Source organism: Triturus cristatus, chromosome 3_1 (assembly GCF_964204655.1).
Source record: "Triturus cristatus chromosome 3_1, aTriCri1.1, whole genome shotgun sequence".
Classification (NCBI taxonomy): domain Eukaryota; kingdom Metazoa; phylum Chordata; class Amphibia; order Caudata; family Salamandridae; genus Triturus; species Triturus cristatus.
In genome coordinates this window covers 395,874,414-395,946,502 of record NC_140583.1, presented here as the reverse complement: position 1 = coordinate 395,946,502, position 72,089 = coordinate 395,874,414, and the positions used below count along the sequence as shown (strand labels likewise).

General features: G+C 46.1%; 1 long non-coding RNA gene across 1 annotated transcript; it reads right to left on the bottom strand.

Moving 5' to 3' along the window:
- Positions 1-20,436: 20,436 nt before the first annotated feature.
- LOC146860313 (uncharacterized) lies at positions 20,437-65,966 on the bottom strand. Its single transcript, XR_014979133.1, has 3 exons — positions 65,860-65,966; positions 38,802-39,120; positions 20,437-21,123 (listed from the first exon to the last, which is right to left on the bottom strand). It is a non-coding gene; the product is annotated as an uncharacterized LOC146860313 (long non-coding RNA).
- Positions 65,967-72,089: the final 6,123 nt, after the last annotated feature.

Below are 72,089 nucleotides of genomic sequence, written 5' to 3'. Positions count from 1 at the left end.
TGTATAGCAGTACACCAGATCACACATCTGAGAGAGACCCGTCATCTGAAACAGAGTCCAGATACATGGTTGGCACAGTACACACAATTGCACAAGACAACATCGCCTACCCGCCCATGCACACCCAGGCAGAGGCACCCCAGCCCCTCCCGCCGTCCATCGGAGCATGCCCGCCCATGCACACCCAGGCCTCACTGCTCACCTCCTGCCACCAGGGTGTAGACAGGAGGTCCCACCACGTGCCGCTGCAAGCCACAAGCCTGGAGCCCGCAGACATGGCACCCTCAACACCATACAGCCCCGCTCCGCAGGCCACCAGGTCTCATGTTTGGTGCTGGGACCTTATTACTCCATGGCATAGGACATACCAGTGCACCCGGCATCATCGCATGCTGCACACCCGCTCAGCCCAATGGGTGCCACTAACTCTGGGATCCCGGATGTGACGCCACGTGGTGGTAGGCCCGCGCTGCCTATTAGCTCTAGTCTATACTGCAGTCCAGCAGGGCACACAAAACCTGAGCTGTCCAGACCGCCGGGACGGGGCATCATCGCAGGCTGCACAACCGCTGAGCAGCTTAAGGTACCACTGACTCAGTGCACCCAAAGTCACCGTCCCGTGGCGGGGTGCCTGTGCCGGCCTTAATGCTCAGGGTGCCACTAACCCTGTGCAACGCCAGTCAGCGCCACGTGGTGGTAGGCCCATGACGGCCACAAGGCACTAATCCTGTGCGCAACAACTCATGTGCCCTTTATGATTGAGAACCGTGGAGCGTCCGTCATCCAGTCACCACTGGCAGAGGGGAATGAGACGTCGTCGGCCCCTTATGTTGGCGGAGTCACATGGCCTGTGACGTCTGTGCCGGATGGGTGTTGTGTGCGTGCAAATCTGCCCTCAGGGAGTGGTTGTGACATGCAGACAACTAGACCAGTGACCTGCACACCACCAGCGTGTACGCCTGCGACGGGTAGCAATGAGGGCCCCCCCCTCGGAGCATAAGTGTAGTGGTCTGGCCTGCCGTACGCCAGACCAGCGCAGGGCCTGCAAAAATGTCACAGCTCTGGGCGTGGTTCAGTCCATGTCCGGACATGGAAGTGACTGATGCGTGTGTCCCTGTTGTGGTGTTCACGGGACCCGGTACACAATATGCAATGTAGCACCCTCTGACTGGCATCCCACAGGATGAGCATCATTGATGCAAGGGAAATCACTATCCCTTCATTCATCAACACATTCATACATGAATGATGATAAACGTGACACAGCAGTGCGTCACTGGATGTTTATTGCACATCCAGTGCAGTTCTTCAGCTGGAGCGGTACAGGGCACTGCAGAGCACACTACACAATATGGGCCCGTGGAGGGCCAGCCAGAGTCCATCCGGGGATGACAAGTACAGCGGAAGAGGAAAGGTACAGTCCGCAGTCTGGTCACTGTGTCATTGGTCATCAAACAGGATATGGCAGTCCATGTCGCTGTCCAAGGTTAGTGCATCGGAGTGTATCGGGGGTCAGTGGACGGTCATGAGGCCATGTGCGGCAGCAAGCAAAAACAGGCCAGGTGGCGGAAATGAATGCTAGTGCCTCCTGATCACAAACCCATCCACGTAATGATCCCCGGATGTGTGCTCTGCCTCACCTGTGGGTGTTGCAGTACCGGCTGAGGCACTATGTGCCACTGACACATCAGGTGCCGGAGTGGATACGTCTGCCGCACTGTGAGGCAATAGCACACCAGGGGGCAGAGATGTGGATGGTGTGGGGGCAGCAGCATTCATCTGCACCACGCCTTGTGGCAGCAATGCCATGATGATGATCTGCAGGGCATGGTAGATCCCAGCTACATTTCGCTGATGTACAGTGGTGGCTGCCATCCTTTCCGCCTCCATCCGCACCATGTCCTCCATGAGCCTCCGCTTGTGTGTCAGCTCATGGCTGGTATCGCTGGTGTCCTCTGAGCGGACAGGTGTTCTTCTCTCCACGTCAGGACTCCAGCGATGTCAGTCAGGGCTCGTTGGAGACCATGAAGCAGGCCTAGACACCCACGGATGGTGTCCAGTTTGATGGCCATGAGGTCGAACCCTACGGGGGCGTGGCCGAGCCAGCCAAGATGGCGGACTCCTCTCTCTGAGGCTCCTGCTCGGCGGCCCGTGAAAAAGTCAGTCCTAACTGCCCCGGGTGTCCACCGACCCTGAAACGTGTCGGACCGAGCCCAGCAACAGCGGTGACACTCCCGACCGGCTCCGGATCCCCGAGGTCGAGGCTGAGGCGGTGCCGGGGGCTCCGTGCGCGGACACTAGCAGTCCGCACACAAGATGGCGGACAGGTGATCGGCCTGAGAGGAGCGGCGGCGAGACTGAGGAGCCGCGGCGACCCAGGCAGCACAATCGACCCAGCTGGCGATCGTGGCCGCCCGTGTAGGTGCCCAGTGACAGTGGGGCCAAGGCAGGATCCGGGGAGGTGACCTGGGCGTTCCAACGGCTGCGAGGGCGGAAAGGTGGGAGAGCGCTAATCCCCTCCCCCCCAGTGGCTGCGCGGCAGACAGAAGATGCCGGGCTGGATTCTCGCCAGGGTGTTGGCAGCCTGACGGAGTGGCCCGCACAGCAGGTGAGCCCCGATCTGGGTGTGCGCTACGTGGGGACACCAAGGGACCCCCCCCTGCACACTGTCTGGGGGTGATAGACAGCGGATCATCCGGCGGGGGTGAGAGGAACAGCCCGCTATCCTCAGGGGTGGCCCGGGACGAGGGACCCCGACCACAGCCCTAGCGGACGCCAGAGGTCATGCGGCAGGGGGTGTGCAAAGCCATGGACGGGGTCACCAGCGGAGGAGCGAGGTGAGCCCCGGCCGCGCACAATCGCTTGACTGGCTTGGAGGTGGGACTGGCGGGGAGCCGCAGATCACGGAGGGAGCCCAGCCGTGCGCACCCCATCGAGCCTGAGGGACTGTCAGGTCGGGGAGCGCGAGGAGTGTGTGGGGCCTGCGGCGCTGACACAACGGGATCAGTCGGGCTGAGAGGGACCCGCCCGGTGCGTGTGGCATCACGAGGGAACCTCTGAGCCTCGAGGGGACGGGCTTGGTTTCACCTCCTGGGGACCAATGATAACGAAACACTCACCCCAGCACAGGGAGCAGGGCAGGCCCACGGACGCTGAGGGGTCACCGATGTCCCATGAGCCTGACACACTGACGAGTTGAAGACCAGGAGAGGCGCGGGCGGTGCACTTTCCCACGGGACAGCGGGACACGGCCCAGAGGTGACAGCTCACTGGAGTGACACACCGGCAGAGAGAACAGGCCTACCGGGTCAGTCAGAGTGTGGGCACCGGCGAGCGGACGCATCCACCAACACGGGGAGAATCCCCCCCCCCCACAATGGGTCGTCAAAAAATGGCGGGGATACCGCCGGCCTCACACCAGTCCAGAACGACCGAGCCGACGCCGGCGAGACCCCCCCACGGCACCGAGCCCGTCAAGGACGACCCCACGTCCAGGAAACTGGACCAGGTGCTGGCAGCCACGGAATAATCTCGAGTGGCAATGGAGGGGAGGGGAGGTGAGTTGGCATCGGACCTGGGCCTCCTTCGCGACGACCACAGAAAACTGGCGGACAAAGTCGCGCAAAGCGCGCACTCTATCCAAACACTGGAACCGCAGGTGCAAAAGCATGGCAACACGCTTCAGGACCTACTAACTCGGATAAAGGTGCTGGAGAATAAGACGGATGACCTAGAAGGGCGCTCCAGGCGGAGCAACATCCGAATCATGAATTTGCCGGAAGGAATCGAAGGACCCAACCCGGTCAAATACATCTCAGATTGGTTAGCCACATTCACGCCAGCAGACGCCCTCACCGCGTTTTTCTCCGTGGAGAGAGCCCACAGGGTGCCGTCCCGCAGACCACAGCTGGGCATGCCTCCTCGCCCTTTCCTGCTCAAGCTCCTCCATTATCAGGACCGAGACACTAACCTACGAGCAGCCAGACAGCGGGGGCGGCTGCAGCTGGAGGACAAGCAAGTCATGCTGTTCCCGGACTACTCACGTGCGGTCCAGCAGCAACGGGCCACCTTCCTGGCAGTGAAGCGCGTCATGCGCCTGAAAAACATACAATATGCGCTCTTCTTCTTCCCGGCCCGCCTCAAGATCATCTATGGCGGCGAGACACACTTCTTCACGGACCCAGGAGAAGCGGCGACATGGGTGGAACAGCACACACGACACCCCGGGGATGGCCCCGGCCCTCGCCCGAAAACGACACCCGGGCGCCCGGGTCGCCGGCCCCGGAGGGCCTCCTCCACACCGATTAGTGTGCGGACCGGAACTACCACCGCCAGCTCCCCGGACCTTGCACAGATCATTGCGGAACGTCGGAGGACTCTCCAGGCGGTGGCCACTCTGAGTCCCCAGGACAGAGGATCAGACTCGGAACGTGGCCCTCACATCTTTAGCTCGGATGACGAAAGGAGTGCCACGCCTAGGTCGCGAGAGGGCTCGATGACGCCCCCGTGGTGACCCCCCAGACCGCAGACACACTCATCTGACAAGAGACCCACGGATCGGATCAGCGGGAAAACGGACACGCGCGGCCCTACAGACCGCATGGAACAGAATAACCACTGAGCCCGACACCGGGCAGGACACTTATAGACATCAACAATATACGGGCAACCGCCAGAGCGGGAGTCGGCAGCCACCAGAACCACCACCCCCACAGTTACGAACTAAAGTTACACCATGGCACCCAGTTTGGGCACATCGCTTCGCATGATGCGCCCCCAGCATTGGGACTGTTTCCCACCGTTGTTGCAGTTGACCCCCCTACCCTATGTGTTCCCTCCCCACCATTCCCAGAGCGGGCAAGGCAACCTTCATGGACGATGTAGTACACAGGCGGATGGTAGGTGGTGGACGAGGGGCGACGGTTGTGGGGTCCACGATACAACAAGGACGTATACACATGACTTCCCACAACGTGTCTCACAACTCTCCTAACATGGACATAAAATTCCTAACACTTAATGTCCGGGGAATGCATACCGCCCGCAAGCGATACTCCATTTATGCCTACATCAAGAGACAGAAGGCCCAGGTAGCACTCTTACAAGAAACACATCTGATGGTGGGGGAGGCGGACCGGCTACAGAGAAAGTGGCGAGGCATAATATGTGCCACGACCTACTCCGCATTCGCCAGGGGTGCGCTAGTGTGGATCAGACCGGTGGTGCCCTTTAAAGAGCAAAGCAGACTCGTAGACAGAGAGGGCCGCTATGCAATACTGACGGGACTGTTAGAGGGCCAACAACTACTGATAGGGAGTATATACGCCCCCAACACAGAACAGGAGAGCTACTGGGGCAAACTCACACACAGATTGGCTCATCACACGTCGGTCCCATGGCTCTTGGGAGGGGATTCCAATTGCACCCTAGATCCACACCTGGACCGCTCGCACCCCCCGCAAGCCCACTCATCAGCATACAAGCAGGCCGCAGGCCTCCGCAGCTGGGCAGACAGATGGGGACTAGCAGACATCTGGAGAACTCGCCATCCCACCACGAAGCTTTACTCCTTTCATTCGATCCCACACGATCTGAGGGTCCGTCTGGACAGATTCCTATGCTCAACATCGCTCTTACCCTCAGTACAAGAGTCGGACTATCTAGGCAGAATAGTGTCGGATCACGATGCACACACGGCGGTCCTCCGATGGAAACCCCCTCACCCCCCGATCCCAACGTGGAGGATGCCCCGGGAATGTCTCACAGACCCGGTATTCCGCCAAACCCTTGAGGAATATATGCAGGGCCACTTTCGACACAACGACAACACGGCTTCTGCACATTCATTTGAGTGGGATGCATTCAAGGTGAGCGCCAGAGGCCACTGCATTCAGCAAGTAGTTGGGGTCAGGAGAGTGCTAGACAGGGCCTTGCAGGGGGCGGAGACCCAGCTCGCGGAACTCTCGAAGAGGGCAGATCAGGGAGACGCCACCGCGGCGCAACTATCGGCTGCCAAATCCTCCCACGCATCAGCGCTGCGAGACCTACGTAAATATAACTTTCGGGCATACGCGACACGGACACACAGAGAGGGGAATAGGGCGGGATCCCTCCTGGCTTGGCTAGCCAAGCAAGACACAGCACCACGCCCAATCACAGAACTCCGGACGGGCAACTCAAATGTTCGCAGACGGATATCCTTCACATCTTCCACGGGTACTACGCGGCCCTATACCGGTCCCCGCGGGTCAGACCCTCGGGAGACCTCGTTGGTTTCCTAGGCGGGTCGCCCCTGCCCACGATTCCCCCCACAATCGGGAAGGAACTAGACAAAAAACTTAAACCAATCGATGTGAAACAAGCGATTAAGTCCTCAGCACGCGGGAAAGCGCCGGGCACGGACGGATTCCCGATTGAGTACTACCACACGTTCGCGACACTGTTGGCGCCACGGCTGGTCTCCATATACGAAGAGGCGGTAGCCCGCAAAATGCTCCCAGACTCGATGCGGACGTCGATCTTGGTGACCTTCTTGAAGCCACACAGAGATCCCATGCTCCCGGCTTCCTACCGGCCGATAACGCTCCTGAACACGGACTGCAAGATCCTAGGGAAAATCTTAGCGGAACGCTACAGTCAAATCCTCCCCACACTGGTACATACGGACCAATGTGGGTTCGTTCCCCGGCGTAACACCTCACATAATTTGCGCCGCCTTTTTCACATCCAGGATCAGACAAAAGACCGATATCCCTGGGCAGCGTGTCTGGTCCTGGACCTGGAGAAGGCATTTGATACCCTGCTGTGGCCCTACCTGTTCGAGGTCCTGCGACACGTGGGTGTCGGGCCCACGCTGCTGGCCTATACCCAGCTACTATACGAGGGCCTCACCTCCAGGGTGAGACTCGGCAAACTCGTATCGGCTCCATTCTCGGTGACCCTGCGGGACCAGGCAGGGATGCCCCCTCTCTCCTCTCCTCTTCGCCCTGGCGATGGAACCCCTGGCCATAAGGCTGCGACGGGAGGGGGAGGCATGGGGGATTCCCATAGCGGACGTTACCCATTGTGTGTCATTATATGCGGACGATCTCCTGATATATGTCCGTGATATATCGGCCGACCTCACGTCAATCTGGACGACGCTACGGGAGTACGAGGAAATCTCAGGACTCAGGGTCAACTGGGAAAAATCGTCCATTTTCCCTTTGGGCACCCACGCAGGGCCCCTGGCGATAACGCTGGGCGCTCAGGCGCTGAGGTGGGATGGGGCGGCCCCCAGATATTTGGGAGTGCGCCTATACCATTCCCCCAGAGACCTCTTCGAGGGAAACCACCGAAGGGCACTGACGAGCCTACGTACGGCGGTAGGGTTCTGGAAGACGCTACCATTAGCACCTATAGGGCGCGTCGCTATTGCAAAAATTATCATGGTCTCAAGAATGCTCTACTACTTTGCAAACCTCCCTATAATCCCGCCGCGTTCCTTCTTACGAGAACTAGACACGCTGTTGGCAGCCTTGATATGGGGGGGCGGCCGACACCGAGTAGCGCTGCGCACACTGTACCTCCCCACAACAGCAGGAGGCCTGGGAGCACCGTCCTTCGAATCGTACTTCCTCGCGGCACAGCTCCAGTGGCTGTCCCACTGGACGGCGGAACGGCATGTAGAGGAGACGATCACAGAGGGAGGCAGACTGCCTCTACCTGTGATCCGACGAATGCTCATGCCGGGCTCTAAACCGGCGCGCACGCACCCGCTCCAGGTCGCTATACCCCGCAGATGCATGATGAGGATCCACCGCATGTCGAAGGGCCAGCCACTATATTCCCCTCTACTCCCCCTTGTGGGTTTCCCCCAGCAGAGCGGGTACTACACCGCGAGAGCCCTCCAGGTGTGGACGGACCACGGTGTCACAGAGATGGAGGCGTTGTTCCAAGAGGGACAACTGAGGACGTACGCACAACTGGTGGAGTGGTACGACCTCCCCCAGGGACAATTTTTGAAACACAGGCACCTACTGGAAAGTGGTGGCCGCTTCTGGCGCCCACACGATGGGGAACCCCCGACACATCCGGTGTTACACACAGTGCTGCGTATGGGAGCAGGCAGCCACCTAATCACCTGGTTTTATAAAGCGATCCGGGAGCTGGCGGACGTCTCCCTGGACAAACTCCGGGAAACGTGGGAAGACGACGCAGGCAGAGAATTCAATGATGCAGAGTGGCGTAAAGCCCTGGAGTCCCCCAAAAAGGTGTCCAGGAACGCGCGATTCAAAAATTTTCAATTCAATATCTTACACCGGGCATACCTCACCCCGGACAAACTCCACCGGTTTTACCCCGATACACGATTTGAATGTCCCCGCTGTCACCTGGTAGACGCCGATTTGAAACATATGTTTTGGGCCTGTCCATCCATACAACGTTTCTGGGGAGAGGTACACCAAGCCGTTCGAGCTACAACCGAAATCCCGACCGCCTTCACCTGGGAGGAATGTGCGCTGGGGATATCCCCGAGGAGGAAATCCGCGAAGGTGCAATGGAAGTTTATTTCCTTGGCCATTCTCCTTGCGAAGAGGAACATCGCGATGCATTGGAGGGCCCCAGAGGGGCCGTCTGGTCCGGCATGAGTGGGCGCGGTGCTCAAGTGGGGAGCAGCAGAGGAGGAACTACTGCGGGAGGAAGAGGCGAAGGGCGCCTGCAAACACCCAATATCTATGGAGTGGGCACAGTTCCTCATCCTTTTTAAGCAAACATGCGCGACGGAGGAGGCCCCGGACACGACACAGCCCACCCCCCACGCCTCGTCGGCCTCCCCCGACCACCCCGGACCAGCGGAGGACGCGAGTGGCCCATTAGGCAGGTAACATACCTAGACGTGAGGGCGAGTACGAACCCAGTCCCCTGCTTCGCGACGAACGGTAGGCCCGCCCACCTCCCCTTCCCCCTGTTGAGCCCCAGGGTGCACCACATGTACTTACCACCAGTCCATACACAATCTACCACGGGAACTTCTCATTCGCCAATCCCGCATCCTTCCCCCCCTCCCATACTTCACGCACTGCTTCCTTCCCCCCCCCCACTTTACCCAGTTTCGGGGCCCCACCCCCACCCTAGGGCCCTTCCCAAGCCGCCCCGTAGGCGGCAGTAGCCCCAGTTGGCGGTTCACACGCCGTTGTCCTAGTTACATGACATGACAGTGAATCTGGGAAAGAAGGGACCGCTGCATAGACCAAGGTGGGGAGGTATAGTTGACCCCGATCGAGACGGAAGTTGTAAGCACTACCGGGATGATATGCACGGGGGCCAGACAGAACCGATCTATGGGAGACAAGTCTTTCGGGCCATCACAGGAGATCTCAGCAGCTAACGGACTACAGTACCCACCCACTATGGCTTACGCAAAGGTCCATAATGTTGTGATGCAATGGTTCACGCTTATACTTGTGAATGTTCAATGTGATGAAATGCATGCAAAACCCTAATAAAAACATGTCAATTAAAAACACATGTTAACAAAAAATGAGGTCGAATCCTACCCGCACCTGCTCAGCCATCTCCCTCCGGGCCTCCAGCACATGGCGTTGGAAGGTCGTGTTTTGTTCCTGGGGGTCTTGGGAGACTGCTGGGGCCGTGGGTGTCTCCTGCTGGGTGGTTTGGGTGGTGGGTGGGGTCTCCTCGATGCGGCTGGTCAGCCCTGATCCTGGAGGTGAGTCGCGGATGATGTCAATGATGTCTAGGAGGGCTTGTGCGTCAATGCTGGGGTTGTCCTCCTCGTCATCAGTGAAGAGTGGCTGGGACTGCTCTGCAGGGGGTGTTGACGGTGGCCCTGCAATGTGAAGGGGAGATGGTGTATTGCAATGTGTCCACATGTATGTAGCCGCATGGTACATGTTGACATTCAGACAGCATGGCATTGTACATTTTGACAGTCTATAGATCTGGGCGATGACCCAGAGTCATTGAGGATGTGCACTGTGCTCTGCTTGATTGTGCATGTGTGCCATCGTGGCCATCTCCACCCATCCCCCCAGTACCTGGTGGTCACTCACCCTGTTGCGGTTGTGTTGTGTCCTGTCGAGCAGTGTCCGGTCCCCCGACTCAGGCCACAGTAACCACACTGATGACTGTCGACACCAGCTCCTCCATGTCATCCAGCACGAGGTGTGGCGCTGGGCCCCCACCTCCAGTCTGCATTGCTGCCTTCTGGTTGGCTGCGAATTTCTCCTTGGTCTTTCTCTTGATGTCATTCCATCGCCTCTTGACCTCGTCCATTGTCCTCTTGTGCTCTCCGACGGCATTCACCTTGTCCACGATGTCCCGCCATATTCCAGTTTTGGTGCCCAAGGACACATTGGAGGTGATGAACAGTTGTTGATGGTGTTCCATCACCTCCGTGACTATAATCCTGTTCGCCTGCGGACTGAACTTCGTCTTCCTCTTCTTCTTGTCCTTGCCCTTTCCTATCCCCGAGGTCCAGGGCTGGTCGTCCGGGGTGCTTGTGGTGTTGTGCTCATCCTGCGCCTGCTCCGGCTGCCTCCATGGTATTTGGGTGTTGGTCAGCTTGTGTTTGGATGTTTTTTCTACTTTTATGGTGATTTTTCCCGCCTGCCATGTGTGTTACAGGCCTGGCGCTGCTTATCGCTAATTTCCTCATCGCGCTTTTTCCCATTGCAGGTTTTTTTTTGTAGTGTGGTTTGTGTTTTTATCTCCATCGAGGTGGTTGTAGCGCGGACATTGTCCGCGATTTAGGCAGACTATCGCATGGTACCACCTTGTTGTGAATTCCACGTGGTCACAGGGTTATTTTCCCGCGATGGGCTGCAACGTTGACAGTTGCATTAGGCTACTCTTGCGGTAGCTATCACACGTTCTTGTGAATATACTCCAGTGTTTCTCATTTCCAGCTGCAGCAAGAGGGGATGGTGAGACAAGCTAAGAGTGGAAAAAACACAAACCCAGGCTGGCAAGCTGGATGATCAAACACACTTCATGAAACAAATAAAAAACACTTGGAGTTGGGGAAACAGTAAAAAATGCAGAGATGGTGGGTTGGGTTAAATGGGGCGACATACTCAGGGGCTGTCAGGGCTGAGTACCCTGGATCAGGAGGATATGATACAAACATCATAATACAGTAAGCTTTCATTAGTTGCACTACAGTAGCTCGCCTCTTCTTCCAAATTCATGAAGAATTATGGTTTCAATTTAGAGTTCATCAGGCAACCCGCCAATTTGCATATTCTCCCTCTTGACACTGCTTCCGATGCCCACTGTAGCTCTGCCCGTGGCCCTCAGTCCCATGACTCATCTCACTGCCCGATACCCACGGGCCTTGTCTGATTGCAGCACTCCTTCATGACTCTCACCTCAACTATTTCTTCATCTCTTTTATGCCTGTAGACCCTAGACTAATGTGGGCCCTAGAAATGTACTCTGGATTTGCAATCCTACCATTGTATGGGTTTTTTAGAAGCACATCATGGCCACTTTCATTATAGACAGCCATGGTTTATGTGGTGGTATATCATGGGGGAGACACAACTCAAAATGTTGTGGGACCTGTAAACCTAAATTGGGCAGCTGATTTGCACCACCTTTGGTGGCCATAGACCTGCACGCTTGGATTCCCAATTGCAGATCCGTTGGCAGGCCCAGAATTGGAAACATTACTTTTTCCTGCCTTTCAAATAGGGTGGGAGAATGCAAAGGTGGGCACACATCTACTGTGTTTTTTTAGTTAAATGTCCCATTACTGCTACTGTCCAATGGAATGTGATCTGTCATTGACTGAAAGTTTACTCCAGGCTTTGGAACCCAAGACCAATATATTACTTTCTCCACTAGTTTTGTGAAAAAATGAAGACTCATCCGTGAATAAGTTTACTGTTAGCAAATATTGCAGTTCTGTTGATTAAGATTGATTGGGTCAGCCCAATAGTCTGGACATTTCAGTGAGATTATTTGATGCATCCTGTTATGAGATTAGGTCAACCTAATATTCTAGCAATCCATACATTGTAAACACTCTAATATGAAAGCCATTTTTGGGAGAGATATCTTTCCAACAAAAGTTCGAATGCAAACCTTGTTGATTTTTATAAAGTTTTTTTAACATAAAAACCTAGTTGATTTTTAAGCGATGAAAAAAAATAACTGACAATGTCCTTTACACAGAATTGGAGTATTTATGTCAAACTCTTTTAGATTCATGACAAGATTGAAGCCACATAGAAAACAAGAAGGCCCTCATTTAACCAGAGCTATTTTTAAGACAAAAGAAATGTTACCTTCTGTAATATAAAAAAACACCTAATCTAAACAGGTATGCATTTCCCTTGCACACAAGGTCATTCTCATCTTTAATATTCTGCCATGCAAAAATGTCTATGTATAGTGGTAAATCCATAGGGGTCTAGGAAGCTATGCACAGCACTGTGTCCCAGTTTAGTAGCACATTTGGGATACATCCTATTCATTTGTTTGCATTTTTGTGCTCTACCATTAACATTATGTGAAAAGCTCAACTTAACCATGCCCATTTATGCATCTGTGAGGGGAAACACTTTTTTGTTTTCTCTGAATTAAATGCTTCACTCCTGGTAGGCTTCCTAACTCATACAATCAAACTGTGACATTTATGGTAAAAAAGAATTAATATATACACAAAAATGGGCTGCCCCTAGTATGGGTTCCTACAGTTTCCTACAGAATTATCTTGAGATTCATTACCAGTGGGGGCATCTCATAAAAAGTGACGGACTGGCCTCACACACCGCCCGGTGTCATGCTTCATCATCGGCTGTCCTCGCCCTCTAAAAACATCGTTTGTTAGAGGGCGGGCATACACCTGGAGACAGGGATGCACTTCTAATGCTAAGTGGTGGCCTGTGAAATAGTGAAAGGTGATCTAAAAACCATTACACTTGTCAATAAACTGTATTTATTCAGGGAGCAAATTCATGGTATTAAAAGAGGTGAACGGTGATCTGGGAAGTTACTCTCCCTTCACAGTGTTAAGTGTGGTCAACATGTTTCTGCATTCGTGTGCCCGTAGGATACGTAGCATTTGTCAGGACTAAAGGGTTTCTAACTATGGGAGCAGCCTTTTCGCACGTGGTGCAAAAAGGACCTACCACCAGAGGGATGGAGGCTGTGGGCATCAAGTTCCCCGATCAGTGTAGTACCAGTGTAAGTGATTCTGTAGGAAAAAAAGGAAACAAAAAAGACATACAAACCAGAAGTGTAAGTATATTTCAAGTGGCAAACTTTGCCATCCATGCAACGTCACATCTATTGCACGCGTGGTGTGGTCTTTATGAGACACGTTGCAAGTATACGTGTCGTCATTCAGCAAATTAAATGATAGCAGTATGCTTCTTACCCTAAAATACTCTCCTACTTGCTCCATGGGAGGGCAAGGGTGGTAGGGCCTACTGTGACTATCTGCAATGGAGAGGTACAGAGGGTCAAAGCCTGTTTGTGCATCCACAGGGCTGTGATTCAAAGGCCAACATACACTATTGTGCAGTTTAAAAAAAAGAATATGTATGCCCAATGTAGGCAACACACACACACACTTTCAACAGAAGGTGAAGCAAAGTTTCACCTTCGCAAACATACGTGGCAGTCACACTCTTACTGTCTGAATTCTGTACACCTGGTAAGGCCTGGTCCCTTCGCCAACTGTAACCATGGTATTTCGTAATTAAGGCCTGTCTCCCATGTATGTAACCTATACACCCAACGTTGTTCCCGGATGTGTAGTTGTCTGCTAATGTCAGTTTTATGTTTTTTCATCACCTCCAGAATGACCCATCGTAGATCAGAATCACTATGGTTTTTTTCTGTGAAATGTTTTGTCAGTTTTGTGTTTTCTTACACCGGATTGTGCTTCCTCGTCGTCATCCCGACGTACTTCAGATTGTATGTACAGGTCAGTAGGTAGACCACGTTTTCCGTATTGCAATTCCTGAATTCTTTTCCCACCATGGGTTGTCCGTGCCGATGTCTACTTCCTTAGTATTGGTGGTCAAGCAACAGCACACACAGTTGCCGCTCGGGTAGTGGCCTGTTGGTTTTGGTTGGCTCCATAGTGTCATTTGGTTGTCATTGTTTTCGTGTGTGATCTTCGAGTGCACCAGGTCATCCCTCAAGTTTCTACTATGTTTGAAAGCGAAGAGTGGGGGTTCCCACAGATACAAGTGACTACTGCTGGGGGTCGTGTCCTCCTCATAGTAAGCCCAGCATGTTGAAAATAGTAAAGGCTGTTGTAACATTTGTATTCGTACTCTTTTTCTACATTCTTAATTGTTACGCTAGTCCACCAGTCCTTGCTAATCACCTTGAGTTTACTCTTTTGTTATGTATACTTTGAGAAAGGGAAAATAGCTGCATATTAGCTTGGACCCCCTTTCACTTAAATGCAATGCGCATCTTCACTTGTTGTTCAAGCAGAAACATTTTAAAATACTTTCATTGCAAGTTCGGCTTTCTTTAGCTAGCCAAAGATGATGTGAACTTGTGTCAAAATACTGAGCATGAGTTCCAAGGTTTGTGATCTTGGATCAGGTACTTTACAAGTCCACTTCCAATGGTAAATTGGGGTGTTCTTTCGCAATGTTATACTGGTCATTAAAAATTAGACCTTGTTTTTGTTCTATGAACAGTGCATTCAAGGTTAATATCTTGAAATAGGCCTAGAAATTAGGCAGTTTAAAAAGGATGACAGAAAAAGAGAGTTTTAAGGATTATTGCATTTAGATCCGTCCAACACATGCAAAATACTTTATTTTTTAAAGACAAATAACAAGTGAAGTTACATCTGTATCTGTATCTGTAGAATCAGAGAATGGTTGCCTAACGATAGAACAATGAATTTGATGTTTACAACGGTTCTTACTAGAGGCTGTTCATTTTTGGCCTTACTATCAGCCGCGGTCCGTGGAGGGAGTTCCGTGGGGCGGAAAGGCGGGGCGGGGGAGGGGGTACTAAACACCGGAATATGGATAATTGAAGGTAAGTAAACAATTAAATAAATAAAACGAATTCCGTAGTGCGCGCTGCATCACAAAATGCGATGCAGCGTGCGCTACGAAATTCGTTTTATTTATTTAATTGTTTACTTGCCTCTGATTATCCATATTCCGGTGTTTAGTACCCCCACACCCTGCCCCTCCCCCGCCTTTCCGTCCCACGGAACTCCCTCCACGGACCGCGGCTGCTTACTATAGATATCTTAAGCTGTCTTTACAGCCTCATGTAATAAAAAAATCATAAATAATAAAAATAAAATGTGCATATATGCATTGACGAGGCTTTTGGTCAGCCCACTTCATCTATTGCTTTGTTCCACTGTGAGTAACATTATGCTTCCCCCAACACTCCGTACTGTATGGGCAATTTGTCAGCCCACCTCAGCCACAGGTTTTCTTCTACTGTGATTGATGGCATTTCCACCTGATCACATGTGCACAACCACCTAAAAAGAAGTGCCACTGAGTGGGGGGGAGGGCAATACTTTACTTTATCAATGCTTTTTTCTTTCCATTCTCTATCCTTTTTATTTTTTTAGTTAATTTTGTGTGTTGGAACTGGAAAGCCTATATGAACCTTTTATTTGAACCAATAAGAACCGTATTTTCCAGTGATGCGGATTAAAACTAAAAAGGATTTCTATTCCTTTTTTAGTACAATTGCATTATTGGAAGCACCAGATGCATTAAAATGATATGCAGTAGTTTTTTTAGTTTTATATAAATGTTTCTGGGTCAGCATAGGCCTGCCACAGGTATTGCCTGTGCCCACGCTTGGTTTCTAGTGTTTTGAAAACAACAGGATAGTAATAGAGTGTCTTTTCTTCCCCCCTATTCCTGTGCTCTACAGAAATCTTCCAAACAAGACATTTTCAGGGATCGCCCTGAAAGAAACGGCTGACCTTTTTCAAGGACGCGTTCCATTTGAACTTGGCAACGCGCTGAGCTGCTTTAATTAATGTGCACTCAAGAGCAGGACATTCGTGCTGTACGTCAGACCGTTGATAGGATTACTACGGCTAGATAACTCTCGTGTTTTATAATGCTATGCAAACAATATTCAAAAGAAATCACAGAACACAGTCTCTTCAAACACTGCTTGTTAGCCAACACCACCTCAGCAAAAAAACACTTGCTTGGCGCAATTATTTCACACAGAATCTTGGTGCAACATAATTCCGCAGCCCTTCGAATACAATTCAGTCTCCGAGAACGACTTTCTCTTAGGTCAGTGTATAGTTCGCATTATTTATGAGTAAATTGAATATCAGAGTTTAGGACCATGCTTCGCGCTGTTTGTTAAGTGTGAATTATTGATAACAGACTACATCGAAAATGGTGGCATTCAGGCAATGGAAGTAACATGTGCTGACAATATTTGAGACGTAATGATCAAATACATTCATTCAATCCATATTTTTGGATGCAGCACAAGAATATTCTCCGTAAAAAAAATATTTTGGGAAGTAGAGAAAAAGACCAGCGGAAAAAAAGCACCTGTGGCTCTTTTCAGAAACTCAATTTTCGGCTCAATTAAATTTAAAACCTTGTTTTTTAAGCATTTGTTTGTAAACATGTAAAAAATACATAATTTTAGTGATAAATACATATTAAAAGTTATATATTTCTTAAACTTTAGATTTCTTGAATATCTCAATCCAATAGTTACATCTAAAAAAATGATCTGTACAAATGTTTAAAGGCAGCTTTGAGGACACTACACAGTATTTAATAACAAGCATTTGCAATGCAATCGGTCTCGCCTTTGGTAACCTATATGTATTTAGCTAAGCAGCATATTAGCCTGGGTGCTGAACATCTACTGTTCTTTAAAATGGAGGGAGAGTAAGCACCAAACTGCGTGAAACGCCAGGTATAGGAACATATGGAGAGAAATATTGCCTCCGCCTCGGGAAATGGTATAGTCCAAAGCTCTGCTTTTAATATAAAATCAGGGCCTTCGTGGTCATATAACTGAAAATACAAGATTTGAAAATAATATCTACGGGTGCTTGTGGAAGACAATTTCTAGAACTGGAATCTAGGGCATGCTAAAGTGATTCTGGAATTTTACTGACCTCTGCTGGTCGTTTTCTATCAAAACAAATAGAGGCAGTTGAACAAAAAAAAAAGTCCTTAGGCGGAAGCAGACAAGTCCTAGAACTGATCTCCAGAGCTCACATAGTACATGCACATATAAGTATATAATAAGTATATACTAAAGTATATACAAAAGGTCTTGAATGCTCGACCTAAACACACAAAGGGGAAAGAAGGAGGATGAGGAAGACTTAAGTACTGTCACAAAGGGAGACAGCAGGAACCAGCAAGAGGAATAAACGAGCCAATGATGTCAGGTACTGGAGGACTGGGGTGGTTTCAATTCTAGAGAGCCCTGGTATTCGGCCCGCCAACATTTATTTAATAGGGCTTGCGAGCAGAGCTTTGGGCACCGGTACTCATTATTTAACAAATCAAGCACTGACGCATCTGAAAAATACTTTTCCTTCGACGATGCACACAACACTCTTCCCACTGTGGCGCAGTGCTTTCCTATTCACATTCCACTTGCAGGCTCCTGCACCCCGCATGTGTTAGTGCTTCGGGCTCGTGCTCTGACCAACTTGCTTCTTTAATGGACTGTAATGGAAGTGAAGTTCCTTGTGCGCTGCAGGGCTCGGGGTTTACTGCTCCAGTGTACCGGTGGGAGAAACACCGAGCAGCTGAAGCACGAGGCAGGAAACGTGGAAATTACCCGAGAACATAGCTGCCAAGGTTTTAGATGTCTATGTGTGACATTTTCATAATTTCTGTGTAATTATGAGTGCCATTAGAACCACTATGAGTGACACTTTTCTCGCAAGCAAAATCCACCAATAAAAGATGAGGGAAACATAAATATCAGAAATCTGACCCATTTGAGCAAAGAGAAACACTAAGATCTTAAAACTGCTGCAAATTCATGAGGTGGCTGAGTCATAATTACAACGAAATTATCAAAATATCATACATAGCAATCTGAAACCTTGGCAGATATGCAAGAGGGTGAGCATCACTTCACATGACATAGCATTAAAGACCATGCCCATACTTCTGTTCTTGACACCAAGTCTTGTTTACTAAAATATTTCATAAAAGTGATAGGAAGTATGTGTTTTATTCTATTGCTATTTTATTGCTTCTCTTGTACAATGCTGATCATATAATAAACATGTGAATTTTGGTTGGCACAATGTATTGACTTATAAGAATAAAAAGGCAGAAACAATGCCAATTAGACAAAAAGAAAAGAAAAGGAGCATGGTAAAACAAGGAGAATAAAGCAAATCACTTTTACCAGGTGGTGTTTGTTGTACAAGACGAGGCCATGCAAAAAATGTATGTGATGGGAAAAGGTTTTTCACTTGGAGTGGAGTGAACTAAGTCGGTAAAGCTGTCACTGCAGGGGCCACCTTATTCATAAGCAAATACTGTAAACAGGAAAGTAAGATTTGTGAAGTAACTACTAATATTAGCCTCAGATGTCACCACTAGGAAAAAAAAAGCGGACAGCTAGAAAGCAGGTCACATGGCTCTGCTAAGAATTAACACTAAAAGGAGCAAGGACTTGCATTTATACTGCAGAACCACCTAACATGGTGTGAGAGGCCCTAACACAGAGCCCAGCTGCCTCGGGGCCTAAAGCGTACATTAATTAGAGTCAGCTGACTCGCGGACTCCGGCTGGCGCAGTTAGCAGTGTCATGACAGCATGGTGCTGGGCAAGCCTCAGGAGAGGCTGGGAGATACACACAACGGTCACAGCAGGATGTAATATTTCAAAATGTAGCACCAGTGAAGTGAGCAATCCAGGAGTCTGGCGAACCACGGCTACACAATTCACTCACTTGAACGAGTCAATAAACTAAGAGAACTGCAAGCAAAGAGAAACCTTTTAAGTCATTTTTAAAACATACTTACTGCATTTTTGCTATGCCGTGGGTTTTAGAACAAGCTGAGCACGGTTCACCCTGTGGCAGAGCCTCTCTTCCTCCTGCAGAGTACATCTTCTTGCCCGCGCTGTCACCTGGGAAATGTCTGGGAGCCCCAAGAGATTGTCACATACAGGAGACTGGTCGGGCCTGGAGAGGTAGGGGACACGTTTGTACTCAGCAAGAAATGTTCGAGTACTTAAATCTCTGATTTTTTTTAATTAAATCCCAGATGTTTATTTTCCAGTGTAAAAAAACACTTAAGTCGCTCTTTTTAACGAATGGATAAACCTTTCCTCTTGAAGCAATATCATGATCGGAACAAGAGGACAATACTCCCTGGGGCGCACAATTGAAAATGTCTGAAATCAGTTCTTAAGTGTGTTGGATTGCTGAATTTTACTTAGCCCACATTTATGGAAATAGAGAATTTTCATATTCTGCAGCGTACATTGAAATGATGGTTCTGAGATGGACAGTTTGATTGTCTTAAAAATAAATTGCTGTGAAGTCATTTTGTTTGGAGCTCTGCTGCCCTCTTGTGGGCTCTATCAGCACTGACATTGGCGCAGCGAATAAGGGAAAGCCGGACAGCATACATTTTCTTTCGTCTAATTGCTGAACCGCGGATATTGTCTCATCTACAGGGTAGGTTATATAATGTTGTGACCCTAAAGCACTGCGTAAAACAGATTAGAGTAAAACCAACAAGTATTGGCAATGCAATAGGACTCGCATTTACGCGAGACCTATTGCATTGCAAATAGCACTGACGAGGCACTAGGGGAGGGCGGCGGCGAGAAGGCATCGGACTGCGGGAGAGGGGGCACAGGAAGAAAGTAGTCTGTGCTGTGAAGGGGCGAGTAGCCGTGAAAGGACACAAATGACTGACATGACTGTTATGGGGAGGGACTAACAAGCTTAAAACCAATCGGAAGGCAGCATTTAGAACCTAAGCCAAGGAAGATGATGGGCCAGAGAGTGGGTGGGGCTTCCACAAAGCTTCTACACTATAGTGTATACTGCATGCCTCACAAAGCGATGGCAGCTCATTCGCACTGCAACGCTAGGCGAGACCTAAGAAGGAGAAAGTAGTCTGTGCTGTGAAGGGGCCAGTAGCCGTGGAAGGATACAAATGACTGACATGGCTGTTATGGGGAGGGACTAACAAGCTTAAAACCAATCGGAAGGCAGCATTTAGAACCTAAGCCAATGGCCGGAGAGTGGGCGGAGCTTCCACAAAGCTTCCACACTATAGTGTATATTGCATGCCTCGCAAAGCGATGGCAGTGCATTTGCGCTGCAACGCTAGGCGAGACCTAAAAAGCAGAATAAAACATCTGAACAAATGGGACTCAAACTTTCTGCCCTATATTTACATTTCCCAGCATTTGCACGAAAAGAAACATAAAGCACATTCTTAATATTTTCCTGAGTGGAACTGGCTAGCAATACTTTATTCATAATATACTTTGGTACATAAGACACTGAAAAATAGTAGACATTCAAACAAATTAGAAAAATAATAAGTCCAAAATGTTTCACTATCAGAACTATTCAGATACATGTTTCAGCTGAGCATTTGGCGCACCATAGGCCAACATTTGTGGGAGCCCCAGGCTAAATAACTTAATTCATCACTTGATAATTGTCAGAATAAAGGGCCAACGTTTACATTTTTTATCAGCCTTTGATTTTTGATCCTTACTTGTTTCTAGTAATTAAAAATGTGGCCGTTTTTCATTTCGCTAAATGTTCAGAGCTTTATATGTGGCATTACTTATTAATGCAACTGTGGCCCACTAGGTTCCACAGTCCAAAATGTACAGCCTGTCAATAACAAGCCCATTAGCTCATATAATACAGTTCAATCATGTTTTCATTTCTTTTAAACATTTCTTCCTTTTTTTTTCTCAGGTCATACAACAATCTTGTCCCTTTCTCTTCTCATTTCACAAGCTGAGTTTGCAGCCATTCACGTTTCAAAGATTTTATCAGCAGTAGCTGTTTCCAACCATAATGTTCCATTGACAGATAATTCCCTGGTGTTACATCCTGGTGACACGATTTCTGTTAGACCCAATGGATTTCGAGAATTGCTCTCTTCCTCAGGGGTCACTGTAACATGAAAATTCGAAAATACCATTATAGTCGTCTCTCTCAAACAGCATTTCTCATCACAAATCACAATATTTTTAATGTAACCCACACGTTCAATAAACACCCTCTTTTTTATAAACCTTTTTATTGAGATCAAGTATGACATATAGACAACAATCATCAAAACCATATAAATGCATAATGATACAGCAAGTGAATGCCAGAGGAGGTGCACTTATTAAAGGAGACATCAGCCGAGGTAGTTACATTTGCAGTGTGCCCAATCGTTGTGCAATGGTATCTTCTCTAGTCATACGGGGGTTTGCAGATCCCACCCCTATATGTGTTCCAACTATCCCAGACCTGTATCCATTTATTGGTGCACCCTCGTGCAACATAGATTGTTTTCTCTGTTACCATGCACCAGTCCATGTCTTTGCTCCAGTCCACCGTAATGGGCGGCTCCTGGGCCTTCCATAGCCTTACAATATTACGCTTCGCCACCATCAATCCCAGAGTTACCCACAGACGCTCCTTGGCGGTTAGGTCGGTTGGTCCCCAGGCATTCAGGAGAACTAGTTTTATATTACCATCAATACTTTGGCCCAATACCCTTTCCATAAGTCTCACAATCCCCGCCCAATAGCTCTGAATAACTGTACACTCCCAAAGCGTATGAATAAATGTGCCCACCTGTCCACACCTCCTAGTGCAATTCTCCTCAGGGCTATATCCCATTCGGACCAGAACTGATCTGGATAGGTACGATCTATGCAGGATTTTGAGCTACACTAACTGCAGTCTGGAAGAGATGGCCACCTCGCGAGGAGAAGCCACCGCCGCTAGACATTTGTCGTCATTCAGACTGGCCACGTCGTGGTCCCATTTTGCCCGCAGTTGGTCCAGTGGGTCCAGCAAGTTGTTTATCAGTTTTTTATAGATGAGCGATATGGCTTTCTCCGGCAAGTCCCCATCTAGCACTCTATCCTCCAGTGGAGAGGACTCCGGGAGCGGTTCCCCTCTTGGGGCATGCCATATTTGCAGATATCTAAAGTATTCGGAGTGCGCCATTTCATAGTCCTGTCGTAACTGTTCAAACGTGACCACGTCTCCCGACTTCCACATGTCTTCCACCTTAGAGATTCCTATACGGTCCCACCGATCAAAGCCCTTTGAGCGAATCAAGTGCCCTACTTTGTCGCTTCTCAAGAGCGGCGTGGCCTGCGTGATCTTGCTTTCCCACCCCAGACTTTTCAAGGCAATCTTCCATACACACACCGCGTGTGCGGTGGGTCCCGTCAAGTTGGGGTTCAGCACGTGGGCATATATTGCCCCTTCAAAACTACCGCCCGGCAGCAGCCATCTATCAATCTGGAAGGCTGGATCACTTTGGGGTCTGTACGTGCGTTGGTTGATAGCTGCAAGGTGAGACCCCCAGTAATAGCACTTTATGTCCGGCAACCCAATTCCCCCGTCAAACCATCCCCATGTAAGCTTGTGAATAGCTATGCACGGAGGCCTACCCTCCAAGAGCAGGTCTCGCAGGAGGCAGTCAATTTCATGGAAGTATGAAGGGCTGACATAGTTTGAGGCATTTTGTAAGGCGTAGAGAAAGTGGGGAAGGGACATCATTTTGAATGGGGTGGCATGACCTAATAGGGAGAGCGGGAGTGTCTTCCAGTGCCTGATGTCAGATTTGAGACGTGCCAGAGGCGGTAGGAGATTTAGTTCATAAAATCTAGTGGGATCCTTGGAGACCCTAATCCCCAGGTACTTGAAACTGCCGACTGCTTCGACTAGTTCAAGACTGCGGGGAAGCGGAGGAAACTTCCCGCTGAGGACGTAAATCACCGACTAGGAACGATTTATCCTGTAGCCGGCAAATTCACCGAAGACCCGAAAGATGTCTAGGACCACATTAAGTGAGGCAGCCGGTGATGCTAGATAGAGCAAAATACAATCTGCATACAATGAGATGCGATCCTCCGTACCTGGAGCCCATTTGAGGTCTCTAACACTGGGGTCTTTACGAATCCTCACAGCCAGTTGCTCGAGGGTCAGGGCAAATAGGAGCGGGGACAAAGGGCATCCCTGCCTGGTGCCCTGGCTAAGAACAAAGGTGGAGGAAGTCCCATTGTTGACTACTACTCTGGCCAGAAGTTTATGGTAGAGGAGTCGGACCCACCCTATGAATACAGTCCCAGTCCCAATTTACGAAGTCCAGTGACACCACCACAGCATCCTCGTCCATGGAGTCAGCGTAGGTTGATGGTGGTGTTCCGGGCGGGCACAAAACCCGACTGGTCCAGGTGAACCAGGCGGGTAATGACCCTTAGCAAACGGGAAGCCAGAACTTTCGCCTAGATCTTCGCTTCTTGATTCAGTAACTAAATATGTCTATAGGAGCAGCATATGTGCTTTGGCTTGCCCTCTTTGTGAATACCGACTATGTTGGCTCGCCGTTGGTCAGCCGGCAGTAATCCCTGCTCTTTGCTCGCCACAAACATATTGGTGATGTACGGTGCAATTTTGCTCGACGTGAGTTTAAATAGCTCGATTGGTAATCCGTTGGGGCCCGCCGCCTTTCCTCCCCGCAAGTCCTGGATAGCTTTCCCCACCTCAGTGTCAGTGATATCTAGGCCGAGCTCAAGGCGCTCCTCCTCTGTAAGCGACGGTAAGGAAATGTCTTGTGAAAGGAGGCAGCCTCTTCGTCCGAGTTTTTGCTGTGTAGATGGACTGATAATATTGCCCAAAAGCATCTGCTATGTCCTGCGGGGCAGTAAGGCGGGTGCCAGAGTCCACCTCAACCTCGACCACCACCCAATGTGCCTGCTCCCTCCGGTCCAACCAAGCCAGCAACCTACCAGCCTTGTCGCTGACATCATATATTCTGCTAAGCGAGGCTCTATGATACAGTTTGGCTGCCTCTGTCGCCAGGTCAGTGTACTCCTTGATTTTAATATGGAGTGGCGGATGCGCATCCCATCTCATACCGCTCCCTGAGTGCCTCCTCCAGCTGTAAGATCTCCCTCTCCAGGCGGGTCATTTCGGCACTCTTCTCTTTCCGCAAGCCCGCTATTTGGTATTACAGTCTTGTAGGCCTCCCATAGTACCACCAGTGAATCAACCGAACCCTCATTTTCCTGTAAATATAGTTCGGAGTCACACAGTATTTTGTCGCTGACTCGGGTATCCTTGAGGAACCAGGGTTTAATCGGGGCTGTTCGGCCTACCATAGGTTTCCCAAACACTATGCGGCAGAGGATTGGAAAGTGGTCAGAAATGTCTCTGGCTAAGTGTTGAACCTTCTTGACGCTGCCAACTTGGTGTTCTAGTGTCAGGATATGATCTATTTCAGACATGCTGCGGTGGGCGCCTGAATACGTGTATTGTTGCTCACTGGGGTGCATTCTCCTCCATACATCGACCAGGCCCATGGTTCTCAAGAAGCTGTGGATCTGTGTTCGAGAAGGCGGCAGATCTTCTGGGGCCAACGATCAAGCGAATCCGAGACAATCGAATTAAAGTCACCCCAATCAATACCCTACCCCCTGGTAGTGCCAGAAGGAGTTCTCCTATGTCCCTAAAAGCTTGAGCCTGCAGACCCGACGGAATATAGACAGAGAGGAGGTTCAGTGTTTCCCCCTCCCAAGTCCCAGTTATGACAGCAAACCAGCTGAGGTTATCCGTGCGGACCTTATCTATCATCATGGGAAATGATTTCCGCACCATCACGCCCACTCCCCTGGAGCCAGACCCAAACGATGAGTGAGCCACCAACTTAAAAACCCATCTGGTCATGATATCCAAAGAAAAATTGAATAATACACGTAACACATGTTCTATTACATCGTGTTTAAAAGCACATCTCCAAAGAATACACCAACTAAACCATGCAGTGTAACTCATAGCTCAAACAGACACAAAACTTACACAATTTTGCAGCTTGCAAAAACGATCGATATGTTCATTCTGCGTCAAAGGGGAAAACACTTTCCTCATCAGCACTGTCTACAACCATGCTGCTCAAAACCCTCTACCATTCTGTGACCTTTTCGTTCTTCTCCCCCTTTACTGCTTTAGCTTTGTACACCTGAGATTAATTACCACTGCATCACCTCGCACTCCGCCCATCACACCTTGACCACCCACCGGAGATAAACTTAAAAATGAACTGCCCCAAAATCCACTAATATAAACTAACTCAACATTAATGACACAGTGAAACAAAACTTGAAAACAATAAGTAAAACACAATCATCCATAATGATGTTGAAAACATATAACGAAATGTTAAGTATTCAGTGATTTTAAAGAGGTGTTGTGTAACTGAAAGGTGTGTAACTGAAAGATCACGTGAATAATATGAGCCAATGGGCTCGTTTTTCACAGGCTGCGTACTTCGGACTGTGGAACCTTGAGGGTCACAGTTGCGTTGCAATGATTCCACGTGCACGGGCAGAGTACGCACCGAGGTCTGCACACCATAACCTTAAGTCCCTGAGCAATTGTTGAAAGTGTGATTAAAATGATGATAACATGTAAAAATATGGGTTTGCATTCTCCACTCTTGAATATGTTTAGCATTACTTATTAAACCATTTGTTAGTATAAGAATATCAAGGCCCATTTAAATAACATCTCTGAATATCTCTATGTAAACTTAAGCAAGCTACTATTACCTTCACTGGCAATAAAGAGGAAAGAAAAACTTCAACTACTTTATTAGAGTCAATGTATTACAGTGTTGTAATTTGGGTTTCTCCAAGTTTAGCCAAACACCCTGAGTCCTACCTAGTATAAAGTCTTGAGGATACAACATTGGACAAGAAAGGACACTAGAATAGAATTCAACGCCAGCAACATTCACACTCAATACACAATGTTAACCATCTTATTTTCCAATAATTGCAAAGTCCCTGCTCTTTGGTACTACTTAGTAGAGACATGGACATAATCAATTGGATAACAACAAATACAAGTTCAAAGTGTAAGTTGGGCAGGACAGTGCAGAATAAAGTGACCAATCAGCAGCATCAAAATTAGCTGAGACAACAGAGGTCCTATTAATAATGTATTTCTAAACATGTTCGGATAAGGAATCAGTCTAGTATGCACATCACATGGAAGGACAAGACAATTCATACATTCAGGAAGTGGTTCTGGATTACTTCTCAATTTAACATCCCCTGACAGGATAATGAGGCTTTAGATTATACACCTTGACTTCCAAAGAGTCTAAAAAAGTAGCTCCCTTTGTAATAGGATGGAATTGCACATTGAGGTTTACATAATCTGGATCATAAACAATCATATTGCTTGACTAAAACAACACGTTCTCATTCACAGCCAACAACCAAAGGTTACACTGATTTAGCATACATTGTGGAATATAATGTAAGGAAGCATCGACAAAGTCTCGTGCTGGAGGACCCCACAACCATGTCTCTTGGATTCAAAGGGGTGCATAGATGGAGAGGGATTGTGTAAAACTAACATCCTCCAACAGCCATGCCAGCAGCTGACTTCAAAAACCATGCATCATGAGTCAGCCATTGTCATTACGAGTAGAAAATGATGGGGTTACGGACCTGACAATGGAGACACACATAGTAGGTATACTCAGGGCAGTTTTCCTGACAACTGTGGTGACTGCAGGGAGTTCCTGGAGTCTTCTTTCCCATGGGGCCCACCAATTAGTACCAAAGGGGAATTACTAAGAAGATTTCAACTAATACAGCGAGTATCATATTCACTACGCATACATGTGTGTGTTTGCATGGTGTGCATGAGTGACTACACTCATTAAGGAACCTGGTGCTGAAAAAAATACAAAGACCCTGCAATAGTTAGAATTTATCAGCTAAAACGTGTTGACCAGTGGGATGTGGGAACAATAGTTATCTGAACAAAAGTTGATTTCTCTTTCATCCTATACTAGTGTCTTTATATTTCTTTTTAGGCACATCAATTCAAAATTCAAGGGAGTACACTCTTAGGGTAGTATGCTACAGATTCCTTTTTTTTAAACTAAATTTCAAAAACCACAGTCTCTGTCTCACTATCCCATCCAGGGATTAACAAGTGGCAGCTCCTCCGCTGAGGAGAAAGAGCCTCGCCCCACTGCTTTCCAGCAGTGGAAAAAAGAAAACATGAAATGATAATAACACGTCGCTATCATTTTATTTTTCCTTACTGAGGCAGTTTTGGGGGCGGGGTTGAGCTGTCTCACTTCCATCAAGGGGAGGAGTGATTCATGCACTTAAGTGTGCATGACGGTTTGGCTGGCCGTCTTGGGCCGGACAAACAGTAATGCGCACTTAGCATGTTCTCCACCGGGCTATAATGTCAGCCTAGGTAAAGAACATGCCCAGGCTTCCAGGTCCCGTCTGAGCACCGAATCACAGCACTCAGACCAATCACAACGCTGCTACCATGGTGACAGTAGCGTCGCCATTAGCTTAGGGGAGCCTGGGTTTTTCCTGATTAGAGACAACGCTGGAGGAGAGATGGAGAAACAGCAGCCCTGCAGAGCAGGTAAGTGGATTTGTTATTTTTTATTTTCACCACTCCCGCTGTGTACACGGCGGTGGGATTAACATTTATTAAAAATTATTATAATCCACAAATTCATATTAAAAGCATATGAATCAAGAATCACATGCATAAATATACTATTTAAATTCCTATATCATTTAATTACACTGCTATTTAAAAAGGTTTTTAAAATCTGTTGATGCAGTGGAAGTCAGATTGATTCACACCACCTTCTTCAGGACATATATATTAAAATCAAGGACTATAAAACCAGAGAATCAGCCAATTACGAAATGCATTATATATTCAATTACATACAGTTTGCAATTTCCTCCTAAGTTCAAAATGTATTATTTTCATACTATTTACCCCCATTCATCATGTATCTAAATGTTTGTTTAACATTTGTATACCAATATACCCCAAGATGCAACTGTAGAAATGATTAGAAACAAACTACAAGTAGGGAAAAGTGATCTGTCAGCACACTCTATCTTCATTACCGGTTGCGTAGAAATAATTCTCAAAAATAACTTTTCCTTGTTTGACGGAGAGTTATTCTGCCATACCAAAGGAACCAGCATGTGAGCCACATGTACTCTGAGTCTGGCATGTTTATATTTTAAAGCATTTGAGGCCAAGCACATATACAATAATATATCGACTTTCTATGCGAATGAATATCACTGGTCAAGATTCATCGATGATGTATTTTTTAACCAGCAAGGTAGTAAGGAGGAACTGATCACCTGATAGAATGGTTGATCTGGGGTAATCCCAACCTCAAGTTCAACTCATTAGTTAATAAAATGGAGCGTGACTTCTTGACATCAAAATAAAGGCAATAGATGGCAAACTAGCTGTAGAAATATTCACTAAACCAACCATGCTACATTATACAAGTAAACACCCCAGCATCCCATTTGGCCAATTCCTCCGACTACGTAGTAACTGTACAAGTAGCGAGGACTATGACAAACATGCCAATATACTGCAAAATTAATTGTTAAACAGGGGTTAACCTACAAGATTAATTAGCAATTGGGGAGAGGAGTTGGCCTGACGGCTAGGGCGGTCGACCTCGAATCTGAGGAACTGTGTTTGAGTCTCGGCAATGACGCTGAACATCCTTTGATTCTGGGCAAATCACTTCATCTCCCCGTGCCTAACAAAAATGAATGTGTCCTCATGTAATGCAACTGGTGCTATGTAAAGAGCTCTGATACCCAATTCAGGTCAAGTTCGCGCTATATAAAACTCTGTAAAAAAAGAAATTAAAAAAAGCATACAAAAGAGACAAATATTCTAATAGGGAGAACATGCTCGATGCAAATAAAAGAATTACTTGTGTATCAAACTTCCCACCTATCAGTAACAAAATAAGGAACATGATTAATAGAATTTAGTCACTGCTAAATGAACCAGAATGCGATGGTTCAGATAAACTCCTTTTTGCACACAGAAGGAACAACACAATACGCAATAGATTAATACACAGGTACAAAGAAAAAAGAGGAGCACACCAAACAAGCATATTAGATAGGAAACACCTAATTGGAAATTTTGCATGTGATTTGTGTGCCAATTGTAAAACTATTATAAAAAATGGGAGAGTCGATACAATGGCACTACTCACCATGTAAAAATCCTACTCAATTGCAGGACAAAATATGAGATTAACTTAATCATCTGCCAATGTGACAAAGGCTATGTGGGTGAAACAGCAAGGGAGGCTAGGTTACAACTGAATAAACCTAAGTCAGTGATAAGGACGAGGAGAAAAAATGCCCCTCTGGTCGAACATTGGTCAGAGAAAAATGATAATGAAGAGGATCTTAAATGGTTTATCTTAGAAAGTATTATGGGATCTGTGAGAGCGGGAGATCTAGAAAATGAAAGGAAGTAAAGGGAACAGTTGTACATGTCCAAATTCAGTACATACAAAACGTGGTTAATTAACAGAGAGGAAGGGGAACAACTGGTTAGGTAAGTGAGGAACCTCAGAAACAGTACTTTGTATGCAATCCAAGGTAAATATTTGTAGAAAATAATATGAAATAATATAATGGATACTTGATAATATAACTAGATACTTGAGGGGCCACTAATATAAGCAGTATATATTGGTTGTTTTAAACATATACTGTAGTGTCCTAAACCAAATAATTGTCTTGTGAACAATACACTGAGTAAGCACAACTCAAAGAATCTGATATTAGGTCTTAAATGTAATTAAAATACGTCCTATGCTGTAATAGAATACTAAGCCTGACTCACAAATGGTCAACAAGCGGGACGGTCATTGAGATGAAGTACACTACATATAAATGATGGAGGATTTTCCAATACACTAAGCAAGAGAGGCATACTTTTACTGGAAAGGAAGGATCAACCAATACGAAATTAGTAGAAATGTCCGCTGTTTTATTTATAATCTTCCATACACTGCCTGAATTTATAGGGCTTATTACGACACCCCTTATAAGTCTGTTAGGACACTATGCAATACAGTCACCAAAGACCATCATAGACTGTACCTATACTAACAAAGCGAGGTAGCTTGCGTATAATTAAACTTTAATTTCAGTGGAGTGACTAACTTTAGCACGTCCCTGATCTATAAATAACAAGCCTTGCCCAGTAATTGCCGCCATGTGCGACCAACAATATATTTACTAGGCGTCCATAACACCAGGATGGTATGATAGATATTATGTAAATGTAACATTAAACCCTCTGAACATTATTAGGGCAACCGAATGTCCCTTAACCAGCAGGGAATCCAAGCCCCTTTAATAGTATATTAACAGTGAGCATGGTTCTAACATGGCCGCCGTGCTTGACCAACATTGCATCGGCTGTATACACACACTAAGTGATGCAGAATGAAATAACATCCAACCATTACAACAACTTTTAAAGATTTTTAGCAGACTTTTAAAGATTTTGAATCAATACAGTTCTTGAAGGCATGAAACGCACCACCATAGTAATGGGGTGAGTATGCTCAAACTTAAAGATGGCCTCGGACTGTGACCCATGTCACGGCAATCAAGCAAAAAAATCAAGGCGGGAAATGCTGTGGTATAAATAGCCTCACTACACGATCATATGGAGGCTTGCGAGATTGTGTGTCGAGGGCTTTTTGTACATAGGTAAGGAGGAAGCCTAAAAATGTATATTCGTGAGTAAAGTAGCACGCACCTCCACTATATAAGCCAAGGTCTTAGAAGCCTGATTTAAACACTGGCCACTATGGTTCATTTCTAGATAACTTTCTTCTGCAATAAAAAAACACAGAAAAACCACGAAGGATGGAAGATTGGCCAATAGGGGCAACGCTCCTTTTGTTTGGAGGAACAATAGTTATCACCAATAGCCTCACTTCTTCCTGTTTTAAACATCACTCTAGAAATGTTTAATAAAAGGAATCAAAGGATGATCAAAAGGGATTTTTATCCATTTTTCACAAGACTGCTTACCCTAAAATCTATTGAGGCATACCCATTTTCAACATGAGTGCTTCTGATATGAAAATTCCAATGATAAAGCGGGTCACCTATATTGGTGCGTGAGGGTTTGTCCTAATTTCTATAGAAATTCCACACAATACCCAGATGGCACATATACAGTTTACAGTAGGCATCTCCTTACATAGATGAGCCCCTGGATTAAAAATAGGGGTAGGAGTAACTAATCTAATTAAGTGTAGCGTAATTAATGCAAAATTTAACATAATTACAGAAAATACATCTTGGGCACAAAAATTATCCAAACTGTCCATTCAAGTGAAAACTCAACTAAAAAATACAATTTTGATTGGATTTTGGTTACTAGTGTTCAAAATAGTGCCTCTTGTGTTTGGATTTGTAGTTTTGTGCTAAACAATTACTGAAGCGGCCGGCTCGGGTAAAAAACCTAGCTGAACTGTATGTTGACTGGCCATGTTAAGGGAACTGTTGATCGAGTTTAAAACGTTGACATTCACCTTCGAATTTACAGTTTCGCTCTAAAAAATTACCCATAATGGTTCACTGTTAAGTCAATGACGATGCTTATGAAGCTCACAGTAGCCCTTCTGGATAATGCAGTACCACACTGTCTGGGTTTCCTACCTGTCCCAAATCTCCTACACTTACATTACCTTAAAGGGAGCAATTCAAAGGAAAGCAATTCATGGAGATGTCATAATTAACCTGAATGTACCCTCACTCCATTAATAAAATGTACCCTAGTATTACTGGCCCTTGACCTCCCAGGTATGTGCTTAGCTTGCTTTGTGCAGGTAAACGGCCCTTCAGCATTTCTAAGCCCATTCTCGGTTTCCCCCCACTTTCACATAGCTCAGAATTATTTTCAAAATGTAGTTGATATGTCTTTGAACTTTTACAAGTCACACTCACAAATATTGTAACAGAAACCTATTTCCTTCATGTTCCTCTTTGGAAGCTTACTGGTGAGTGTGGGGGCTGCAGTGAGGGGATCTTTATGAATTAGCAGCAAGTGTGGTGTTTAGGTATCTGCTCATTCTGTGGTAGGCAGCTGTTTGAGTCTGAGCACTACCTGAAAGTGAAATTATCTCAGGAGCACTACACCACTTACACCCTTCATAAAAGTGTCAGGTCACTATAACTGGTAGAAATAGAAAGGGACAAAAACAATTGAGGTAGAAAATGGTGCAAACAGAAAAGACAAAAACATTGGCCAGAGGGCTAATCTTAAGTTTGAAGACTTGAAGAGAAAAAGGGTCACCAAGTAACAATACTGGAAAAATTGGATGCCCCAAATGGGTGCCATACTCATGTGATAGGGACTTGGGGACAACGAACACTCACACTTGTTAGTGTATATGCTCCTCAAATACTGCAAGATAAGGTGTTCAGTGAAGTGGGACACAAACACTTGGATACACCATACTTGATGCTCGGGGACTTGAATGATGTTATGGACAGCTCACTCGACAGAGCCTGCAGGGAACCGCATGGAGAGACATGATTAAAGACATTTATAAATGGGTACGGCCTGCTTGGTATGTGGAGAAGGGCTCACTTGTACTACTCTTAATACTACCATCACTTAGAGGCACACCATATATACTCCAGAATTGACTACATTCTGATTTCAGATAAGAACCTGCCTTGAGTAGTGGACATAGACTACAAGGCCAGAATAATCTTAAACCACTCCACACGGGCATGCAGTTGGCAAATAGTCATGTAGTAAGAAGGAAATATAGAGACTGAGTTTAAGAAATCTTCAAGATAGGAAAACAGCAGGAAACCACTTAGGGATGCAACAAATTATTACTTTGAAGGCAACACAAGAACAGGAGAAATGGCACAGACCATTTGGAAGTGCTATATATCAGTGATCGGGACAGGCAATAACACAGATGTCCATTAGAAGAACCCAGCTTTGGCAGATGGTGAAGAAAATAAAGAAGTTCTGAACAAGTCAGATCCACAGCCCAAAGGCAGCTGGACTGCATGAGGGCAGAATACAACCATTTGTGAGCAATATGGCAAAAAAAAGTGATTTTATTCCACTCAAAAGAGGATATATGAAGTAGGTAACAAATCTGACAAGCGGTTAGCCTGACATTAGAAAGGTGGACAGGATGAAGTGGGTGGAGAAAGTTAAAAATGGAGAGGGTTGGAAAGTAAGGGAAGATGAGGGTAGTTGAGGGAATTGCCCAGGCCTCCACGAGACGCATAGTGATGGGGAAGTGGAGGCCAGCCTTGACGAGCGAGATGCTAGCATCAGATCACAAAACTAAAATTAACATGTGATATTGTGGTGGTCTGAACAGCCTTATTGTGATAGAAGAAGTGGAGGAAGCGATACAACAGCTGCCGATGGGCAAGGCCCAGGGCCCCAATGACCTACTGGGTGAACTGTATACGAAATTTGATTTACTGCTTGGGACACCTATTCAGATATGTTTAATGAAGATAGGAAAGTAAAGCACTTACTTAATGATCTCAGGTAATCAACAATAGTGGTGATTCAAAAGGAAGGAAATCCAGGTAATTAGTTTCCTTGTAATGATCGATTTTGCTGAGGAGCATAGAGGTTAAACTCCTGGCCAAAGTGCTAGCAAATAAGCTTATCTGATGTGTCCCACACTTGATACACACAGCACAAAATGGGTTTATCACTGTACGCGGCTCAACCAGAGCAGGGTGCAACACTGGATGGAGAGGTGGAGAAGGAGAGACTAATCTACAGCTATCCTGTCTCTTGATGCCCAGAAGGTGTGCAACTCTTTTAAATGGAGTTTCCTCTTCCGAACGCTGGAAACCAAAGGGATAGGGCTAAGCTGGGTGAACGGATAAATGTCCACAATGTAAAACTTCAAAGTGGTCCATAGCAGGGCTGCCATCTCTCACCACTTCATTAACCGCCCTGGCCACTCCAGGCTGGACATACCCCAACTAGGAGAAACTTGGGTAGGACTACGCATCATCTATCCAGCAACAGACACCCATTTTGGAGGCTCTCCTTTCCAATAAGGGCACAAAAACTGCTGAAGATCTACTCCTTCTTGAGGGTCTATTGTAATGTGTGTCTGACGCAACCCAAATAATGAAGGCGTGGCACAGTCCCTGATGGCTGCAGACAAAGGGACTGCCATGTGTGTAGGTCCACCATCTGTCTGAAAATGGATCATTGTTGGAAGTGGGGGTACTTATCGCTTACCGCCGCCACCAAATGCTGGAGGCAGGAGTCCCCGACCCCTCGCTTCAACGTTAGGCTAAGTAAGGACACCGTCTGAGATAGCCCTGCTCACCCCCTTAGTAGCTTGGCACGAGCAACCTGGCTTATCTCCAAGGCACAAGTGTACAGTATGTGCAACCACGCTCACAGCAAATCAATGATGTCCCCACAAATAGACTCCACACGAGTTTTGATCAAATGAGTATAATCTTTATATAAGAAATTATACAATATGACCACACGATACAAATCAACATATAAGAATGGGTAGTATTCTTTCCAGTGGGTTGGTAGGTTCTAATCCCAACCACCGCTTCTAACCAACAGTTAAGCTCACTTCTAACCGTTTCCCAAAAGGTTAGGCAAGTCGTATTGCTAGAATCACACACGTTGCAAAAGGAAACAAATACTGCAATGCGTAACAATATTCTCTTGTACTGTGCAACAGAGAAACAATACCATACATAGCGCCACAGTCATGTACTTTGCAATTGAAGGAATAATGCAATGCGTATCACCACCAGCATGCCCTGTATCAGGAAGAAACAAAGCAATGCGTCACGCTACAATCCTGTATAGTGCAATGAAGAAATAATACACTGCGCCACGTTATAATCAGATACTGTGCACTGAAGAAATAATGCAATGAGCCACGTTACAATCAGGTAATCTGCAAGGGAAAAATAACGCAGTGCGTAGTGCACCAAGCATGTAGTTCGTCAGGCACAAATGAGGTCAGGCGTCATACGACTGTTCGATAGTTCGTTAGCAGCAATAATGCAAAGTGTAATACGACAGTTTTATGTGCTCCGTTAACAGTGCCCCCGTTATGGATCAAATGATGACTCAAAAGTACTGCTTCCCACTCTGGCCCCAGTACTGCCCCTCCTTGGGTCAGCATGGGCCGTGATCCGAGCCGAAGCAACGGCTCGCCCAGCTGACAGAAGAGAGAGGCCGAGAGAGTGTCTCTTCGGGCCCGCACCCCACCCCAGGTGGTGACCCACGTTACCTGAGGGGGCACGACCCCACTCTCCTCTCCGACGTCAGCGGCTTGGGCCTTGATCAAGAACTCTGTCACGGGGTGCGGCGGACTCGGGCCGACGGCTCAGCTCCTCTGGGGCTGCCGGTCCGGGCCGCTGCTGGTTTACTCCGAGGGCCCAATGACTTGGCCCTCCTTCTGGCAGTCTCAGTCAACATCGAGACAGCACTGTGGAGACTTTACTTCAAATTCGGTGCACACCCTACCCAGGCGCTCCTCACCAGCGCCTCAGGTTGCACTTCAACACACACACCGCGTGCCCGAGACTCACCTCTTCTCTGGTGCTCACAATGACCCAGCGCTCTTCACCAACACCCTGCTTGCAAGTTGACATGCACCCTGCGCGTCCAAGTCTCTCCTCTTCTCCTGGTGCACACGGTGTCCAGGCGCTCTTCACCAACGCCCTGGCTTCACCACAACACGCACTTGCCGCGTCCGAGTCTCATTTCTTCTCCCGTTGCACACGATGTCCAGGCGCTCTTCACCAACGCCCTGGCTGCCCCACGACACGCACTCTGCGTGTCCGAGACTCACATCTTCTTTTGGTGCACACGATGCCCAGGCGCTCTTCATTAACGCCAAAACCAAAACACACTAAGGAGCTGTAGGGGCAGAGAACAGGTCGTCCCCCACTCTAAAGACTTGTATACGTTCTCGGTCACGACTCACGTTAGGAGGTGACCGGAAGAGCCTTGAAGGAGTGATCTCAGTCGCACACACAAGTGCTCGAGGGTAAAGGTATGCCCATGTTGGGCAATATCCCGAATTGTTTTTAATAGACAAGTGGTGGTGCAGGGTGGAGCGATAATTCCCCACGCCCTGAAGAAATTGCCGTGAGTTCATCCTAAGGCAATGAAACATGTCGGCATTTTAATAAGAGCAGACACACAGCACAGAATAAAAATTGAAAGCCAGTGTGATCTAGCTCAAGTTTGTACATAGTTGTGGGGTCGCATTTGGTGCACGAATCATTGCACAGCTATTTCCTATTACACACCCTAGCACTTTGTCTTTTGGGTTTTAACCCATCTATTTTCTTTTGCACATTTCTTTCCTTGGAGTGGTGGTAGCTAATGATGAGATCTTGAGGTAGCAGGCGAGTACCTTCCTGCTTTATCCTCCCTGGTGTTGCTACCGTGAGGCACCATCACTCCACTTTCACAATTTTTCTTCACCACAATTTTTTCACCACATCAGGGTGTTAGAGACACAAGCCACTGGTTACAGAGATGGTCCTTACTTCGTATGAAATCCTTTTTCTTTTCTTTATTGGTGATTCATACCTATAGCAGTATAGATGGTGTAACCACTTGCTTTATAGATTGTCCCAAAAAAATATATGACAACTTTAATAGGTATATGAGTAGTGTCTTCACTGTGTGAACAGGTCATTTATTGTATACAAAGCTCTTCATTAACGCCCTGGCTGCACCATGTCATGCACTCTGCGCATCTGAGTCTCATTTCTTCTCCCGTTGCACACGATGTCCAGGCGCTCTTCACTCTGCACGTCCGAGACTCACTTCTTCTTTTGGTGCACATGATGCCCAGGCGCTCTTCACTAGCGCCCTGGCTGCACCACAACACACACTCTGTGTGTCCGAGTCTCACTTCGTCTCCCCGTGCACACCACGACCAGGCACTCCTCACCAACGCCCTGGCCAGCACCATGACACGCACCCAGCGCGTCCGAGACTCAGCTTACTCCTGCGTGCCCACGATCACAAGGCACAACTTCTGAGGGTCTTAAGCTGCAAAAGCATGTGCACACCGCGTTGCTTGGGACTTCTCCGAAAACTTTTATGATCCTGTATTTCCAAACAGGGAGCTAGCTCACTTCGGGCCCTTGGGGTTTTAAGACACAGCACAAAGCACAGTCTTCTTCAAGCAAGGGGACCCAGCGCCTCCAAGCACAGTCCCAACAGCCTCTCTCTTAGTTAGAACAGCAAACTGCAGACCAGCCCCAGATCACATAGCAAAAATTGGTCTTTCCACAGCAGTCTCTTCAGTTGCTCATTTTTTAGCAGAGGTTCGTCTTGACCACAGAATGGGTCCAAGCCTTTTCAGTCTCAATCTATATCTGTTTCATTCCAACGTTCAGAGGCTTCAGCTCTCATAGTTATACCCTTAATGTCTTTGAAGTTCGTTTGTGCTCTGGGGTCCCTAACCCCTCTCTAAATCAGTTCTGGGTGTCTCCCTCCCAGTGTCACCTCTCTCCCTTTGATACTGGGGGTCTGGATCCTTAGTCACTCAGCATGTGATGGGCCAATTGGTTTATAGCACCAGCCCAGGCCTTTTCACCTCCCGGGCTTCTCCTCCCCCTACTCTCCGGATGCAGGGCAGCTTGGTGCCATCTCAACCCCTGCCTGGTTCAAGACCTCTCCCAGCTCCTCTCACCTCTCAGTTCCAGATCCACATTTCAGCAGAGACACACAGAAATGCCTAGAGAATAAAACTCAGCCACTTTCTAAAAGAGTGGTTTCTGAACACACAGTGACAAAACCACCTTCACAGAAAGATGTGTTATGACATTGGGAGATCATACATACTAAACTTCACCTCTCCATTAGAAACTGACAGGAAACTAGGCTAACAAACACAACACCCATCCTCCCACATTCTGTCCTATGGGCAGAATGGCCTTTCAGCAGTGAAAAACGAAATGGAGTGGTTTTCACTGTCAGAACATAGCACACACCTCAGTATATGTCCTTCCTTTTACTTTCACTGCACCCTGCCCAGGGGCTACCTGGGACCTACCACAGGGGTGCCCAATGTGTATGTAAAAGAGAAAGTCAGGTCTGACAAGTGGTTAGACTTGTCAGGACAACATGCTAACTTAGCACTCTGCAAGCAGGCCCTACACTGCAGGAATGAGTTTACTTCTCCGCGCGCCGTTGCATTACTAGCCCTGGCACACACAGTGCACATCACTAGGGACTTTACTAGTAAGGCAAACATACCAATCATGCCCAACCAATCACCATTACGTTTTACATAGGGAACACTTGTACTTTGACACTGATCAGCAGTGGCAAAGTACCCCAAGCATCTAAATGGCCATCTCTATGTCAGGAAAACGGTTAAGGGGGAAAGTTTTTAGGTTTAGGGAACTTTAGCCAAAAAGGCCAAGTCCTACAATCATCATATACTTCCATCGTATATCGTTTAATTGACTGGCCATTGTCTACTGTCTATGTACACTGTTGCCTTTGTATATCATTATGCTATACTATATAATATCATTATGCTAATACTATATTCTTTGCGCTTTTTCCTGCCAATACTCTTTGTGCTCAGTTCCAGCCAATATGGGCAGATCATGTCTGCGCTGTGAGTTTAAATTGCACATCTCTCGTACATACTATTGTAAAGTGTTCTTTTTGTATTTAAACGCATGTACCTGTTTCTTATCTCGTATGTAATCCATGTATTCTGATGTCCTTATGTAAAGTAGCTGGTTCTCTTGTAAAGCACTCTGACACCTTCGGGAACATAGGGTAGGCTTGTTTCTGAAAACAGTCCAGTGGAGAAGACAAAATGTCACTCAGCATGAATGATGTTGTAAGGTACATGTTCCGACTGAATCCATCGATCTCCATGCTGATAAAACGTTTTGAACATGCTCGGGTTACAAATCGGTGATGTTCAGCACCTGGGAATGGCAGGAGGAGGCCTTTTTCGGCCACAGACTGATGGTCAGAGATGACGGTTTTTAATATCTGAGGAGCGAATGAGAGACAAGACCTTGGGTTAGTCACTGATTAGAGGGGAGGCTAGGCAGTGCCATACATTGTTACTTTTCTTTGTAGGAACAGCGGTGGTATTTAGAAAAACCTCACTGCTAATATTACTGTATGCACCCCACGCTATCTCAATGACTCATTCTTTAAGAAACTGGAGGGAGAATTTGAATTACACCACACAACACTATCATTACTTACAACTAAGAAATGCACTAGGAACGATAGATAAGGCCTAAACAGAGTAGCAGTATACAACTCCATTTGAAAGGAGAGATCAAGGTGAGAAGCTAGGTAAAGGGGCCATCTTGCTGACTGATAAAACACTAATCAACAACACCCCGATAATTGCGACATCTTAGAGAGAAATAGAAGAAGGATAGAGGAGGAATTGAGGATGAAGACTGAAGTGAGATACTTCAACACCCAAGCAAGTTTGCTATCAGAAATACTTTTAGGCTTATCCAACTCAAAATTCTAGCTGGAGCATACTATCACAGGACACGTCTCTTTAAGATGGGCCTTGCTCCCTTCGCAAATTGCCTCACTTGCATAAATGGGGAGGGTACAGTTATGCATGGGTTATGGGCCTATGGCCTACTACCAAGGTTCTGGGCGTAGATACAAGGAGAAATGTCAGAGGTTCTAGGAGAAAGCTTCCCACTCACAGCTAAACAGGCCATAGTGGAGGTTTCAGTGGAGGACAGTCTTAATAGATACAAGGCAGTGTTTTGTTCCATGGGGTGCATGTTGGCAAAAAGAGACATTATGAGACACTGGGGAGATTACACCAAACAGACAATTTGAGCATTGGAAGCAAGGGAATTACATCTGCATGAAAGCTAAAAAACGATATAGGGACGAAGAAGTTCTCTATGATAATATATACAAAAGTTGGCGTCTGTGGGGTCTGGCGGATCAAGAGTAGCAAAGGTCAGGAACAAAACTTCTTCTCGAACAGATTTATTGAGGCATAAGCAGCATACAACACATTTGAGCTGTGGGAGATGTACTGCCCCTATGATCGCGGAAAATGAACCATGGAAGTGAAGATAAATTGTCTGAGATGCAAACAATTTCAGTGATTAATGCAATTTCCCTGACAGAAATACAATAAAAAGATGTTCTCAAAAAACAGAAGACTTGGAGAAAATAAACTCAGTCTCATGTGTGCAGTATTGTCCCAGAAATAGGTTGCCCAAAGTAGGAGAAATATAGAGGGCCTTATTACGAGTTTGGTGGTCCGACCGCCGTAGAACCGTCTATGCCCCTGCCAGGAGCCCACGGCTCTGGCGGTCCAAAGACAGCCCTATTACGAGTTTACCACTTGGCTAGCGGTGTGGAGGTGGGGATCTTGTGGCAGTGGTGGGTACTTTTTCCAAATATATCGATGCCTACATGTCAGATGCACGCATATGCATGATATATGTGGAAAAACACCATCTACCCATTACCGGAGTTCAGCCAATATGTGGGCAATACTGGCAATCTGTATATGGTACAAAAAAGACTCACCTGTATATCGCCACACACAGTACAGTATTGATACACAGTTGTGCCTTTGAAGTGGGGAGAAGCTTCTAGAGGTTTGCCTTTGAAGTGCGCAGGTGCCCTGCCTTCCTGGCCCTGCCTTCAGACTAACTATAGTTGTTGTGTGGAGACAGAACAGAGCCTATTCAAGCGCAATAGGGCTGGGTCCAGCTCCTCCCTCCCATCCTGTCACACCTCAGCTCTCCATTGCGTGTGGCTGTCTAAGATGAATACACAAAGCCCAACTGTCACCCACACCCAGTCATATTACCCAGAGACAGGCTGCAAGCACCAATTAGCTAAGGCAAGTAAAATGCCAAATTTCTAAAAGTGCCATTTTCAGAATTGTAAGTTAAATGTCGACTTCACCATAAGTTAGGATTTTAAATCGTGAATTCAGAAACACCAAACATGAAGGGGCTACCTGTTACCATTTGGAACCTACATTTATAAAATGTAATAAGACTTAATTAGAGTGCTACTAAAGTGGGTTGGACAATCAGTGCTGAAGGCCCCCTAGTATCATTTAATTTACAGGCCCTGGGCACAGGTAGTACCACTTTCCTAGGGACTTAGAAGTAAATTAAAGATGCCAATTGGGTACAAGTCAATGTTTTAGGAAGGAGCACAAGCCTTTTAGGACTGGTTAGCAGGGGTAAAGTGTGCAGAGTCCTAGGGCCAGCAAAAACATAGTCAGCAAAAACAGGAGGTCTGAAGGCAAAAGGTTAGGTGAAAACCACACCAAGGATGCCAGGTCTAACACTATTATAGCACTACTTAAGTACTGCAAAATGCAGTTTGTGAATAGGCCACTTCATCACCAAATAAATCTTCAATAAAGGGAATAATAGGGCACTCCCATGAATATCATTTCTACATTCTCTACAATCCTTCAATTAATTGCTGCAAATCACTCTGTAATGAGCTATCCTCTCTAAAATACCAATAATATATTCTAAATTAGCAGCTAGCTAATTATCACAATCCTGTCAAGCAACGTCCTAAGCAGTAACAATCTGATATATTTTGTCCTCCTGCAGTGAAGAATACTGAGATGTATTTGACCTGCAATCAGTGCATACAAGAGAGGTAGGCAAAGAAGTCCTAATATAGCAATTGTGATACCTCCATCATCTGAGATATCAAAATATAAATGCATATATTTGGAACTGTTGCAGCCTCCCTGAAATCTCTTTGTGAAATATCTTTCTCTGTTTCCTCTGTTTACAAAATGTAATGTAAGCTGAGATGGATTTGTAGAGCGCTGCTTGTCATCCATCAGTGTATCCAGGCACTATGTTGGTGAGAGTAGGCGTGTAGTGAGCCTGGGCCTGAATACAGGCAGTCTTGTTGGTGTTGCAAGAAGACATATTGAATAGCCAGGTCTTCAGCTTCTTGAGGAATTTAAGAAGTGAAGCGACCCTGATGTATTGGGATTGGTCATTCCAGAATTTGACAGCTTGGTAGGAGAATGACTGTTAGACCTGGTACCAGTGGTTCCCAAACTTTTGACTCCAGAGGACCCCCATTGAGTCACCACTGGAATCCGGGGACCCCCAAGCAATTTGTAGGATTTAAATTTCAAACATTAAAACAGTAATTCGAAAAAAATAAACACATGTGTGCACAGAAAACAAATAATCGAATTACCAAGGATTTTAGGGGCATATTTACAAGCCCCTATCACCATGGGAACAACACTTTTTGCAACATTCCTGTGGCGAGAGGGGCTTCACCTTATTTACAAGGCAGCGTTAAGCCACTTAGGGCCAGATGTACGACCCGTCAATTAGCGAGTCACAAATTGCGATGCATTTGCGACTCGCTGATTGGAATGCACAACAGTGTCTCAGACACTGTTTGTAATTCCTAATGGGGTCGCAAATTGCATGCCTCATTAATATTTATGAGGCAGGCGCAATTTCCGACCCCTTTAGGAATGGGTAGCATTCAGAGGGATGGAGGTCTGCTGGGGTCACCAGCAGACCACCATTTTCAAATGTAGCTCGTTTTCCTTAAAGGAAAACGGGATGCATTTAAAAAAAGAAAAATGAAACCTTGCAGTTTCATTCTATTTAGGGCAGGCAGTGGTCTCTGGGACCACTGCCCGCTCTTAAAAAATATTTTCCCACATACAAAGGGGAAGAGATCCCCTGGGGACCCCTTCCTCTTTGCGAGTGGTTTACCACCTACTTGAAGTAGGTGGTAGACTGCGAGTGTTTTGCGGCTGCAAATGCAACCACAAAACATCAGTACATCGCATATTGAGTCGCTATTAGGAAGGAACGCCCATTCCTAATAGCGAGAGTCGCAAATGCTATTTTGCGAGTCACTGACTCGTGGGATAGAATTCGTACATGCATTTTACCCTTTTTTGCGGCCGCAAACGGGAGGATCTACCATTTGCGGCCGCAAAACATTTCGTACATCTGGCCCATTACTTGGCTTAACAGTGCCTTGTAAATAAGACCCCCTTTCACCCAATGCTTCAAGTGAAAGGGGTGGGCAGTGGGCGTTGCGGTGGGCTTTCCATCGCAACACCCATTGATTTTGACGCTGCCCCCAATTTACAAGGGCAGCATAAATGGGAGGCAGAGCCATAATTAAGACCAGGGAAAACCTGGTCTTAACTTGGTGAAACAAGGAGAAATGCTTTGTTTCTCCTCGTTTTGCAAAACGTCTTGGATTGTTTATGTTCAGGAAGGTGACCCTTCCTGCACATAAACAATCTTTTAAAAAAATTACATTTTGTAACTTCCATGTGTGCTGCATTAAGCAGCACACATAGAAGTGACAAAACAGCATTTCAAGATTGTTTATGTGCAGGAAGGGGGCCCTTCCTGTACAAAAGCAATCATCCCCTGCATGCAGACACCCATGCACTATGGTGCAAGGGTGCCTGCGTTGGCACTACACTATTAAGTGTAGCACCAACGCAGAGGAAACACAGGGCTGCACCATATTCTTGTAACTATGGTGCAACCCTGCGTTTCTGAAGTGGCGGACCTTACTATGCACCATGATACGACCATCTTTTTGGGGGTTCTTCAATGATTCCCCCACTATCACCCTCCAACAGTGCCTCTCTCTCTCCATAGCCCCTCTGTCACATGTATTTTATTTTTTATAGCATCTCTCATACCATTGTAGGATGTCAGAGTACTTTGCATTACACACCCATATAGAAACAGTGACTCATACATGTAAATCAGTGTAAAGAAAATGTTACATAAGGCAAAGGGGACTAAAAGGTGTAGAATTCCCATGTCATTCATACTTGTAGGCATTTTTTGAAGAGTCCTTAGTCTGGAGAAGCACAAAGTCAGGATTCAGAACATAACACAGTGGTTAGCATTGACTTTAACAATAAAAATGCATTTCCACCTAAATACACAGTTTTAGCGGCATCAGACTGGGAAAAAACATAAGTCACTAACTTGTACCTTGCAGTTTGTAAGCAGCTCTTCGATGACAGTTTATAGGTCACTGTGCTAGATTACGATTGTCACTTATGAACTGCACAGTAACAAAAGAATCTCTGTGACAAAAGCAGTAAGCCACTGAACTATGCAAGAAAAATACTTTAAAAAAAAATGCATGGTACACCTTCTTTGCAGTAGGCATATTAACCCTCTGTGCTACATTAGATAAGTCAAAGCTGCCACTGGACAAAACTTTCATCTCTCTCCAGCAGGTACATTAATAACTGGTGTTATCTTGACACTTTTATTGTTGTTTGGAAACTGCTAATTTTACAAGATACTTTGCAATGCTTTTAAAACTGCTTCCTGCGGGCCCCCTAGGAATGTGTCACGGACCCCTGGGGTCCGAGGACCACAGTTTGGGAAACACTGCCTGGTACCATTGGCTCCCTTCCAATTTTTCCGATTGCCTCCTCTGTTTTTTTTTTTTTTTTTTTTTTTTTTTTTTTTAAAAACCTTTATTGACGTTTCAATCATTTACACGTATGGGCCTACAACCCCCCGGGGCCGGCCGCCAAGCAATCAGAACAATAAAGGCAAATGTAAACACAGGCGGCACCTCGGAGAGCAAAGTCTACAATACAATATAGTCCGGCCAATGAGCCGCACAGGTAGGACACCAGGAGAGAAAGGGTTTTTCATTTTATAATAAAACAAAACAGTAGGATCAGGTGCCAAACAATTTCCCAACAGCGATAAGGGGCAAGGATAAGAGACGTAAACAGTAAGCAGCAATACATTGAATCAATGGCGCAGACACGGGAAAGTACGGATGGGGAGAAATATCAAAGATAGTTGCGCCTACAGGTCCCCGTACCTAAAGCCCAGCGAACCCCCCGGAAACTGTGGCACACATTAAGAGCAAACGATTCACAATAAGAGAGGTGTACCGCGCTGATCCCAGAAAAACAAGCAGAAAGAAACAGAGAAGAAAAAGGAGGCCATGGAAAAAGAGATAAAGACTAAAGAGTCCCCTCCCCCATCCCCCCACCCTGCACCTCTGCGAATGAGTATGGCCCCACCCCCCAGCAGTGTGCCTGTCGCCCTGGAACTAGACCCGAAATATAGAAGAGACAGGGAAAAAAGGAGTAAGAAAGAGCCCCCCCAGACGGGGGGGCGGAGAGAATGTAATAAACTGGAGGAGGGCCTTCAAAACATACCCCCGGCTTCTCCCTCCCGCACGGTGAAGTCTCCCCACAGCAAACAATTAGCAGCACCAAGTTGATCATATCAAAAAAAGGGGGGGGGAGTGGGGAGCATTATGCACCAACTATGCGAATAACCATGAGAGCACGCAACCATGAGTCCGCCTGTCTACTAGGTGACCACTCCCGAAGGATCAGCCTCAGCCTTGACCGCTCTTTGCGATTCTGCCCATGCCTGCCCCTCGACCCAGCACCATGTCCGATGTCCCAAGGTACAGGAGTGTCCAAAAACAGTCGGGAAGCGACGCACACATGTGGGGTGGAAGTCTCTGAGCATCAGCACGGACCGCTCCATGGAGGGGCGTCTTTTCCAGTGCTGCCCCAGGATCTGCACTGCACACAAGGTCCAGACAGGCTGAAGCAGTCAAATGAGACACACGTTGCTGGAGTCGTCCCTGGGCCGCCGGAGACCGCGCACAGGACAAGGCCACCATCTTCCGCTCAGGTCCAATACCTCCGGAGCAGATCAAGCCCACAGTTAGCCGACCACACGGTAGCATACTGTCCGGAGTGTCCGGCTGTACACTAATCGCGGGGGGGGCCGCAACATCTTCCTCCTGTGTGCAGTGTGGAAAGCCACTGTGTACTTGTGGACCAGCATTCCGCCACTGTCCCAACGCTGATACCACACCATCTAGCTTCCTCCCCAGGACCCCGGCGCCATGAGTCAAGGAGTAATGAAGGGCACCAAGGGCCTCCAGGAGGTCGCCGTACCCCAGAGCAGCTCTCTCCGATCGCTCTGCCACACTCCCGACCGTCACACACCCCCAGTCCCGCTGCGTCCCAGCGGACAGGATGGTAGGCTGCATAGTGACAAAATGGCCGCTGGGAAGGCCCGACTCGTATTGGGGCCAGGACCCCGGGACCAACGCCTCAAGGTCCACGTCGCTGAAGACAGGGATCCCGGGGCAGGCACAGATTCAGCCGTTGCGCGGTCACGGGCAACAGTCGTCTCCGCCACGGACCAGCTCCCGCGAAAAGCCGGGAGCAGCCCGCAAGGATCAGAGCGAGCCAGGGACGGCGTCCGGGCAGCTCACCGTCAAAGGCAGGGGCAAACACCACAGAATCCGAGAATTGCACACCCGGGCATGTCCTCGGTCCGCAGCGCTCAGCAGGGGGGAGCGACCACAGCAAAATGCAGGCCGAGGGGAGCACCACTCCGGCGGACCGACTCCACCCAGTCACCACAGGCCGCTGTTGTTAAACTGCCGCCCGGCCAAGGCGTCCACTCGAGGTCCCGGCTTCGGGACCGCACGGGCCGCAAAGTTCAACCGCTGATTTCTCCGGCGGTACGGCAGTCAGAAACCTCAGAGTCACACGATCGGTTGCCACTTTCGTTTACGAACACGATCTCGTAGCGCAGAATAAGGATCTCATGCAGGATATCCGTGCGGGATGCGGAGGTTCACGGAGCCGGGAGCTACGCTGCCGTCCCGGTCGCCATCTTGGCCTCCTCTGTTTTTGATATGTTTTGCTGGTTTAGATGCTTAATCACTGGTGTTATCTTGACACTTTTATTGTTGTTTGGAAACTGCTAATTTTACAAGATACTTTGCAATGCTTTTAAAACTGCTTCCTGCGGGCCCCCTAGGAATGTGTCACGGACCCCTGGGGGTCCGAGGACCACTGTTTGGGAAACACTGCCTGGTACCATTGGCTCCCTTCCAATTTTTCCGATTGCCTCCTCTGTTTTTGATATGTTTTGCTGGTTTAGATGCTTTGGGCACTGTGCCACTGCTATTCAGTGCACAGTGCAAGTGCTCCCTAGGTTAAATTGATATATTGATTAGTGACTCCATTGAAAGGGTTATTTGATTTACTTGTTGTACCCTAGTACAGTGCACCATGTGTGCCCAGGGCTTGTAAATCAAATGCTGCTGGTTGGCTTGCAGCACTGGTTGTGCCACCCACAAAAGCAGCTTGTAAAGTGTGTCTCAGGTCTGCCATTGAAGAGCCTATGTGCAGTCTGGTACTGCCATGCTGACTGACCGAGTGCACCCACTTGCCAGTCCCTAAACCTTCCCTTAACGTCATATCAGACACCCCTATGGTAGGCCCAAGGGCAGGATGCATTGTAAGTATAAGGTAGGACATGCCCTGGTGTGTGTGGCATGTCCTAATAGTGAATTACAGCCATTTCAGTTTTTCACTATTGCAAGGCTACCTGTTCCCCATAGGCTAGAATGAGCAGTTTGATTATTACATCTTATAATCCTCACTGACTCAGGGAACAAGGTAGAAATTCGAATTTAGTATGCCTGAACTCAGAATGATAAAATACATCTTTTAGTGAAGTTGGTTTTAACATTCTGGTGCCGATTCCGATCCTGTAAAAAGGCCCTACGAATCGTCGTACGGAGCATTTTCTCCGTACGACTCGTACCCGGTAAACTGTCCGTACAACCTAGGAAGTACGATTCGTACAGAAAGCCTATTTCCGTACGAAACGTACAAAAGAAACCCTACGAATCTGATCCGGAACAGCCTGTACGCGACGTCCATACGTATGTAAGCAGCGTTTTACGGCCCAGCAAGTACGATCCGTCCCTACGGCACTCCGTACGGCTCTTTTTTTACGGGAGCCAATAACAGCCGTAAAAGCTGAGTCCCCAGGGGTACAAGTCGTACAGGCCCCCCCACCCGCGTATGTACGCACCGTACCCCCGTATGTACGCACCGTACCCCCCCGTATGTAAGCACTGTACCCCCAGCGTGTACGGGGGGTACGGTGCGTACATACGGGGGGGTACGGTGCGTACATACGGGGGTACGGTGCGTACATATGGGGGTACGGTGCGTACATACGGGGGTACGGTGTGTACATACGGGGGGTACGATGCGTACATATGGGGGGTATGGTGTGTACATACGGGGGTACAGTGCGTACATACTGAGAGGGTATTGGGGGGGGCCTGTACGACTCGTACCCTGGGAACAACTTTTCCCGGGCTACGAGTCGTACAAACTTCGCTTCGTAGCGGGTAGAGTAATTCCCCGTGTACGGGACGTTTTCCGTACGATTCGTAAATCGGATAGCCGGTCCGGATCGTACTTGTACGCTCGGACTGCATTTTTACGAATCGTACGGAAAAGAGTCCGGGTACATTTCGTACAACTTTTCCCGTTATGATTCGTACGGATCGGGCCGATCTGTATATGTACTTTTTCCCGTACGAATCGTACTTCACGGGTCGGACGTGACTTGTACGATTCGTACGGAAAAAAATACGGATACGAGTCGTACGGAATTTTTTTTTAACGGATCGGAATCGGCACCTCTGTGTTTGAAAATAACACTTTTAGAAAGTAGGTATTTTCTTGCTTAACTGTCCAAGCCTGCATCTGCTATGTTGTGACAGGGGCTGGGGATTCCAGGGGAGAGGGTGAGTCAGCACAGGGCTGAATAGAAAGATCTGCATGTAGATGGGTGGGAGGAGTTGCACCTGGGACCTGAATAGGGCTGTGCCTTCCCTCCACAATGCTGGCTCCACCTCCTGTGGTGTGTCTGATGTCTCTGCTTTGCACTCTGAAAGGAAAGAAGGAGTCAGGTAAACAAAGTGCTCCAGGTCTGACCAAAACTGGTTTGGACTAGGCAAAGGCCTCTCTGCCTTCAGAGAACAAAGAGAAAAGTAGTATAAATATGGGGACCCAAACCCCAAGTCTTTAGATCACTTCTGGAACAACAAGAAGAAACCTCTGCCAAGGAGAAGAACCAAAGGAAGCTGTAGGAGTTGGACTGCCCCCCTGCCAGTGTGCTGTGTTGTTGGGTTGACCTGCAGTGGTGTCTTCATTGCCAAGGAGAGGAGAAGGAACTTTTACAGAACTTTCATCATCTTGCAGAATATTTCTCCAAGGGCTTGAACTTGTGCTTGCCTCCTGCTGAAGTCTCAGGGACAACAGACTTCACCACCAGCTCCCCTCTGAATTTCCTTCCTGGGAACTCTATCTGCAGAAGCCTGTGTGTCGCTGGCAGCTGGAAGCGCGACGCAACGAGAAGAAGCGTGTCGCCGCCGCAGCCGTAGTCATCGCATTGCCTGAGAAGCGTGACACCACCGCATCTCCCAGAAGCGTGCCTTCGTCGCAGCTGTCTGCTGTCGCATCACCGGAGAAGCGAGTCGCAACCGTGAGGGTCGCCGTCACATCATCGGAGAAGCGTGTCGCAGGGCCTGTCGCGGCTCCAAAGTACAGAGTCGCCGCAAGGCTGCCAGGGCGTGTCGCATCGTCTCAACGTCGTCGCATCAAGGACGCCTTCTTATCGCACCGGATTGTCGCATCGCATCGAGGCGCCATCTTGCCGCATCGCAACCGGGCTGCAGCACGAGAATCTACGCATCACCTCCTCTCCGGTAAGGATCAAGACGCATCCCCTACTCTGCGCAAGCATTGAGGCGCGACGCATTGTCTCCCCCAAAGCAAGGAACTGTGTCGCATTTACCATCAACTTGAACTAAGCTAATTCTACCATCTTTAAGTCAATTTTGAGTACAGTATTGTGGATTTTTGTCGTTTGTGGTCTTGTATTAAGTCTATATAAAGAATACTTATTTTTATAAAACCTGTGTGGTGTCCATCTGTAGTGTTTTCACTGTATTACTGTATGTGTTCACAAATGCTTAACACACTGCCTCTGGGATAAGCCTGTCTGCTCGTGCCAAGCTACCAAGGGGGTGAGCAGGGGTTATCCAGTAGTGTAATCCCCTTTCCCTGACTTAGAAGCAAGGGTACCTATTTGGTCAAAGGTATCTACAACTGCCAACTAGAGACCCCCAGTTCTAACAATGACCAACCTCCCTTTCTGCTATTGTGGATGCAGGAAGTGATGCTGAGCGAAGTTCTTTGGTGAGTTGGTGGATGTGAAACCGGTGATTGAGGTATGCAGGTCCTGTGTTGTGTAGTGACTTGAATATGTGTGTGAGTAGTTTGAACTGGCAGTGCTTCGGGAGGGGGAGGCAGGGGAGCATATTGATGAGTGGTGTGGGTTCAGCGGGGGAGGTCGAAGATGAGTCTGGCAGCGGGGTTTTGGATGGTTTGAAGTCTGTGAAGATGAGTCGGGATGAGGCGTAAACTGTGTTGCTGTAGTCCAAACTGCTTGTGATCAGGGACTGCATGATGGTAAGTCTGGTGACCAGTGGGAGCCACTTGAAGATTTTACGGAACATGCGGAGGATGCGAAAGCAGGAGTAGGTGATGGTGTTGAACTGGGACTTCATAGTGAGGTTGGGGTCGATGATGAGGCCTAGGTTCCTAAGTGATCAGTCCCCAGTGTGGTCGGTTTTTGACAAGGCGATAATAGGAGTGAAGATAGAGTAGATGATTTTGATTGGGTCATATAAATATGAACACTAAGCTGAAGTCATTTCTGAAGACATTTTATAACTCCAGTAGGGTCTCACTGTTTACTATTGTTCTTCAAGGTGTTAGGGAGCATTGCAGCAGGAGTAGTTATCAGCAGTTGGCCATCTGAACCCATCTGTATCAAAATGCCTTTAATACCCTAAAGGAGAATTTCAACCACAATACTATAGGGATGGTATGTTGTAATTTGGATAAAGCCTACACTGTGGCAGTATTCCATTTTTCTTGTGAACAGACACATACTTCATATGTAAATTCATAGGTTCCATAGATGCAATTTTTTGTGGAAGCTTGCTTTGATGGCAAACATGCTTCTGCAGTCATTTAACAAATGCATATGTATAAACCTAATATAAGTATGTGTTTTTGTCAATTTTTTCTACTAATAATAGTTCCAAGTAATTTTTAGGTCTCGCCTAAGACATATTGCTAACTGGCCGTGGATTTAGAGCCCACCCATTGCTTACCATTAGCTGTCTTCATTGTTACTCTTATTTGCTTGCTACATATTGGTTACCATGTGTGAATTTGCTCCTCCCCTTGAGAATAAACACATACTCTATCATTCCATTTCTCGCTTTTTCAGGTGCTGCTTTTTTCTTTTTGTTTCAACATTCTACAAGACTGCATGTATTTTTCAACTGCCTGCCTAGTGTCTTTCTCTCCCCGTTCCGCCATGCTCTGTATTCCTCTTCTCAACTGTGTGCTTCTCACTCACTCTCTGCGTTGCATTCTCACTGTGTGCCTTCTCCCCATTAGCTCCATATTCTATCTTTCATTTGATCCTCCCATTCACATGTTGTTTCCTACACCTGTACTTCCCTTTTTGCTAATGCCCCAACCCGTGCCTCCTTTTGGTTCTGCCTCTCATTCCTTATGTTGATTCCACCCCCACCCATGTCCCCGTGTTGGTTCCATACCCAGCATTGCACCCCCCTGTGTTGCTTTTCCTCCAGTTTTGCTTTCCCACACCCATTTAAAAAAAGTACTTTCACATATTTTTTACTGATCCAACTCGCAGATCTATCAAATAATGCAGTAGGCTGCGTCAAAAGCTTTTTGATGCTGTGCTGCATGGCTAAAATCATTAACAAAGCCAATAAATCGCAAAGGCGAGACCTATTGGCTTTGTCAATACTCCTTAAGATTATTATGGTTATTGTGAAATTAACTAAATCAGTTTTTGGCATCATCACACCACAGTGTCAGCAGGAGGACATGGTGTACCTCAGAAATATCAGTGCATGGATTTAGGGAGGAAAATGCAATGTGCACTATTACCCAACTAACACATTTAAGTAATCAGTCCCTAGATAGGACTTTCAGTGTGAACTAGGCTTATAGAATGCTCAACGCAATGAATGTGGTAGGCTGAAGGAAGAGTTAGGGTTGTCAAGACTTTGACTTTGGACTTACTCTCTCACGCAGAACAAAAATAAACCTAGCTGAAAAGGGCACAGGCAGTGTCCAAAAAGACTTTAATGGCCACAGATGCTCGTAGAAGGACGACCCATTAAAGAAGAAAAGTTCAAACAGGAAGCTCCCTAAGCGCAAAAGTGAACACATGATAAGAAGACATAGGATCGAAAAGGGGCATTCACAGACTACATTCTTTGCTGGTGGCTTATTTGGTGCTCAAACCGGTCCAGTTTTAATGTCAATTGGGTAAGGCCAAGCACAGCTCTGCAGGTCCAGGCCGTGACTGCAGGAGGCGCACTTTATGTCTTTATTGACTTTCCCCAACCAGAGTAAGAGGCCAGACCTGTACATCAGTGGGGTTGGTGAGCCATCCTGCTCATTGATGGTTTTAACAATATCATGAAAGGTTCTTAAACTGTATTTCGTTGATTTTCAGTGTTTGAGCAGCAGCTTCGGTACAATTAAAATAGTACCTTGGAGAACTTCACACGTGAGCCACAAAAACAGTTCAATTGGGCACAGTGCCTGAGTAATACAAAGTGTTGAGTGAAGTCTAAAGTTCCCCATACCCACCTCATGGTCCGTGCTGGTGATGGAGCAGGTAGTGCAAAATTTTGTATACCTCCTCTATTTTTGCATGAAAATACTAATTATATAATCTATTAATTATAATATTATTAAACGAGTGTTGCATGTACACTATTCAACATTATTAATACTTAAACTACACATGGGATTTGCTAATTGCATGGCTAAATAACTCTTATAACTAAAATCTGTACGCATAGTAACAATAGTATATGTGGTAATAGAATACTGCATGATATATGTTGCTTTGTGATGTTGCACACTCGAGGAGGATCGAAAAAGGTGAATATAATTGCTTTAAATGTTGCTATATGCTAGATAAATACAAGCACATAGAGGGATTAGCAAGGGGTTAACATTAGGATCACCATTTATATGAATTAATTATTCATTTGTGTTTGTTTTGCTTAAGTTGGCATCTGGGCCTAAATCCAATATGGCCGCTGTCACCACACGCAGAAGTGGCCACTGTCTCATGAGGCACGGAGTGAGCTGCGCATGTGCAAGAAATCTCCTAAACCTCGTAGCGACCTTTGCACAACATGTCCCCGGTCAAGGATACGAAACGGGACATTCGCCAAGACAGGGGAACAATCAACCTTACAGTAAACCGGAACAAGCCGACACTTCGCTGACCAATGACCTCACCCCTCGAACTGTACTGAAAATCTGGGAATATAAATCGTACGATCTCAACCAGGCAATCACGACTGTCCTAAAGTTTAAAATTGTATCTTCTTTGACTTGATTTATTATAAAAAAGGGTAGTAGAATAGGGAGGGTTCAGATCTCTCTTTCTTTTCATTCATCATTTTTCCACGTTCTTTCGTTTTGACGCCTTTTCTGAAGATCCAGATGCTGCCCGGCCGCTTGATGACTGCAAACTTTTTCTAAATCCACGGGCTATGATAGATGCTTGCACGATTTCTGGTCCTTTGACAAATTGGGACTGTAACGTGCTGAGCAGAGGACTTTGAGCTTTGGCCTGCTTTTTCGGACAATTTACGCCAAAATTTGGTTATGCAGAGCCAATGAATTAGAAGACTTCAGATAGCCAGATTAGATAAATATGATGTTCTGCGATTTATTTGAATTGATCTAAAAACTCTAAACTTTGACGAGACAAAAGCAAATATTAATCATTATGAAAATTTAGATAAACAAATATTGATTAACAAGAAATATGAGTTTGTAGTTTCATTAAGGGAAATAGGGATTCTGAGTCTTAAAATGTGTTTTAGCTGGCTCTAAATCACCATCAACCAATCCAACTAAATTGGTCCATTGACCAGGTGGGTGGAGTGCCTTGATGTTTGAAACTAGGGATCTATAGGCGAAAGATGTTAACGTATATTTTGTAAAATAACTTTTCTCTCCTTAGGTTATAAGGTATTCCCCTCACATGTCCAGTGCTTGAATTACTCATACCTCCTGTGTGCAGACTCGTGAAAGAAACATGTGAATGTTGGTGTTATGGGCCCCACCAATGACTGCGTGTGTGAATGAGCTAGTGTGACGTCGGGTCAACGGCGCAGGGAGGATATCGGTAAATGTTGTTCCCCATTTCCCAGTCTTGCGCTGGATCACTGGCACTGCACAACATTTGGTTTCATGACAGGGAGTCATTGCAGGCGTCTGACTCTGTCTCCAGAATAACTCATCTCGTGTCTCGTGTCAGCCACACCGATCACACAGCAGGAAGGCTGTCAGGGCACAATGGCAGACAGAGAGTTACAGTGAGGCTCTGAGTGAATCTAAGGCTGTGTGGTCTAGCTCTTATACCAGACCTTTAGTCTATCAAAGATCACAGGTAAGGATGACAGCACTTCTTCTGAGCAGGAGCAGGGAGGCCAGGTATCTGTATTGTAAAAGGTTTGCTAAAGGGTAATGGATAAAGATTGTCAAAATGCAGGGAAACACTCTAAACGGATTTCTTCATTTTCTCAGCTGAAATCTACTATTCATTACCTCCGTGTCCGTTTCCGTCATACCAGTTTTTAAATTATGAGCATTTGGTTCCTATCTACAGACATTGTCCGCCCCACCTATGCCAGCTTAAAACATGCAAGCCTTCCAACATAGCTAGCCACTTCTAAATCTAGAAACCCTGCTTGACCTAGAAAGGGAGAACGCCGTCTACCAACACTTCATTTTTTTTTGTTTCTTGCAGATACCACGTCAAACTGTGCTTCACTATCAGTAGATAGGCTATTTTTTTATTTATTACTGATGGTTTGCATTTGATCTCTTAGAGCAGGTTGGGGCCCGCATTAGTGAGTCCTGTGTATGCATAGAAGGTTGCTTTACAGCCGAATCTTTACCTGAATTCTTACTTCAGCAGGTTCAGAGGACTACAAAATACATGTTTGTTCTTTTTAATGGCTGGACTAATGGGGGGCCTACTTTATCTATCTCTGATTGATTCCTCTTGGTTATTTGAAGAGGTATTACTAATTCCTTTCTGCACAATCCATGCCATGTCACACTCCAAAATGGCAAAGGTCCACCAAGATTTGGACCAATATTCAGTCTCATTGGTTACTGTCGGAGTCCGACCAGTTATGTCAAGCATCGCCTCACGGGACCGCCCCTCTCTTTCCTTTTTAGCCCCCGGTTGTGGACATCAGCCATAGTGGCCGAGATGAGTACTATGCCACACAGGGCTGCCCTTTAACTCCCGGGAAAAGGACAACTCTGGCCCCACCCCCTGGGGGTGGGACTACAACACGTCAGCCCAAGATAAGACGGTCGGAGCCTATCAACGTGGTGTGGATGACCGGAAGGAGGAAGAAGACGGAAGGCAGAGCGTGGAGACAGGACGAAGGAGCCTGACACCGACGGAGGAACCGAGAAGCCTGAACATCCCTGACAGACCGGTTGAGGAGCAGCCAGGAGGGCACCGACCCCATGCAGCGCCCAGCCATGTTCCCGGAATGACGTGGCTTGAGCAGATGCAGGCATGTGTCCGGGGAACTGGGAAAAGGGTGGAGACAGCATCTGTGGAAGGTGGGGGAGGCTTCTGAGACCTAGCCCCATAGTGAAGCCGCAAGCGTTGGTCAACTGGCACATCCCCCTTCTCCTTTTGGTGACGGTTCTCCCCCTACACCCCCTACAGAAATAACCGGGTGAAACGCTCCTCACTCCTTTCCCCCCCCCCACCCCCCCGAAGCGCATACAGATATCAGGCACTAACGGAAGTGCATTTTTTTTTGCTTTCTGCTTAACTCCCATACCCGATCGACCCCCTGAGGAAGCAACATCCACGGCGACGCCAAGGAGGGAGAAGACCCGATCTCCCTGACTACGACATCCCCATCCACTTTGTTGAAGTTGTGTTTTTGTTGTCTAAACCAAAGAGTTATACCACAAGCTGTATTGTCTCGTGTCACCTGCCCAGAGCGACAAGGGGTGGAGAATGCGGGCATACAGCACCTAGTTGAGGGACAAAAGAAACTGGAATGGACTGTGGAACGCCAAATAAACTCCGCCCAAGTGGATCAAGATGCGTTTAAAGACATAATGAAGTCCCAGTTGGACACCCTACTAAGGGCAACCGAAGAGTAGCCCCAGACTGCCGCAGAACACAAGCTCACTCAAGGATTCATGGCAGCACCCAATGTCTCCCTGCAGAAATATGTGTCAGGAGAGGACCCTGACGCCTTTCTCCTGAATTTTGAAAGGGCAGCTGGGGCATCGGGTTGGCCAATAGGGAAGTGGCCTTTATTCCTTGCCCCTCTGTTGTCAGGTGAAGCCCAGGCAGCATACCAGGTTGCAAACGCCGGGGGTGTTACTCCCTACAAAGAGATAAAGGCAATTATCCTGGACCACCTGGGGATGGACTCGGAGGCCTGTAGACTCTGATTTAGAAAGGAAAAAGGATGTCCTGGGGATAACCCCAAGACCCTTTTTTTCAAACTGAAACTCGCGGCAGACAAATGGCTTAAGCCCGCACACCGCACCAAGGAGGAAATAATGAACTCCATATACTTGGAGCAGTTCTTAGAGGCCTTGCCCTTTCCCACCCAGCGGTGGCTGAAACAACATGCCAATCTCACAGCAGAACAGGCAATAGAAATGGCGACCTCCTTCGCTCGTTCTCAGCCTCGCATCACCATTTGGGAACCGGAGAAGACCCCCCTGAACGATACCTACCGCCAGGAAACTCCTTAGGCCTATCAAAGAACCCAAAAAAGTACGGACCCCGAGACCAGAGATGTCCTCACACTGTGGACCCCAGTGTTTTGAATGCGGAGAGTGGGGCCATATAGTCCGGGCCTGCCCACGAAAAAAAACAGACACCACCTCTAACATAGCATCAAACTACTAGAATATTTCTCCCTGGTAGGATTTCCACACCAAATCTTAACTGATCAGGGCACCCCCTTTGTGTCGAACTTATGCCCCAGGTCTGTAGAATGTTGTACGTGAAACACATAAAGACCTCCGTCTATCATCCTCAGACCGATAGGCTGGTTGAGAGATACAACGGGACCCTTAAGTTGACTCTGAAAAAGATGCTTTCGGGAGAGGGAAAAAACTGGGACCGCCTTCTCCCTCTCGTTCTCTTTGTCATCCGGGGGCAGTTTCAAAGCAGTCTGGGGTGCTCCTCTTTTGAGTTACTCTATGGACGGCATCCCAGGACCTTGCTGGAGATGACAAGGGAGGCCTGGGAGAAAGAGGCTAACAAGACCAGCGAACTCATGGAATACACCCAACATCTTCGTTCCCGAATAGGAAAGCTGCGCGAGCTAGCTCATGCCAACCTAGAGAAAAGCCAAACAACCCAAAAACATGTCTATGATAAGGGAACAAAGTGGAGAACCCTACATGTGGACGACTGGGTGCTTCTCCTTCAGCCTACCTCTCTCCACTGTCAAAAGAGAATGGAAGGGTCCCTACAAGGTAGTAATCACCATATGGAAGCCCACATATAGGCTCCAGCTCGGCCCTAACAAATACCAGACGTACCACATTCACTTGCTCAAGAAGTGAATAGGACCCCTACCACAGAACAACCACCTCACTCTGTCAACAGAAAACACGTCTTGTACTCTAGAAAGCCTGGTAGTCAACGATTCTCTAACAAAAGACCAACCTGTATACCTGTTAGACGTACTAGAGTCTTATACTTCCCTTTTTTCTGACCTCCCCGGGAGGACCAACTTGGTGGAGCACCGCATATACACAATCCCCGGGAAGGTTTTCCGTCAACAGACCTATAGGGTACCGGCTGCTCGTCGGGAGGCCATTTCTGAGGAAGTCAAAAGGATGTTACAGATGAGCATGATCCATCCATCACGGAGTGAATGGACCTCTCCTATTGTGATGGTCCCTAAACCGGATGGGTCGGTCCGGTTTTGTATTGACTTTTGCCAGGTGAACACTAGATCCAAACTTGTTGTCCACCCCTTGCCCGAGTAGATGAACTGATTGAACGGTTGGGGGACGCCCGCTTCATAACCACCTTATACCTCACTAAGGGTTACTCGCAGGTGCCTTTAGGAAGAGCCGACCAAGAGAATACTGCCTTTTCTACCCCGACGGTCTGTTTATATTTACGGTGCTCCCTTTTGGTCTCCACGGGGCTCCTGCAACCTTTCAAAGGTTAATGAATCAAGTCCTGCAGTCCCATCAAGCCTATTCTTCGGCATACCTGGATGACATCGTCATCTATAGTCCCACATGGGAAACCCATCTCGAACACTGTCACCAGGTGCTCCAGGAATTACAAAAAGCAGGACTCCCCGTCAACACCAAGAAATCCCGTGTGGGGTTCCATGAAGTAAAATACCTGGGATACCTACTAGGGGATGGGTGCATAGAAACCCAGGAAGAGAAGATCAAAGCTATCACGAAGGCCCCCCTTCCCACAACAAAGAAAGAAGTAAGAGCGTTTTTAGGTCTTCTCGGCTATTACAGAAGGTTTGTTCCCAGGTACTCTGAGATAGCCGCCCCCATCACCGACCTTCTGAAAAAGAATGCCACTAAACAAGACCTAGCCTCCCTTTCCATCTCTGTCTTGGAAGCGTTCAGGAGATTGAAGGCGGCAATAACCAGCAGTCCTGTTTTAGTCTCCCCTGACTACACCGTCCTTTTATTTTGCAAACGGATGCCTCCGATGTCGGCGTCGGGGCAGTCATCTCCCAGGTCTCAAAGGACGGACAAGAAAGGCCCATCCTCTTTATCAGCCAAAAGCTGTTTCCACGGGAACAACATTACCCAGTTATCAAAAAAGAGTGTTTGGCCGTCAAGTGGGTCGTTGAAAAACTCCGATACTACCTGGAAGGAAACAGGTTTATCCTGTTCACTGACCATGCCCCCTTGGTCTGGGTGAGCAGGAACAAGGGTAATAACCCCCCGGTGATGCGCTGGTTCCTGTCCCTCCAGCCCTTTTCCTTTGAGGTGCGGCACCGCAAGGGGTGCACAATTCCAATGCGGACTTCCTCTCCCGTATTCCTTTCATCCCCGAACTGGAAGACTCTAGGGGAGGGGTATGTCGGGGTCTGGCTTCCATCAACCCTGATCAGTTATATCAAGCATCACTGCACGGGACCGCCCCTCTCTTTCTTTTTTAGCCTCCGGTTGTGGACATCAGCTGTAGTGCCTGAGACAAGTACTATGCCACACAGGGCTGGCCCTTTAACTCCTCGGAGACGGACGGCTCTGGCCCCACCCCCTGGGGGTGGGACTACAACAGGTCAGCCCAGAATAAGACGGCCGGAGCCTATCAATGTGGTGTGGATGACCGGAAGGAGAAAGAAGATGGAAGGCAGAGCGTGTGGACGGAACGTAGGAGCCTGACGCCGACGGAAGAACCGGAAAGCCTGAACACCCCTGACGGACCGGTCGAGGAGAATCCAGGAGGCCACCGACCCCACGCAGCACCCAGCCATGTTCCTGGATGGACGTGGCTTGAGCAGGTACGGGAGCGTTCCTGGGGAACTGGGAAAAGGGTGGAGACAGCATCTGTGGAAGGTGGGGGAGGCTTCTGAGATCTAGCCCCATAGTAAAGCCGCAAGTGTTGGTCAACTGGTGCGTCCCCCTTCTCCTTTTGGTGACGGTTCACCCCCTCCACCCCCTACAGAAATAACTGGGTGAAACGCTCCTCACTCCTTTCCCCCCCCCCGAAGCGCATACAGATATCGGGCACTAACGGAAGTGCATTTTTCTTTGCTTTCTCCTAATCTGCCGTACCCTGATCGACCCCCTGAGGAAGCAACTTCCACGGCGACGCCAAGGAGGGAGAAGACCCGATCCCCCTGACTACGACGTCCCCATCCACTGTGTTTTTGTTGTGTTTTTGTTGTCAACACCCAATCATAATAAACCAAAGAGTTATACCACAAGCTGTATTGTCTCGTGTCACCTGCCCAGCATGACAGTCATCAAGTATCATGATACACAGAGTGAGTTCACATGAATATGCTACACATGAGACGCACGCCTCTTAGTCTTAACTTCCTGGCTGTAGGGTCTTTCTTAGCAGAAGAGGTCAAAGGTAAGTGCAGAATGTGGGTTTTGTTTCGTGTGAGGCTTCATGTCTACGACATGCACACTTAACAAAACACACTGGTGGAGTGAAATGGATGACAAGTCCCAAGGTGCCACAGCACCTTCACAAAAATTGCAATGGTGGTGGCCACCTTAGATTCATGGACTATTAGTTCCAATGAGGCTGAGGAAAATGACTACTGCAAAGGAGACCTGTAACACAAAGTGATGAAGATTCGCTTGAAATTGTTTTTGGTCTGGAAGTCTCCGACCAACTCAATACATAACCTTACTCATCTGTACTAGTTGATCCTAAAGTCAGCACCTCCTAAAAGTTGGGGAGGCCCTGGCTAAATGGACTGAAACGCGTCGACCTGATAGATGACAGAATCCCTAACAATTTTCACTCTGATAAAAAAGAAATCCACAATACCATATTAATTAGAGAGGAGTTTAAATGCATTATTCCCCAGATTGGTGATGAGATAAGGACGATCTTGATGATATGGGTTACAAACCAAAGTGATTTGAAAGAATTGTTTATCGCAGCCCTCTAAGAAATTTTGGGCAACAAGGATTCTGTCTGGAAGACAGAAGATACATTGAATGTATATGTATATAACTGTTGTATTATTATTATTATTATTTTTTTGTATCACTTCTTTGTATGTGAATGTAGATATTTGATGTGTTTTTTGACTAATATATGCATTGAGATAAAGCATCTAGATCTCAGTTCGGTGTGAGTATTTCTTTAATAAGATAAATGGTTTAAAGAGAATAAGTTCTCCCCTGAAGGATTAATTTAGGTCTCCTCCAGGTTCTAAAATTGTTTTTTCTGTTAGATTAATTCCGCTGCACTATCTTTTGTTCTTTGCTTTTCATATTGCGCCCAGGTGTTTGTGGAGTACGAGGGCAAACCCCCTTGTTATTGAAATACTGTAAACTAAACTGGCAGGAGCTGAGTAAGCAAGCGGGAGAGAGAGGATACCTGGAGGTGTCATGGACAGCTTTTACAGACATCAGTGAAGGAGAAAGGAACCTATGGACATGAGGGAACCAAAAGAGAAAAAACAACAACTAACAACATGTTGTCAGGCGATGTCTACATGTTCATTAGTCCCTTAAATAGTGGCTCTACCTCTTCTGCCTCGGAAGTGTCTTGAAACCATGAAGTTCGTAAAACCTATAAGCCAGCACCAAGTTATGGTTTAGTGTTCAGGTTATTAACAATTTCAGTTTCCCCATTCTTCAAGAGGTATGGAGAGGGAAATTAGCAAACTGTCCCCTGTGGTCACTCAAATCCACTTCCAAGGGCAAATCCTCTCCCTGTCTGGCTTGGCGGATAATGGAGGGGGAAGATCCAGGTATGAACTACATCTGCCAATGTCAGGGTAGGCATCTTTTGGAGGGATGCAAGATGCTGGGCACAGCCCCCAAGCCATTTTATCACAGGAAGGTCAACTTCTCCTCACACCCAAGGCCTTTAATTCTGCTTTGGGAGCTAATTTACACCTTATAAATGAGCTATTCAGCTTAGGGGTCACAGTTGTAAACTCAAGGAAATGGGCTTCTAGACGCTTTAGGCAGGTAAAAGGTGACCTATTAAAAGGACCTGTTTTTAAAACGGTAACAATCTGACTTTACCAGTTAATTGGATTTGGAAAGATTATTTCACAAACGTCTAAAATAAACCTTTTATCTGGTGTGTACACGGACATAACAATTTTTAATTTAATAATGTATCCCAATGCTTTCCTACAAAACAGCCTACACTGTCCCTTTTAGGTCATTGTCACTGTAAGGGCATGTTTAACATTCAACTTTTACATATTCTACTTTTAAAACGCATGCGCCCTTTCTTGTGAGCATTTTAGGCATACTTAGGGGGGATTTATTAATATTTAAAAGGAGGGTTTGGGGGTTATTTTGATAGGTCGAATATACAGTTTAAACCTGTACAGCCAAATTCCAGGTGGCAGGCCTGCAGTCATGCTTTGCACTTTATCTGTAGCACAATGACTGCTGCAGTCCACTTGTGACATTTAACTCACAGGCCCTAGGGGCACTTTACCATATACTAGAGACGTATCGGTAACTGAAATATGCCAAATTACGTGTATACCAATTTGAAATTTCTTTAGGGGTCATAGCACATACACTGGGCACTGGACAGACATGTCCCAGTGTGCAGAGTCAAAAAACAGCAACAAAATCTAGCAAAACAATTCGGGGTGAGCACACAAAAAGGGGGATTTTCCTACACGGAGCTTTAACAACTGCTATAGAATATTGTAAGAAGACCAGTTTCATGATGATTTATTTTTAACTCTAACAAGATAAAGGTGCTGTGCCATTGAGGTGTTGAATGTTTACAACAATGCCTCAGTTACTAGAGTAAATCTTGTGTACATTACATTTACTGTCAATGTTACCATTTATGAGAAATTCATGTAAGTGAAAAAACTACATGTATTTCAAGTTGATGTAAGAAAAGAGAGTAACAGCAGTCTGTGTTCTGTTTTCAGAAAATCCAAGAGGATCCTCATCTGACAAGACAAGCTATTGGACTACAAACCAATGATGCATCTTGTTTGCCTTCTCTGGTATACCTATTCACTCTGTTCGCGGTCAGCGGAGAGCACAATGTTATACATGCTCGGCCCTATAGACAGTGAAGGAGACTGATGGGTTCCACATTGTTCCCGCAGTCACATTCTGATCCACAGGTTAGAGGTGACTGGAGTCCCACAGTCACAGTCTAAGTTTTCCATCCTCCCCTTATGAAATTGCAGTTTGGCTCGTAGGCAGCCTGCTCTTTTCTTGGTATTATAGAAAGTGTTGGGGGTTGTCCTCTTACTTTTCTATGACAGGCAAGGTTTAAAGCAAAGACTCTGAGTGTACACTGCATGAAGATGGCATTTATCACTGCAAAGAAGCTAATAGCATGCGTGGGAAGCTACCTCACCACCTTGGGAATTTCTCCATATATATATGGGAAGATCTGTCTAGACCACCTGAATCCTCTACTGTGTAATTTAAGCTCTGGAGGAGTAGGGTCCATCTCAGGAGTTTAGGATGTTATCCTTTCTTTTTCAGTGTAAATTCAATGGTCTTTTGTCTGATTGAAATATAATCACACATTGAACAAGTAGGACCTAAACATATTTATGCGCCATTCTTTAGTGTATGCTGATTCATAAACATAACACATCCTATCCGTGCTCTCACAAAAGTACACAGAACATCCAAACTGTCCTAGCACTCATCCAAATGTTGAAGGCGCGCATACATACTTCACTGTTATTGTACATTTTTAACATCATTTTCCAGTCATTGCTCTCCTGCAGAGCAGCAACAAGATCAAATGAAAGCAAATCAATTCAGTGCCAAGCCTGCAACATAAATCCTATATTGCTAGCAGAAAATATTGTTAGAGATAATGAACAGTTGCCAATGCATGTTTCAAGGCATATGCTGCCTCTCCTGGGCTAAAACCAAAGAAAATAAATCTATGAATGCAGAACAAATTAGATACACGACATTATACAGAGATTTTTTTTTATACTTCAATAACCTAAAATGACAGAAATAAAATGTAACTCACATATTCACAAAATGCCTAAATCATCCAGCAACATTTCAAATCAAACACTTTACAAACTTGAATTGAATATTTAAAAACACATAATCTGATCATGCAAGCAAAATATATCTTGCCAAAGAATAATGACAGTTTAGTTTTCTACCTATTTGCATGTTGAATGGAGGACCAGAGAAATCTGTGGTATTTGAAATAAGATTAAAAGGTTCAAATACCTTTTGTTAATGAAAAAGAATAAAACACAAAATTGTCAATTATCTATCGACAGTAAAATGAACAGAATGGCGACCAATTGTTTGTGTCTGCAGCTTCCTTAATATGTATTCTATTCATTGTAGTCGTAACAGTTAGCCCATTTTGGGGGGTTTTGTGATAACTAATAAGAACATGTTTTAAGTACATAACCCCTTAACTATGGTGCCATGTTAGTTATTGCTTCACGAGTTCATTTAGCTCAAAAAGCATAGCTTGTGCTCAGTCTGTGCTTCCAAAAAAGAAAGCCACGTTGATGCCTTTGGAGTCGTTGCTTTGCCTGCGAGAGGTTGCCTTTGTGAGGTTTGCCTCTGTGAAGCTGTTTTGGGAGGTTTGCCTTCGTTGCATCAACTTCATGGCTACTCTTCCACTTTAGCCTGCCCAGTATTTTCTTACATACACATCTAACTAAGAGTGACTGCGCTGACAATAAGTCAAATTATGCCCTGCTCCAGTGCTTAATTTGTAAAAAAAATAAAGAAAATTAAAAAAGTGTCAGGGCCTTGACACTGCTACAAGTGTTACAATTCAGACTGTTCAAGGCCCTCAAAGCTATAAGAATGGCTTGGGCGGCAGGCATTGGTTGTTTTGAATGTATGTTGAAATAATAAACAACTGTTTTTCTGCTCATCTTTAAATTACACAAACAGTGCCACTATGTGGCAGCTGCCAAAAGTGCTGGTGTTGACAATAAGTGCCGGTGAGAGCACTGGACACTACCTGCTCAAATTAAGCACCGGGCTCCATTCTAAAGAATGTATACGATAAGGTCAAAGGCAAAGCAATAAAATCAGTTGTTGCAGAGCAAAACTGTCTACTGCACTGTATGGTATAAATATTACATTCTGAAACTATTGGAACACTGCAGTGCTTTTGCTAGCCTGAGCTTTGAGTTCTAAATAGGTCTGAAGTTTCTATCGCAGACTGATGTGCACTGCAGGTATGTGCTGGCAATAGTCACTGTGCCTCTGTTCGGTGAGTGCCTTAGAGATTTCTGGGTTTAAAGGGAGATCCCAGAGGGTTGTTCCTGGTCACTTACCGGTGTTATTCTTCCATTTGCACACCCATAGTCTGCCGGATGTGTGTGTGTGCCTGGCAGCTAACTGAAGACTTTGCTGTTAGGTACCCCTATAACCAGTTAGTTTCATATTTATGTAAGTTATATTTTTCCTTTAAACATATCTTACTATGTCATGCTGAGGGGGATATATGCCTTGCCCAGATATCTACTGTTGTTGAAAGAAAGTCTTCATCACTTTGTATCTTCAAACTGTAATCAATCCAGCATATACTTTTTCATTATCCGTGTCAAAGGTACTACTAGCTAAACTAGGTTAAAGTCATTTATAATGTACATTTGTTCCTAAAGTTTTTTGTAATTATCTGAATTATGTGTGCTCAAGACAGGGCCAATGAACCATAGAAAAAATGTTGAAATCAGGCCCCGCCCAGTTTACCCTGACCCGCTCATGGCTATCACACTCTGAACATATTTTCTGTCACAAAGAATGCCTGTCGATCTCTAGCGTGACTTTCTAATGCAATCCATTTCTGAGCGCAATCTTAGGCAAACATTGCTTTGTGAAATCAGTTAGGCCACACTGCTTGTTGGCAAACACACTCAGACATTGTGCAAACTGGCTGACCTGAAATCTGAAACAAAGGAGGAGAGCATGTTCAGGGATTAGTTGCCCCATCCTGGCCTGCGCCCATTTGCATACAAAGGTAAAGCGTACACAATCGTGAACATAGCAAACAGGCCTGGATGACTAATCAAACGCGCGCCGTGTACCGGGTTTGGACTGGTTCCCATGGAAGGCGAGTGAAAACCTCTCCGCTCCGATCTGAGAACATTAGCGCCCACCGATGAATGCCGGCTCTGTGTGGGCAGCCTGGCACCGCGCCCCGCTGTGTCTAACAGTCACGGGGTTCGCTCCCTGGCACTGAGCAGGCTGATGTCTGAACCTGGCTGGGTTCCATCGCGAGACTGTGGCAGGGTCGCTTCCCAGGAGACTGAAAAGAGAAATGTAAATGGCCAATACATTTCTTGAGGGAGACGAGAGTTTGCGTGAGGCCACTGGAGTGAACATGCTGTGTACTGCTACATTTAAGTACTCTACTCTAACCCCAGACACAAACACAGCGTACTGAATAAAACACAATTGAAATTGTCACACCAGGGATCAGATAACATAAAAATGAAACTGCTGGTGCAATTTGGCATTGGCATTTTTTGTAGTGTAAATATTGCACCTTTTTATACGTGGATGGACGTGCTCTTGGAAAATGTGCTTTTTTTGCGCTGATCCCTTTTGCACTTACCAGTTGCTGCATATGTACCATTGCAGTCTATGTAATATGGAATGCTGTGCAAAGTTGCACGCAGTCAAGTGGAATCTATGAAACTCAGTTACATTGAATCGAGCACATTTAGAAGAATTAAAGTCCTCATAAACTGAACATTAAATAAGCATAGGAAAAGCCAACAGGCCATGCATTAGCTGCCTTGATAATGGCATTATTTGTTGTGGTGGGTGGGCCTGCACACCTAAACTTTTTACAAAGTGTAAAATCCTCAATTTGACAACGCAATAGATTCTCTATTTAGCGTGCTTTCACGTGTGAGGGATGTGAGTCTACACCCCTATTTATGACATGAAATGAGAGAGGTTCTGGAACAACCAGTTCCTGCGTGAATCACAGCTATGACCAGAAAGGTCTCATCAATATTTAAATACAAAGTGCAAAAGAAATCTTTACAATGAAATTCATTCTGAAACTTGAAAAAAACTTGAAAAAACGATACAAGAATGAATTGTCCGTTGCTTGAGTATATTAAAATGTTCAAATATCGATGTACTGTTAATTTCACAATTCATCTAATGTATTACATACAGAATAATGATTATTAAATCAAAATACAATTTTACATAGAAAATCCCAATGCATTTCGGGTTGAACCCTTCGTCAGGGGATTAAAAATCGCTGTAAGTTGTACGTTCTGTTGTTTCGTCTAGTTGACCTCCTGTAGGAACTACAACAAAAAGCACATATAGTGCTGTTATTTGAGATCGGAATACATATTTCGATAGATAGAATTTGCACTCGAGAAGAGAGAGAATGACCCTGAAAACAAGTCGTGAAAGGAAATAAACAGTATTAAAACTGTTAGGAGCTGTTAGGGATCACCGAAATGTGTGCGTGAATAATAAAAAAGTGCGGGAAAAGATATTAACTTAAAGATTAGGCAGACATCCTGGTGGATGGTTATCCGCTTACCGAAAAGGAAACGAGCCTTGTTAATTACGATGTGCTCAATCTGTTGGTTATGAAACAATCTGTAAAAAATGTAAACTGTGAGCTATTGCTGCCTAGTGAAGCATTCTCGTGTGGTCAAGCATCTTTAAGAGCTACATAATGTTAAAATGCTCACCAGTCGCCGTTGTCGGGTGTGTTAAACCATAATACAACTTCGCCGTGATCTACGCGAACCGTGCCTGTAACACAAGCACCAGAAGTGACTCGTACGCTACAATGTTTGTTAAAAGTACACTTCCTAAGATTATGTAACAGAAAATCGTTACTGTATCTCACCTTCGGGAAGGGTCTGTATTTCTTCAAAGAGGCTTCCGGCATTAGCAAGCTCAGGAGAGCGTGTGCGTGGGCCAAATGAAGGGAGGTTTATAAAGAGACCCAACGAAAGAATTTCTAAAAATTCTTAACTGCATCTTACAGAAAGGTGAAGATGATGGCAACATTGACGCCAACACTAAAAAATTCTTACTTCATCCCACACCTAAGGTTCCGCATATATATATGCTTCCGAAGATCCACAAGAACAGACAACAACCACCGTTCAGGCCCATAGTAGCAGGCTGTGGATCGATGCACGAACCAATAGGAAGATACTTAGACTACCACTTGCAACCTCTGGTCCAATCTTGGCATACATACGTTAAGGACACTACAGATTGTCTACTTAAATTGGAAGCGATTACACCTCAGCTTACTGATGACTATTTCCTATGTACCATTGATGTAGTGGCACTTTATACTTCCATCGCTCACAATGAGGGACTCGAAGCAGTAGAGTGGAGACTACTGAATTCAACACTGACTAAAGACAAAAGCATCTTCTTGCTTGAACTTTTACACTTTTCGCTGTATCATAGCTATTTTTCATGGAAGAACACGCATTACCAACAGATCACCGGTACATCAATGGGCTTTCCGGGGGCCCCAGCTTATGCCAACACCTTCATGGCTTATTTCGAATATCAACATGTGCTCAATAATCCAGTCTGGCAATCTAATTCTATCCTTTTTCTACGTTACATAGATGACATTCTAATTATATGGAAGGGATCAAAAACCTTGCTAGAACATAGCATAGCGGAACTAAATCAATGCAATCCAAGGATACAGTTTACTTATGACATCCAATCTGAAAAGATTCATTTTTTAGATCTAGAAATTCACAAATCCTCCCATGGACTAACCACCATGATGTACAGAAAACCTACTGATGTTAACAACGCATTGCATTATTCTAGCGCTCACCCATATTCTCTTAAGAAACACTTACCAGTTTCTCAACTTACAAGGATTAAGAGAATCACCTCAGAGCACCACCAATGTGACATTGACATGAAGAAACAATTGGACCGCTACCGAGTGCGAGGCTACCCAGAACACATCCTCACCGAGGCTGAAAATCAAGTTGGGCGTAAAAAACGAGAAGACCTATTCCATACCACTCAAAAGACCCACTCTAAACGCGATGTTTTTGTAATAAAATACTCAGCTCAATCAGCACAAATCAAATCTATCATCAGAAAACGATGGTATATCATCCAACAAGAGTCTGATTTTCAAGATTTGTTCAGGGATTCTCCTCTTTTTGCCCACACCAGATCTAAGAATCTTAGGGACCTCCTTAAAAGCCACTCGAAACCTACCCCATTAAAACATGCGGGCATGAAAAAATGCCACAATTGCGGTCAATGCAGCAATGTAATTCTAGGAAATGAGTTTGCACATCCTCACACAGGCCAAAATATCAAACTTTGCCACAACTCAGATTGCAATACAGAATGGGTAATTTATGCCATCAAATGCCCGTGTGGCTTGGTATATGTAGGGAGGACAAGTCGCAAGATCAAAACTAGGATCATAGAACACAAGAGCAGAATACGTAACAAAAACATGAACTCTTCTCTTGTTACACATTGGATTAACACATCACACACCATTCCACAATTGCGTTTTACCATTCTTGAACATCTCCATATGCAGACTAATATTGACATGCGCAATGTTCTTTCATGCAGAGAAACATATTGGATAAAATACCTTGGTACGGTGATTCCTGGTGGTTTAAATGATCATTATGAATTATTATGTTTCATTTGAAAAGTGATGTCAGTGCTCTTTTCCTTGTAAAGAATTTGCACTCGCATTTGCATTACTTTTTTCATTTCACTTTTCTTATCATTTTTTCCTTTCAGTAGTTACTATATCATTACTGCGCCTTTTCTTACACCCGTCACTCATGAGCCAACTTTATTGACACCTAGGTTATCCACACAATAGAGCTAAACACAACAAAGTCCTATTTCCACTTGTTTCACTTTTTACGCGAGTCCTCTGTCGATGTCGACTACTTTGGAACGCATGAACTCTCTTTATAAACCTCCCTTCATTTGGCCCACGCACACGCTCTCCTGAGCTTGCTAATGCCGGAAGCCTCTTTGAAGAAATACAGACCCTTCCCGAAGGTGAGATACAGTAACGATTTTCTGTTACATAATCTTAGGAAGTGTACTTTTAACAAACATTGTAGCGTACGAGTCACTTCTGGTGCTTGTGTTACAGGCACGGTTCGCGTAGATCACGGCGAAGTTGTATTATGGTTTAACACACCCGACAACGGCGACTGGTGAGCATTTTAACATTATGTAGCTCTTAAAGATGCTTGACCACACGAGAATGCTTCACTAGGCAGCAATAGCTCACAGTTTACATTTTTTACAGATTGTTTCATAACCAACAGATTGAGCACCTCGTAATTAACAAGGCTCGTTTCCTTTTCGGTAAGCGGATAACCATCCACCAGGATGTCTGCCTAATCTTTAAGTTAATATCTTTTCCCGCACTTTTTTATTATTCACGCACACATTTCGGTGATCCCTAACAGCTCCTAACAGTTTTAATACTGTTTATTTCCTTTCACGACTTGTTTTCAGGGTCATTCTCTCTCTTCTCGAGTGCAAATTCTATCTATCGAAATATGTATTCCGATCTCAAATAACAGCACTATATGTGCTTTTTGTTGTAGTTCCTACAGGAGGTCAACTAGACGAAACAACAGAACGTACAACTTACAGCGATTTTTAATCCCCTGACGAAGGGTTCAACCCGAAATGCATTGGGATTTTCTATGTAAAATTGTATTTTGATTTAATAATCATTATTCTGTATGTAATACATTAGATGAATTGTGAAATTAACAGTACATCGATATTTGAACATTTTAATATACTCAAGCAACGGACAATTCATTCTTGTATCGTTTTTTCAAGTTTTTTTCAAGTTTCAGAATGAATTTCATTGTAAAGATTTCTTTTGCACTTTGTATTTAAATATTGATGAGACCTTTCTGGTCATAGTTGTGATTCACGCAGGAACTGGTTGTTCCAGAACCTCTCTCATTTCATTGATAATGGCATTGCCATTGATAATTTTCTCTTCTTTTGGATGGAGTTAAAGAAAAACCACTTAAAGATGGCAGCCCATACGTGACTATTTGTGTACATACATGCACCTGCTTGAGCACCAATATTTGACTGTTTTTTTTTAATAAAGTTTAAGAAAAACAATTCAAAGATTGCAGCTTGTTCTTTCTCAGACATGCACATGCTTTCATAGGCAAGAGCAGCCATTTTGAAATTACTATTAAAGGCAATTGTCAAGATGGCTGCCGCTTGCAGTGCCTGTGTAGAATGTGGCACACTGCAAGCAGTATCAAGGGTCAAGCAGCATCAAGGGCCAGGTAGTAGTGTCTGGGAAGCTGTCAAGCCCTCAAAAAATTAAAAACAGTTTAACAAATTCAAAAAGAGGCATGGCTTGGCATGCAAACAAGATGGCCACATAGCTCCGAGCACCTGGCTGCATGAACTCCCATCTTTCACCTGAAAAGGGTCCCATCCAAGTTTAGTCGCAGGATTAGTGAGCAGAAAGATGCTCCCTGATCCGGATGGTGGCCTTCAAAAGAAACAGAGCCAATGAGGAGGATCCAGCGCTGCAACACAGTAGCAAAAGGCCTAGTTTCCTGTGCCTGATGGGCACATTTGGAGAAAGGGTCATTCTCCACCCAGGAGATCAGCCACAAAATAGAGGATGTGGTCCGTCGGCTTTAACCGCCGACTTTGGTGCCGGACACCAGGGTTCGAGTCTCGAAGTCGCGTCCACATCCTGTGATTCTGGGCAAATCACTTAATCTCCCCGTGCCTGAATGTGTAATGTAAATTCGGTGGTCATGTCAAGCGCTCCAATACCTTCGGGTCAAGTTCGCGCTATATAAATATGCAAAATGTGCTTTTTTTGCGCTGATCCCTTTTGCACTTACCAGTTGCTGCATATGTACCATTGCAGTCTATGTAATATGGAATGCTGTGCAAAGTTGCACGCAGTCAAGTGGAATGTATGAAACTCAGTTACATTGAATCAAGCACATTTAGAAGAATTAAAGTCCTCATAAACTGAACATTAAATAAGCATAGGAAAAGCCAACAGGCCTTGCATTAGCTGCCTTGATAATGGCATTGCCATTGATAAGTTTCTCTTCTTTTGGATGGAGTTAAAGAAAAACCACTTAAAGATGGCAGCCCATACGTGACTATTTGTGTACATACATGCACCTGCTTGAGCACCAATATTTGACTGTTTTTTTAAATAAAGTTTAGGAAAAACAATTCAAAGATTGCAGCTTGTTCTTTCTCAGACATGCACATGCTTTCATAG